Source organism: Quercus robur, chromosome 8 (assembly GCF_932294415.1).
Source record: "Quercus robur chromosome 8, dhQueRobu3.1, whole genome shotgun sequence".
Classification (NCBI taxonomy): domain Eukaryota; kingdom Viridiplantae; phylum Streptophyta; class Magnoliopsida; order Fagales; family Fagaceae; genus Quercus; species Quercus robur.
The window spans coordinates 30,252,209-30,324,297 of record NC_065541.1 but is presented as its reverse complement, the minus strand read 5'-3'; the positions used below and the strand labels follow the sequence as shown (position 1 = coordinate 30,324,297).

The window sequence follows — 72,089 nt, the reverse complement described above, 5'->3', positions numbered from 1 at the left end:
ACTTGTATCATTTTTGGTTCATCATCAGTTTCCAAGTTAATAGGTTGAGTTTCTTCTTTTATAGGTTCTAAATGCCCTTCTTTTGATTCCTTATTATTAAGTCTCCCCCTTTGGCTATTCCGTGACAAAACCCTAAAACAGACTCTAGACTTAACATGTGAGTTGGGAACAGTTGAACAAAACTCACTCACACCTAACTCTAGAAGCTGTGAAGCACTTGAATCATATGAACATAATACTCCTGAAACACAACAATACACCATGATCATTGTAAGCAGAAAATTATAAATGCATATGAAACAGGCAAAATGTGATCAAGCAAAGATGGAGTTAATAAACAAACCATGACTTGATCAAACAAGTGAACACCACAAGGTAGTGATCACAGTGCTCATTCACACTTGGAATGAACACAAGGACATACAAGTTAACAAGCACAAGGCAAGACACTTGTATGCTCAACACTAAACCAATGCATAGCACACAAGGCATATGCATCTAGGAACAATCCTACAAGGGCACAAGAGTGACAGTACATAAACCAAAATGCAGAACATTTAGATTAAAGTACTGATTTCAACATAGCATAAAGGCTGCACTAAGCAAGGTACATACCATAAAGCCTACAAACTATGCATAAAACATTAACCCTAAAAGCTTACAAAAACACATGGGTACAAACCAAAAACATCCTGAATAACAGTTTACAGAACACAATATATCAACTTAAAGAAAACAAATGAAACTGAAAAAGAAAGTAAAGACACTCCCCCTTAAGTAATATTCTCCCCCTTTGATAATGCCCATCACTCCCCCTTTTTGTCATGGAATAGGCTAGTCATCCTCTTCCAGCTTTCTCTGAATTTGATCCAATTGAGCTTGAAGAGAAGTAAGCTTCATATCCCATCGAGTGCTGTGATGGTGTAGAGAAGCTGTGAGTCCAGACACTTTTGTGTTCAACTCGTGGACAGAGGAAACAATGCGACCAAGTTTCTCATCTAGGGAGAGAGTGCTAAACTGAGAGTCACTGTGAGATGCAGACGATTCTGGTTTGGCTCTCTTCCGACTATGTCCAACGCTTGCATTGAATGTACGTATGTTGATTGGACTTGGTTTGGGGAGAGGAGTTTCATCAGTCGTTGGATAAATTCCCTTGAGCTTCAAGATCCGTGAAATAAGACTGCAGAAAGGAACACATATCCGAGACTCATTTCGAAGAACCGTTTTGCGCAGAACATGAAAGATATGAGCACAGATGTCTATTTCCTCATCAGAGATTAGATCATGAAGAAACAAAGCACGTCCGAGGTTCATATACCCAGTGCTTGATAAAGGGTACAAATTGTAAAACATCACAATTGTAAGCACTCTCAGCTTTGGAGAAAGGGAGGAAACACTGATGGATTTGCCATTGGGTGAGAACTCCAAGTCTTGACCAAGACTTTCTTTGAGAAGCTCCTCATCAGGACAGAGATCATCATAGACCGCTGAATGTCGGAAAATGGGTCTATTGATGTGAAGAATTTCTGCCAGATATGTGGGAGAGACAGAAAAACTCTTGTTCCGAACCCAGCACTTAAGTTCATCTCCTTCCACAATTGCGTTAGCATAAAATTCTTTTACTAACTCTTCATACACTTCATCCGGATCAGATAACAGGTAATTCCAATCCTTGTGAGCAAACCATTTCGGAATGTCAGTGTCATGAAGTGAGGACTGATCCAAGGCTCTTTCTAGTAATGGTGTGGCATGTAGAAAGAAATTCTCATAAGATTGATAGGCTGCATAAGATCTGAACTTGTTGGGATCGAATCTCCTTGAGGAAGAGCGAGTCCCCTTTGGCTGAGGTGGATAATCATCAACATCAATTACAGGTTCCTTCCCTTTGGAACTACCTCCTTTCACAGCAGCTTTCTTGAAAGGCGACATGACTAGGCTGCATTATGAACAAAGGAAATGACAGAACACAATCCAACAAACTAAATTAGTAGTGGGTTAGTGGAATTTTAGGGACAATGAAGAAACCCTAAAAGCTGGATGAGAATGGTCATACAATAGCAATGAGGGACACCAAAGGCCTAAATTTGAACTACACAATATAGGGAGACCAAATACAACCACATAATCAGCTGAAAAAAGGACCAAATTCAACAACACATCAACAAGATACCACACAGGATCATAGAGAAACATGATATCAACAGCAGAACAGACAAAAATAGCTAATCCTAGCTAAGCACATGATGAAGAGCACAACTACCAACAAAAACTAGCTCAAACACAGAAACACAAGCATCCAAGTGAAGCTAGAACAAAGAATAATAGTTGAGCTAAAACCCATCACAAAATCACAATCAAACGTGAATGAACCAGAGGGAAAACCATAACAACAAGTAAAATATAGTGCAGGACAGAAAACCATACCTGTTAGTCGATGATTTTGAGCTGAAATGAGACAAGTATGGGAGATCGAAAATGGAGGCACGGTGACACAGTGTAAGAGCAGATGAGAAAGACAATGAACAGTCACAAAAAGATCGAGGGAAAAATAAAAAGTTTAAAAACTGCCCCTGTTTATCCAAAACACGCGATTTTCGCGACTGGAACGAGTCGCCAAAAAATCGCCAGATCAAGCCGCCAAAACACTGAAGGACAAAAAGTTGAAAAATTTTTCTAAGTGTTTTTCGCGACTGGAAGGTCTACCCGCGAGTGAGTCGCGAGCTGAGCCGCGAAAATCTCTGAGTGAACCTCGCGACTGGACCTTCCACTCGCGAACAAGTCGCCAAAAATGACCAGCGAAGATGCGACTGAGGCTCGCGACTTGACATACCCACGACTGAGCCGCCAAAACAGGGCAAAACAGTATTTTTGAAATTTTCAGATTTTTCAAACAAAATACTTTCCAAAAACACCTAAAACACTCAAAAATCTTTTTGTGCTTGAATTAACAAAGATTGAGCATGTGAAAACACATTTTATCAAGTACAATCACACAAATGAATATGGCATTTATTGAACATAAACTTGTGTGTTGTGTGTGGATATCAACAATGAGATAGTCCTTAGTCTAATGTGAAACTTCAATGATCAATTCAACCAAGGCATACACAATTAGCACTAGATCATGTGACCCATCTCAATTATAGAAATATGTATATATAACCTCCCACACAATTTGATAATCATAACTTGGAGCTTTTCATTTGACTCCACTTTCAATCATAACATTTGATCATTTTGATCTTTTGAGGCAAACATCTCTCATTGTGAGAGGGATATATAACATTTCTCTTTGAAGAACAGGCCTTTGGCCTTTTTGAATGAACATTCACTTTTAATATAAGGTCGCTTACCCTTTTTCCTAGTCAAATACTAGAATGTGCGACAGGCTTTTGCAGCTCAATATCTCTTTTCATTTGGAGATTTACATTTGGTGAGCTCTTTTTAGCAAAACAAAAATAAAAAGTGGGAAGATATATAGACACAAGTCTATGCATGTCTCAAGATCAACATAACCATTCACTAATCATTCATGACAAGTTTGAAGATCTATTTACAACAATCACATAGATTTCAAGATTTTTTTTTCCACAGTGATATGAGTGCATGAAAACAAGCAATGCTCGAAAATGCACAAAGCCATTAGCACAAAGGTACAAGGCAAAACAAGTTTTGAGACAAAACTCAACAAAGTCAATCAAGCTTTTTGATTTTCTAATTTTTATGTGATTTTTGGATTTTTGACACAAGAAACAAAAAGATTGATAAAACAAAATTAAGAAATATTCACAAGAAGACAAGCAAACAACCAACATCAAAAACTGCAAAACAAATCAAACAAGCATTGTCGCAAAGCATAGGAAGTATTAATGCATGAACATGTTATAATGCTTATGCATGAGTACCCTTATTCACCCCCACGTCACTTGCGTTTGGGGTGATTTCCTTATAGGATTGGGTACGGGAGTTAGGGCTTTCAAACCTTCGTGAGAAGCTTTCCAAGCAGTTGGTGAATGCACCAATCATCTTCATCACGTTCATCATTCCGGGATCTCCATTTTGACCTCTAGATTGATCACCTGCCCAAATTCTTCTATCATTTCTGGGTCCTCCTGACCTTTGAGGAGTTGCACTGTTCTTTGCTCTCAGCTTTTGGCAATTTGGTCGAGTGTGCCCTTGAAGTCCGCAATAATGGCACACATACGTTCCTCTAGGACCTCTTTGTGGTCGTGGACGTGACTTGGCACGAGATTCAGACCTGCCCACAGACTGATTACGATGATTCAGCATCCGTTGGTCCACCACATTCTTCTTCTCCTCCACCTCGAGCTTCACACCAGTAAGGTCAGCTACAACTGGATCTTTGGCCTTTACAAACTTCACTTCTTTAGTGACATTTCCAGATGAACTACTTCCTCCGGTATATCCCAGTCCGGATTTGTCTGAAAAGCTCTTTTGAGATGATATAACATCATCTAGCTTCTTGGTGGTGACCCTCTCTATTTTAGCATTTGCTTGCACAACCTCATTCTCAAGAAATCTCACTTTAGTGTAAGTTTCGGACAACTCACCATTCAGTGTTTCTATCTCACATTTGGCCTCCCTATATCGAATTAGGAGACTTTTGTAGTCCTCCTCAGCCTTCTTCATTTTTCTCACAGCAGCCTTGGCCACCCTTGTGTATTCACCCGACTTCTCCAAGAGTGAGTTATAATTCTCTTGAAGATTTGCTGTGCTTTCTTCTTCTTCAGCTTCTGATTCTTCAACAATTCCTAGTGATTCATCATCACTATGTTCTCCAAGGTCTCGTACAAGCAGATTCAACTCATCCGAAGACTCAACATGAGCAATAGTCATAAAAGCTGAATAGTTCCCCTCTCCATCACAGCTCTCTTCAGATTCTGAGTCAGACGAGTCTGAGTCACTCAAGGTCGTGGCATACACTTTGCCTTTCGATTTCAAATAATTCGGACATTCCTTCTTAAAGTGTCCATGCCCATTACATTCAAAACAAGTGACACCTTGTGTGGGTTGGGATTCTTTTCCATCTTTCTTTTTGAAATCCCTCTTCTCCCTTCCAGAACTTTGGAATTTTCTTTTATCATCAAATTTGCCATTATTTTTGAATTTCAAAAACTTTCTGAAATTTTTAACAAGATAGGCTACATCTTTGTCAACCACATCTTCTCCCGATGAGTCTTGATCTTCCACCTTCTCATTAATGGTCTTTAGAGCAAGGGATTTACTCTTCCGTTGATTGGGCAGCGACATCTCATAAGTCTGCAGAGAACCAACCAGCTCCTGTACTTTGATGTCGTCAAGATCCTTGCTCTCTTCAATGGCTGTCACTTTAGCACGAAAACTTTTCGGCAATGATCGAAGGATCTTCCTTACAATCTTTGAGTCCTCCGTTTTCTCCCCCAAGTTAAACTTACTGACAACCACCTCATTTAGCTTCCCATAGAAAGAGTCAAAAGACTCATCCTCACTCATTTTAAGCTCCTCAAACCGAGTGGTCAGCATTTGTAACTTGGTGTCTTTCACTTTCTTCGTGCCTTCATAAGTGGTTTCCAGAATCTCCCATGCTTCTTTGGCAATGGTAATATGAGAAATCTTGTGAAATTCATCTGGAGACACACCACAGAAAATAGCATTGAGTGCTTTACTGTTAGCATTAGATGCAGCAAGTGCTGCCTTATCCCATATGGATTTGGCTGCCTCAGGTTTGGTCCAACCAATCTCAACAGCATCCCAAACGAATTCATCAATAGAACACAGAAAAGCTCTCATACGAACCTTCCAAAAAGCATAATTACTCCCATCAAAATATGGAGGTGCATTTAGGGATTGAGACCTATCCATCTCAAAAGGGAGTCAAGGATCACACAATGGTAATGAAACCAACAACAGTGTACCCGCTCTGATACCAATTGAAAGTTCAAAAACGTGTACAAAACACCTTTGAACGTTTAGACCCCCAAAAACAACTTAACCAACTCAAGCAATATGTCAAACAACTAGTGTGCGGAAACTTAACACATGCTATAATATGAAATTGGTTAAACAACTATCTAAGCCATAACAAAATAAAACCACAGCAGATATAATAAAGGCAAAGATAGAGAGGAAGGAAGATGTAAACACAGAGACAACACACGATGTGTTATCGAAGAGGAAACCGAAGTCCTCGGCGAAAAACCTCTCCGCCGCCCTCCAAGCGGTAATCAATCCACTAGAAAATACAGTTGGGATACAAGGACAGCAATAGACCCTCCAAGCCTAATCTACCCAGTGCACCTAAGCCCTCCAAGCTTCTTGCTCCAACGAGGTTGCGCCGAACCTTTTTCTTTTCTAGCTTCCCGGATTCCGCTACTAGACCGTAGCATCAACCAATGAAGATTGGCTCCTTCCTAACTGCTTCCCAAAACTCCAAACGACTGTCTCACAGAGATGATGATGGTGAGAACCAGGTTTGGTATAATGCCTCTCAAAGATTTGACAATGGAGAGGAAGAGAGTAAGGGAATTTGAAGAGACTCTAAGGTATAGATTGTGGGTGAAGCAATCTGGTTTTTCTTTAGGGTTTCTCTCTCAAAATTCTCTCTGGAAGCTCTCTTTCAATCGTGGGTTAAAGGGGTATTTATACTGGAGTGGGAGAGGAATGTGAAACGTCAGGTTTTGGCAAAACAGGGGTGGCTCGCGGCTTGACCTCGCGGCTTGACCAAGTCGCGAGATCCAGTCGCGAGTTAACCGTATGGCCAGTTGTCCTGTTTTGTCCTGTAGTGCTCCAGCTAGCATGACTGTTCATCTTCCAGCATGCTTGGCACGTGTGCAGCTTCTGGCGGCTTGCAGCCGCGAGTCCACCCGCGAGTCCCAGCCGCGAGTCTCGGTTTTCTTGCACACTCTTGAGCAAACTTCACTCTATCTCACTCACTACCCTTACAACAAACCCACCTAAATACAGGGTTACTAAATGCTGAATTACAAGCAAATTTGGCACGGAATAAAGCCAATTAGATGGTTGAATAAATTCAACCTTACATTAAGAGTTTCTTTACCAATTTCAGAAATAAAAAAATTCAAAGCTAGCAAATAAGAAGAATCAGAAATCATATTATAATGAAAAGAGTTCTCAATAGACTTAATAGACTTAACAGACTCAACAAAAACATATTCTATAGAAATACTATCACAAACGGACTTAATAGGAATAGTAATACTCGCAGAAACAGACTCAATAGGAGTAGAAACTATGTTTTTGGCAAGAGTGACTGGCTTAAGGATCTTGATCTTCTTGATAAGAGTGATTGGCTTGACGGTATTGATCTTCCTCATAGAGTCTTCCATAGGGTGGGCGACTCCCTCCCATACCCAATTCTTCAACTCAGTTGTGGCTTCAAAGATGGCGAGTGGCTTCCAACGAGTTCCTTCTTCCCTCAGCATCAGTACCAGGGGGTCTTCATCCATATAATCCACGCCTTCATCATTATTCCCCATGTCTGTGGGCTTGTCAGTCACATAAGCATCCATGCGCTCTATGTTGTCCATCCACTCAACAAATAAGTCTTGCTTTCCTTTGTTGCTTAAATGGATATATTGGGGGAGATATTTTGACTTGTTCCTTTCCATTCTCTTATCTTCATCTTCAAGACTCTCCAATGTTAATTTTCTAAAACTGTGGATCATCAACTTTCTATTTAAGGTGGCCAATCTAGCGTCTATGTCATCTTCTTCCTCAGTGTAATGGGGTTAGTAAGCCAAGCTCTGAATTAGGGAATGATCCTAACTCAGGAATTTCTCTACCATTCTTGTCATATTAAGGACCGCACCTTTAACTAACATTAGCAATACATTTCCAATCTGAGGGATGCCTATAAGGGTAATCATCATAATCTATATTATTGGCATCTTCAACCTCCTCTCTTGTAGCCTTTAGCACATTTTCTAGTCCATACTCTTCACTCTCGGCGTCACTTTCTATGTCTATAAGTTTAGTTTCAGCATCATCCTCTATATCTCCATCATAGTAGATTACATCATCATCAAAGTGGTCTTCATAAAAAGGCCTTTCATCTTCATCTTCTCTATCACCAGGAGTTTCAGCCCAATCATTGCCACTATATTGGCTATCATAGTCTTCCTTATTGTTGCTTTCACTATCACTATTGCTATCATTCTCACTATCTCCATTGTCACTGCTATTACTGCCACTACTACTATCATTTTTGATATTGCTACCTTCATCATCATCACTAGGGGCTTCTCTCCCTTCTTCATCACTTGTCCTTGCTTCGTACAGACTTTTCAATGCATGTTGGCAAGCCTCCCAATACTTTTCTTCTTCTATATTGCAAATGGCATCTCCTAGAAGCGTAGTCACTGCATCAGGGTCCATGTAATCAGCCCAATCAGTTGGGATCCAATTTGTGTCTTCCTTCTTTAGTTTTGGAAGCTGGTTGTTGCAATCAAATAGTAGCTCAAATCCGAGCACCATTGTTCTTGTCTCAGGGTCAAATCTCGGTTCAAGGAATCCCCAATAGCGTTGACTATCTGCAGCTTTGACAAACTTTCCGTTCAATGTTAGAGTATAGGGATTTGGGGGTTTCAGGGGACAAGGAAGTCCCTTTGCTTTGGCTTTGGCTCGGGCCATTCTTTTCACCTCCATCTCTAACAAGTCATCATCAGTGGGCTTATACCCTAGCCCAAAAGGTGGTGTGGCAGTAGAAATTATTGGGTCTTGAACAATTGGCCTTTTTACCATCTTCCCTAATTTCATTCCTAGAAGGTAATTCATTCTCCTCATCATTGCCACCATGTTGTTGTTGTTATAGGGAGCAAAGTCCATGGGGACTTCTCTACTTCTTCTACTCTTTTTTCTAAACTAGGCTTCTCAATCTCAAAGCTATCCAAGGTCAATGGCTCCTTCTCAGAATCAATACCAAAAATGGGCTTTGGCACATTCAAGGTATCGCCATATATGGAAACTATGGCACCTTCATGTGAAAACCGAACCTTTTGGTATAGGGATGAAGGTACGACCTCTGTGTCATGGATCCATGGTCGCCCAAGGAGCATATTGAAGCATGAACCTATGTTCAAGAATTGAAACTCCACGTTCATGATCATTGGTCCTATAGTGAGCTCTAGTGTCACGGTTCCCAAGACCTTCCTTCTACTATTGTCATATGCCCTCACATGCTGATCAGTAAGCACAAAATCTTCAATGCTTATACCCAAGCAACTTGCAGTCTTTAAAAGACACACATTTAAGGCACTTCCGTCATCAATTAGAACCATGTGAATCCTCTTACCTTTGGCATCTACAATAATATGCAGTGGGTCATTGTGGTGCTTCCCCTTCTTTGTCAAATCTTTGTCAAAATAGGAAATAGTGAGTTCCTTACTTATGGACCCAAACATAGCATTTAGATCTTAGGAAGTTGTGGTTGTAGGGACTTGGATTTGGTTGAGAAGGTCCACCAAATTTTGACGGTGCTTGTACGAGGCCATAAGTAAACCCCATAAAGATATATTGGCTTAAGTCTTCTATAGTTGCTTAAGGACCTCATCCTCCTTAGTGGATGTTTGTTGGGCGGCCTTGTTCAAGGCTTTTATTGGGTTGTCTATCTCCAAATGTGGAGGTTTGAAGTGTCTTTCCCCCTTGTGATATGGGCAATTTTAGTTGGGTCATTAGGTCGATGTCTTGGGGTTTGAAGTATCTCCCCCCGTATGTAGGTATTGGGTTGCTTGATTGGGGTTCAAAGTGTCTCCCCCCATATGTTGGTGTTTGGTAATTTGATTGGGGTTTGAAGTATCTCCCCTTATTTGTGGATGTTGAGTGATTTGATTAAGGTTTGAAGTGTCTCCCCCCATTTGTAGGTGTCAAGTAATTAGTGGTTTCAGTTACATCTTCACTCCATATGTCATACCCTGCGACAGATGTCATATCCATCAACTCTTCCCATGTCATCATAAAACATTCAGGTAGGTCATAAATCAACTCAAACGGGTCTTCTTTACTTTCCTCCTCAGTCATTAAGCAATTAATCCTTGGTCCTCTCCCGCAATTGTGGTTGGGCAAGGGATTATTAGTGACGCTAGGCCGTGTGGGTGGTGCAATCACCTTATTGTCTATTAAATCTTGATTTGCATGACGAAGACCAAAACACTTGTCAATATTATGGCCAAGGCTTTGGTGGTATGCACATCTCTTAGTCACATCAAATCTTGCAGGCAATGGGTTTAGGATTCATCTTGGATCTAAGGGATTTAGTAATCCTTTGGCTTTTAGTTTCTTAAACACTTGACTTAGGCATATACAACTTATGAAATTCCCTCCTAGGCCTTGGAGGTGGCCCTTGTGATATTGGGACTGGGCAATAGGAGCAATAAGTTGGTAAGGATCATTTTTGTATATATTAGAAACTTCTGCAGTTTTAGAACTAGATCCTAAATTCTTTTTAAACCTCAGTGGGTCCTCATTCTTTATAGTACCATTATTTATTGAATCCTCAATTTGGGTTCCAGCAGCAATCAAAGCTTTAAAATTAGGAAAATACTGAGCAAAAAAGTACTTATGATATACAGGTAATAAATTCTTTATAACCATAGCTAACTATTCTTCTTTGCTTGGCCTATTCATCATCTGTGTTGCCTTGGACCTCCACTCAGTGATGAAGCTAGAGAAAGATTCTTTCGGTTCTTGCTTCATGGTCTCGAGATCCCTCCTTGTTATATCCACATCAAAGTTGTACTTATATTAATTGTGAAACTCACGGTAGATGTCTTTCCAACTCCTTACTCTAGAGTCATCTAGGTTGAGGAACCATCTAAAAGCGGCTCCAGTTAGAGTGTTTTGGTACATTTGAGCAAGTAGTTCTTCAATTGCACTTAGGGACTACATGGCCCTCGTATACATCTTCAAATGGGACTTTGGGCAGCCAGTCCCGTTGAACTTGGCCAAAGTTGGCATCTTGAACTTAGGAGGCAATCTCACATCGGGAAAAAGTGAGAGTGATTGGTAGTCCATGAGGTCCTCCATCTTATAAGCTCTCTTGATCATCTCTTCCATCTTGTTCATCCTTTCATTGATCTTCTTCTCACTCTCCATGGTTGGAGGATTATGGTCAGTCTATTTAGTTTTGGCTATCAAGTTAAATCCAAATATATAACTGAATTAACAAATAGTGTTATAATTTTTGAGGGTTTTTTTTTTAAGAAGACATGCATTTCAAAGGATAATTAAATTCAATGCACTTATATGTTTAAATTTAGGCTAAAATGCATAACTCACACTCTAATAAATTTTACCACAATTCATTTAAGTTTTCTAACTTTGTTTTTGTTCACTTTAATCTTCTAAGTTTTAAGTTTTTTCAACTAAGGTATTTTCGTCAACTTTCGTAAAATATTTTTTTAAAGAAAAAAAAATAATTACATCCTAATATGTGTAATATAAATATCACATTGATAGTACCTTCTGTATAGTTTCATTATTGAAACAGAGTTTTCTTGCATTTCACTCTAATTTAATTTCTACTAAGCTTGCTTTTCTTTCAAACTTGAGGTAGTCATGTCCATTGATCTACGATACTAAGCTTGCTTTTAGTTTTACACATGCTAGAACATTCTCATTCCAGAATTTCATTACATTTTCATTCAACAATGTATAACTAAGCCAACATAAACAACTAAGCAATAATTGAAACTACAATCAGCTTAAAACCCAGCAAATCAAACTTAGCAAATACTTAAGTTCTCAAAACTAAACATTCATAGAACACTACAAGCATTACAATTTACACATGCTAGAACATTGGCATTCCAAAACAGCATTACATTTTTTCACTCTACAATGTAGAACTAACCCAACATTAACTGCTAAGCAATAACCAAAACTTCAATTAGCATAAAAAAGCAACAAAACCAGACTTAGTAAACACTCAAATTCCCAATAACTAAACCCACTCCAAAGCAACTCCAACACTCCGAAAACAATAATTAAATTTCCAATACTTAATTTTCACACAAACCCCATTTCTAACTCTTCACAAAACCCAACAAAATAACATCCAAATTAATCAATTTCAGTCATTTCAGAAAAACTAAAACCACCATCTAAGCCCACCAAGCAGTCTACTTTTGCCAAATAAATAAATTAATAAATAAAAACCAATTTAGACCCAATTAAGCACATAAACACAAAAAACTAAAATTGGGGTCAACTTTTAACTAAAACCCATAATTCCAGAAAGCCAAAATTCAACCAACTCCAAAGCTTTTTCTTTTTCTTTTTTTAAAAAAAAAAAAAAAAAAGTCAAAAGTGAATTACTCACAAGTTTATGTAAAACCCACAACAACAACTACAATTAACAACAACAACAACAACAACAACAACAACAACTCACACCTAGATTAAAAAACTAAAGAAAATTGAACTCAGATTTTTGAAATTACCATAATGCAGTTCTAATCCTTTGATTAGACAGCAAATACAATAAAACCCACACCAGCTTTAACTCTGATTTCTAAGGTTGATGGTGACGGTTGTAGGTGAGGGTTACGGTTAGGGTTTTCGGATGCGTTTTGGGTTTTCAGTTGCGTTTTTGTTTAGATAAGGTTTTAGTCTACTAATAATAGGAAAGGGCTCTGCCGCCACTAAGGGAGAAAGAAGAGGACTTGGGCTACTGATTGGACTGAGGGAGACAGAGGAGGCGATTTGGAGATGTTACATTCAAATTTTGCTTTTATTATGTTCACAACTCAATTTTCCAATTGCTGAGTTACTACTCTCTAACTGAAATTTTTTAATTGGAAAAAGCCATGGCTGCTTGGCCAGTGTGACAAAACCATAAGACAAACTAGATATTCATAACATCGAGTTACAAGTTGTAACTCAGTTTTATGATAATCGAGTTTTATGTAAAACTCATTCTTTTAAAAATCGAGTTTTAAAACAGGGACATGGTGCAAAATAGTTTCAAAACTAGGACATTAGGCTAAATATTTTTGGAAATATGGGTAAAAGCCCATTTTCTCCTTACATTGACATCCTCTAGATTATTAAAAAAAACTTTGAAATATATTGAATTTCATATTTTACTCTCCACTTTTCCACACCACCTCTAATCCAAAATTTGAGACTTTCATATTTAGGGGAGATCAATGTCAAATGTAGTTTACATTTTAAGGAAAGTGAGTGTCTTATTTAAAACTAGAGGGGGTGGTGTGTAGAAATAGTTTGCATAGATTAGTATCCAGTAAAAATATTAAAAAGTGAAGTTCTATTTTAAAATCATAAGCATTTTGGATAATACAAGTGGCAAAGCTTGGATGATAAAATTTTTGTTTCAATTGTAAATTTCCAAAAATGGCTTAACTATATTGAAAAAGTCAAGATTTAAAATAGTTAATTCAATAATTAGATTTTCAAAATTCATATTTAATAAAAAAAAATATAGGAAGAGTTTAAATGATTTATTTCCAAACTATTTTGAAGAAAAACTTTGTCCCATTAAAAACTAATGGCAAAATATTTTGCTGCTTTTTTAATACGCAATTCATGAGCTACGCAATTTTTGTATCGAAGATAAAATATTTTCTGTACATCCAACCATAAGTTCCAAAGTCCCATTAGGATCTGGGAATACAATATGGGCAAAGAAAAAGGGAGGAATCTCATACATGGACCAAGAATATTTTGCACTTGTGCTGTCTCAGTTATGCAAGTAAAACCCATAAATAAATAAATAAATATATATATATATATAAATATATATATAAAAAGGAAAAAGAGTGGTGGGGAGGGGGCCAGAGGACTAACATAGTTTCCACTTTTGTAAGTCCCAAAGCTATAGCCTATGGGAAGGCGTGCCACAAAAGTGTGTCTGCAGAGTGGTTATGTACTGATGTGATAGGGATTTGGGATAAGTTGTAGTGGACGAGGCGGATTGTGGATGCTGCATAGTTTTGTTAAGGATGTGCTAATCTACAATGGTTATGTATTTATCAAATAAGGTAACTTCACCTCAAAAAAAAAAAAAAAAAAAAAGGTAACTCTTGTGGTGACACATAACATTTGATTTAGGGGATTGAGAAGGGGTAATTCGTTTTTTTCATTTGATGCCATGTATGTAAAGGTCACTTGAGTTGCATGGGATAGTAGGATGTAAAGTTAAACAAATGTTGTAGTTTAAGGTTAGTAGGACGTAAAGCGAAATAAATGTTGTAGTTTAAGGTGGTAATGTGCATTCAAAAAGTTTAGTGTGCTAAATATAAATGAGATATAATTTAAGGTGATAAAGTGTAATTAAAAAAAAAAACTAGTATAATATTTTAATTGATATTTTAATAGAAATTTTTTTTAATTTTTAATTTATTTTCCAATGACATACCAAACACAATTTCATTCGCATAATTGCTTTTTAGTATATATATATATATAAATAAAAAGGTATTAATATAATACTAAATAAAATTTTTTTAGAGAAATCCAATATTCCATTTAGGTTTCATTTAATAACTCTACTGCCAAAATGCACTTAAAAATTAAATAAAAAAACACCAAAATGAATTTGAACAAAATGAATTCTAGCATAAGAGCATTAGTATCAGGTGTGCCAAATGTTAAATATTTGGCATTTGACACACCATAAAACCTCTCACATGAGGTGTTTAAAATGCCAAACAATTTGGCCTAGATGAATAGTAACATTCCAAATTTGGAACGATACGATCACAAATGTTATTAAAAAAATTCATTTTTTTTCTCTCCTCTCTTTGATTCTCTTTCTTCTTTCTTTTTTCTTCTACAGACTATGTCTCTCTCTTCGTTCACTCTCTCTTTCTTCTTTCTTCTTAGACCTCTTCTCTCTTTTTTTCCATCACTCTCTCTCTCTCTCTCTCTCTCTCTCTGTGGGTTTGTGGAGGTTGACTTGTGGTTATGGTTGTGGTTTGTGGCGATTGACTTTCCGTTGGTGGCTATGGGTTTTATAATGGGTTTGTTGAGGGTATTTGGTTGTGTTTGTTTTGAGTTTGGATTTGGTGGATGTGTGGTGGTTGGTTGGTGGCCACTGTTTGTGGCGGTGGTTGTTGGTTCCTAGTTGGTGCCCACTACCACTGGGTTGTGTTTTGTATATTGGCTAAGTTTTTGTTAATATATTATTTTAATGTGTTGTTTATATTATTTTAATGTATGAAATCGAAGAATAGGATATGTGAAGTAGTGTGTGTTGTAAAATGATGTGCTAAAATAATAAAGCAGGCTTTTTGATGTGTTAAAATGACATACTTTTGCAATAGTTGATGCTCATGCTCATGCATTCTAATTTGACCTCTATTTTTTTTTTTTCTACTCTGCTTTAATTTTTTAAAACATCTAAAAAAGAGAAAAAGGTGTCTATTTTACTCTCTCTCTCTCTCATTTTTAATTTTATAATTATCAGTCCTCCCATCTTTCAAATATATTAGGTTAGGTTTTAGACGGGGTTGTACATTACTCCCAAATAGCTATTCTATTAGAGGCGAAAATGTGATGCCATCAAATTTATAACAATAACCAGTTAGTTCTCTTATTGGCAGACTCTTAATGCTTAAGTACAAAAATAGACTATGATGCAACTCAAGATACAGCATATGTTGCTATGGTTCTTAAAAGTTAGAAATTATGGACGCAATGTATGCGCGGGAAAAACCAATTCTTTTTGGGCAACTTGAGGTAGTAGAGGTTATTAGAGCATTCTCATCCCATTATGCAAAATGCATTTTGGATGATATTGTAGCAAACAAACACCAAAAACAACACGGCATCTTATCAAAAACTGTAGAAAATAATACACCATGCTAGAGTAACATCTACAAAATAGATGTTATTGTAGCAAAATACATAATTACATATCACTTTTTGGATTTTTTTTAATCACTAGCACACTCTCTCATTGGCAAACAAACTCATTCCCTCTCTCTCTCTCTCTCTCATCATTGTGTTGTTGTCGCCATCGGCGTTGGGTGAAAATGACCTTGCTTTTGAGAGAAGTGGAAGCGAATTTGATGAGAGAATTGCGACCAGGGAGCTTGATGGGATGGCTATGACGGATCTAATAGGGGTTGTCAGTTTTGTGTTTTTATAGTATTTTTTTTTTTGTACCCGTCAAGTGGATCATTGTCGGATCTGGGTATTGGTGGCAGTGGTGGGTTTGGGCAAGGCTTGGTTGGGTGGGCAAAACATTGGTTGTGATATCTGTTATTGTGGTGGCTAGAGAGATAGCAGTGGTTGGATGGCTTGCCACCGATCTTGACAGCACTAGGTAGTGGGTTGTGGTGGTTCTAACATTTGAGTTTAATTGTGGGCAGTTATGCAAGTTTTGATTGGTTGGTTGTTTAAAAAATTATAAGTAAATTATTATTTTTAGATTATTTTAATATGTTGGGAATGCAAAATAAAGAATGAGATTTAGGATGTGTTGTAAAAGTGGTTGTGTAAAATAAATAAAGTAGGTTTTGAAGATGCAAAATACTCTCTCTTTTTTCTTTTTCTTTTTCTTCTTCTTCTTCTTCTTCTTCTTTTTTTTTTTTTTTTTTTTTTTTTTTTTTTTTTTTTTTTTGTGCAAAAGCAATGGGAATGCTCTTATAGGCATTTTGTGGGCCATGAAGATTAAAAAGAATACGAGGCTATCATAAGTAATTATAAAGAGTGTAGTCATTGCTTTTATTAAGTAGGCCTTTAAGTTTTAATTCAATTATCTTTTTTGTTGATAAATATTATAGAATGTCAATATATGAAGTCCACTCTATGATTTTATATGTTATATATTATCTAAGAGTCGGTTTACTGTGGAAGAGATTTTGTTTTTGTTTTGTTTCCTTAATGATGCTTACTACTATAACATTTAGCCAAATAATAATAATAATATAAAGAAAGAAAGAAGTATTAGGAAAAAGAAAAAAGATGACAGATAAAACTTAATTAGGTTTCAGCATAAGGTAAAGTGTACCTAGGTCCATGATAGCATATTAGTATATTTAAAGCAAAGAAAAAAAGGGTAGCAGGTGCAGGTCCAGAAAGTTGATTTCCTTTTATCTCGTGCAAATCTAAATAATGGTGTGGCCCATGCTTTAATTATGTAAGCCTTTATGTCAAAAATATCTCTTTGTTGTATGTTATTTTGCTCATTCTTAGAGTATTCAAATTGAATGTGCTATTTTAGCAAAAATGCTATTTTAGCACCCAAAAAATCAAAAACCATGCTTTTATCTAGGTTGCTAACCTTTTTTTTTTTTAACTCTCTCTCTCTCTCAAGCCTCTGCCTTTCTCCAACTCTCTCACTGTCTCTCTCCTCTCTCTTGGGTTGATTTTTGGTTTCAGTCGAGATGTGGTTGTGATTTTGGTCGAGTTTTGGTGATCGTTGGTGGTGGGATTGCATAATGATGATTTTGGGTGAATACTTATCGATGGGCTAGTGATTAACATGGGTTTTTGATAGGAAATCTTTGGTGGATAGCTTGGTTTTGCTAGTTTCATGTGGTGGTCTGTGGTGGATTTGGTAAGAGTTTTTTTTTTTTTTTTTTTTTTTTTTTTTTTTTTTTTCTGTATTTTTTGCTAGATTTTGTTTCTAACCAATAATTATGACTATTGTGAATCTTTATTATTTTCGGAAAAAATATACTTGTGGTGGCGATGGTGGTGGGTTGTAGGGTGGTACTAGGTTTTATGGTGGTTGCTAGTTGTCGACACTCGACCCAAAACAGAGAACTGTCGGGCCTTCATTCGACCACCCGGTGCGGCAACGCTCCCACACGTGCGAGGCCCGTTAGAGGGCCCTCTCGATGATTGTGTGTGGTGCGGTACGCGCAGTGCTTCGGGTGCTCTCTCTCTCAGTGGAGGAAGGTATTTGTCTACCTTTGGGGGTGTGGCAGGAATCTTGGACAAATTTTCGGTGATTACCAAAGGTAAGTGAAGTTGCCACCAATCATTGTGTTTTTCTAAGGTGTGATTGGTCACCTGTTTCTAGTTGATTTTATTACCGATTCTAGGCTAAGAAAAATAGCATTTTTCCTAATCTAATGTGGATGGTAAAAAATCTTGATTCTTGAATTCAGACGTTTGGTTACGTGTGGGGAAGGTGTTAGGCACCTCACAACGCCTGTCCAAGGACAGTCCTTTGTTTTGATAAAACCTTAATTTTCAGAGATTGGTAGTAAAAGCATGATTTTCGCATTGGCTTTTGGGGCTTTGAGGTTTGGCTTTTGAATGGGTGCGGTCCCAATTTATACTTTTTTAAGGCATTCGGGCAAAGTACTAGATTTCCATGGTGAAAATCCGGTAACATGTCACCTTACTTTCGCGGTCGAAATTAGGCATTGCTTCGCCTTAGGTGACATGGACTGTGATAATCACACCGGAAGGGGCAAGCAGGTATATATATATATACACACACATACATCATGCATAATGCAAGCACACAGAGCAGGAAAGTAAATGTCTACATCCCTAAAGCATGGCCCAAAGTATAGGTGTAGGAAAGTAAACAGGAGTTGCCATACTCTAGAGATGAGGACAAATGGTACACGGCATGATATACCTAATACAAACCATCTAAGAGAGAAAGGAGGGAGGAGGGAAGGGGGGTTTAAAAGAGTACATAACCAAATGGGAGAGGCTAGACCCCTAAATCTACAGAATATAGTCGCTTGGCTCATATCTTCATGCTTGCATCCGTGCCCTTTTTGCTTGAGCCCGGGAGACCATGCCCTAGCTCCATGTGTCCTTGCTCCATGTGTGTACACGCAAAGGCAAAGACAAGAAACCAGTAGACAAGTAATGGAAAGAAAGAGATGCGTAGATAATGCGCAATGGGTGTAAAGCAAACAAGCATACAAGTGAAGCAAGCATAGCATGTGGAAGGAGACATGACAAGCAACAAGATAAACAAGCAAACTAGAAGGCAAACAAACAAGGAAGCAAGCAAACCAGCAAACTAGCAAGAAGGTAAACAAGCAAGAAAGCAAACAAGAAGGAAGACAAACAAGCAAAAAGACCAACAAAAGATGGTGTCGACAAGGGACAAATGTAGGTTTGGATCAGATATCCATAGCTTCATTATGTTGAAGTATGGACAACACACTAGCAAGCAAGACTCATGCATGAACATGTAAGCAAGCGCGTAAAGATGCATAGAAAGCCAACGGGTGGCACAAATAAGTATGGTAAGCATAGCATTGTGTGGAGCAGAAAAGGGAAAGGTATGCACAAAGCAACCTAGCATCTGGAGATGCATCCCAAGTGGTTACACCCAAACAAGGCCTCATGGGCGTCGAATGTAACCACACAACCACAAGCTTGCTAAGGGCATCAAGCATGGCAAAGCCTAGAACTAGAGAGGCTAACACATGCATAAAGCATAGAAGCAAGTAAGCATAGACATTCAAATAAAGCTGATCCAAACCCTTTTATGTGGGCCTTGGTGTTTGGATGATGACAAAGACCATAAGGTCTAAATCGGGTCCTGACCATTAGGCCAAAACATAAGAAAATGCGATAAAAGGAACAAAAGGACTATAATAACACATGGCATGACAAACAAGGTCTAGGCCTAAACACATAAACATGGCGTGAAGCACGCAAGCACATAGATGATGGCATAAAGCATGTAGAGAGCATCGATCTAAGCATGTAAACACACCGACCTACACATATAAGCATGGAAATATGCATGTAGGCATGTAAGTGTACATCTAAGCATGTGGATGTGAGCATAAAAGCATGGAAGAACACAAATTTAAGCATTCAAGCATGTGAAGACAAGGATCTAACCATATAGCATGGAAATAAACACATAGACACATAGATCCAAGCAAGGCATAGCCAACAACATCATACAAGCATGTGAGCATATAACTCTAACATCAACCTAGAACAAAAAGAGGAACAAAGCATAGGAAAACATGGCTTTATAGCATAAAACATGTAGATCTAAACATATAAGCATGTAAGGACGTAGGTCTAAGCATGAAACATGGCATAAGGCATAAAAATCAAGGAGATTTAAGCTAGAAACGCAAATAAAGCAAGAAACATGCTAAAGAAAACAATAAATCATGTTATTAAGGCAAAAAGAGCAAGATAAAGGCTAGGAAAAAATTTGGAAAGTTAAGGGGTGTGGATAGTAGCTAAAAAGCCACATCCACACCCCTAAACCCCAAATCCAAAGTGTAGAACCAAGGAGAAGAACATTGGGTATAAAAACAATACCTTGTGTTTTTGGTGAAGAGAGAAAAATTAAGAAACTTTGATGAGTTTTTTGTGTATTTTTTGTGTTTGTGAGAGAGGAAAAATGTGTAGAAAACGTCCAAGCAGAGAGCAGGACCTAGAGAGAGTTCCTCTTTTTAGGTTTGGAGGGTGCCTGGGGCCTTTTATAGTCCCGAAACGCTTTTCAAGGAGGCAGCCCTTGTAGGGCCACCACCTTCAAATGGCCACAGATTGGGTTGATCTTGGCTCCCATAGAAAGATCCTGACTACCTATTTCTAAAAAGGTATGGCACTTGAAAATCCAACAGTCGGATCAAAAGTTATGGCTCTCGGAAGTTAGTAGTGCATCGATTAGTGCATTATCCCGGTTTTCATGATATCTCAGCCGTTTTAACTCCAATTTCAACCCATGAATAGTCTTTGAACTGAGAATTTGATAATCTTCACAATAACATTACTTTCAACCCATTCTGACGGCCGGATTAAAATTAGGGTTTCTGGGGCCCGCTAAGAGTCAACTTCTGGTCAACTAGGTCAAACTTGGTCAAAGTTGCCAAAAATATCCGAAAAGTTCGAGTTTGGTATAAAACTATGAAAAGTGTTGTTTTGTGAGGATTTTGACCTCGCTTGACCTTCGGTCACCTTAAGTTGATCAGGGGCATTTTGGTCATTTTAGCTGAAAAAGGCACTTTGGGTGCTCCGATATCTCGAATGGGTTGCGCCACGTCATTCTAGATGTTCTTGAGGCCCCATGGAGAGAAAATAACATTTTTGGATTTTTCGGGTCCAGCATGCAAATTGAGGGCAGACAAAATACAGTATCAACACTAGTTGCTTAAGAGAGACAGTGAGGAAGAGAGAGAAATAGATGAAGAGGAAGAGAGATAAATGAATAAATTTATTAATAATTTTGGTTGTGATATGAAAAATAAAAGATGGGATGAAGGATGAGTTGTGAAATAGTGTTTTAAAATTCATAAATGCTGAAATCTAAAATTTTTTAGGAGCTTGGATATTAATGCTTTTAGTGTCTATTTGAGAATAACTTGTCTAGGTTTTTGTTGAAAACTTTTAGCTGAAAGCACTGTAGAAAAAAGGTAAAAGTTAAATAAAATATGTAGGTGACTCAAGTAAAACCTACAAATAATAAGAAAAATAAGCAATAAGCTAATTTATAAGTAAATCCCAAACGGGCACTTAGAGTAAGTTTTTAAGTATACTCCTTTAAGGTTTTAGCAAAAGGGCAAGGTTTGGGTCCAGTGCCCTGCTGCATTGGATCCATTAAGATAATGACACATGTCCACTTTTGGACACGTTTCACCATCTCAACGGGTCCAGTGCACTAGATGCATTGGACCTAAGCCTCACCCTTAGCAAATATGTAAAGTGTACTTAGGTCTATGATAGCATCCTTAGAGCATTCACATCAAGAATGCTAAAGAAATATAGCATTTAGCAACTTAAAACACTACTTTATCTATTTTAACACCCCACTTTATAATATACTCAATATCAAAAGTTTTATAATTTTTACCACTTCATTAAATATATTATTCCTTTATTTTTTTTATTCACAATCTCATCTCTCTCTCTCTCTCTCTCTCTCTCTCTTGGTGTATCCGTCTTCTTTCAAACCCACTGCAAAACCCAACCCACTGTCACTACCCATACCCACTACCACCAACCACAACTACCCACCACCACCCAAACCCACTACCACAGCCACCACCATCCATAACCACAACCCCCAATACCAAAATCACAAACAAAAACAAACCCAAAACCAAATCACAAACCCCAAAAAAAAAAAAAAAAAAAAAAAACCATACAACTCATACCATGACCATCAACCACCACCAGTCCACCACAAAATCCCATCAAACGGATACCCACCACCACCGGTCCACCACAAACCATACCCACCCAAAACTAAATCACAAACCCACCACCCACAACTTGCAAATCAAAACCCAAGGCGAGAAAGAAGGTTGGGCAACATGGGAAGAAGGCTTGGCAGCGTGTGAGAAGGTTTGGTGATGTGGGTCAGGCGTAGGAAGAAGGCTTGGCTGGGTCTAGCATGGGAAGAGAGGGCTTGGTTGTGTGGGTGATTACAAGGGGGAAGAGATGAAAAGAAAGAGAAAAGAGCCTCACGTGGAGAAGAAAGAGAGAAAAAGGATAGGCACACATATGAAAGAAAGAGAGAAAGAAGAGAGCAAGCGTGGGAGAGGGATTAAAAAACAATATTTTCTTATAACATTCAGCTACAGTGTGTTGTTAGAGATGGCAGCTCACTGTAGCTGAATGTCAAAATTTTTGACATTTAAGTGCTTTAATGTAGTAAATGTTTTTGTGTGTTGATTGTTAGATATAGCATTTTAGCATTTTAGCATCCTTAATGTAAATGCTCTTAGCACATATAAATCAAGCACTCTTAGATACTTCTTCTTCTTCTTCTTTTTTTTTTTTTTTCTTTTTTTTTTCTTTTTTTTTTAAATAAATAAATAAGAGTAGGGTCCAAAAAGTAATTTCATTTTTTCCCCCTGTTTCTTAGTAGGTATGTGTCGAAAATTCTCTTACTTTTTTTGAACTAGATGGTTCATGGTTTTCTTTTAAAAAAATAGGTTCATAGTTCAAATGAAAAGTAGTGGTACAAAAAACTAATTAATATCTTTGTCATAATAACTAATTAATTTTTTATTTTTTATTTTTTTGGGCTTACATGTTTTGCTCATGTAAGTTCTATTTTATTTTTTAGTTTTTTGGGTTTACATGTTTTGCTCATTTAAGTTTTATTTTATTTTTTATTTTAAAAATTTGTGAAAGTTCAAATAGTGTAAAAACACCCTTGAACGTTTAGACCCCCAATTTACAAATTAACCAATTCAAGCTTTATGTCAAACAATTAGTGTGCGGAAAATGAACAAAAGCTATAAAATAGAATTGGAAAACAATCTAAGCCAAATTAAAATCACAACCCACAGCAGATAATAAAAGGCAAAGATTAAAGGGAAGGAAGATGCAAACACAAGGATAACACGCGATGTGTTATCGAAGAGGAAACCGAAACCCTTAGCGTAAAACCTCTCCGGCGCCCTCCAAGTGGTAAATAATCCACTAGAAAATGTAGTTGAGATACATGGACAGCAATAGACCCTTCAAGCCCAATCTACCTAGTACACCTAAGCCCTCCTTCTTGCTCCAACGAGATTGCGCCGAACCTATTTCTTTTCTAGCTTCCCGGATTCCGCTACTTGACCATAGCATCAACCAATGTAAATTGGTTCCTTTCTAACTGCTTCCTAGAACACCAAACAGCCCTCTCACAGTAATGGATATGGTGAGAAAAAGGTTTTGGTAAAATGCCTTTCAAGGATTTGACAATGGAGAGGAAGAGAGTTGAGGAATTTGAAGAGACTTTTATGTAAAGATTGTAGATGAATCAATCTTGTTTTACTCTAGGGTTTCTCTCTCAAAATTCTCTCTAGAAGCTCTCTTTCTTTTGTGGGTATAAGGGGTATTTATACTGGGGTGAGAAAAAAATGTGAAACGTCAGATTTTTCAAAACAGGGGTGGCTCGCGGCTTGACTGAGTCGCGAGATCCAACCGCGCGATAACAGAACAGCCAGTTGTCCTATTTTGTCCTGTAGTGCTCCAGCTAGCATGACGCTTCAACTTCTGGCATGCTTGGCACGTGTGCTGCTTCTGGCAGCTTGCAGCCGCAAGTCACCTGCGAGATCAAGCCACGAGATTCTATTTTCTTGCACACTCTTGAGCATTCAATCACTCTATCTCACTCACTACCCTTACAACAAACCCACCTAAATACAGGGTTACTAATTGCTGAAATACAAGCAAATTTGGCACGGAATAAAGCTAACAAGATGGTTAATTAAATTCAACCTTACAAGTTGTATTAGTACTTGACTACTAATGTGAGAGAGAAATGTGGAGGTGAGAAAAAAACAGTTTAGTGATTAAAAAAAATGGTACATTTGTGGAAAAAAAAGTTTTATTTTTATTTTTTTCAAAAATAAGAAGTTGTATTAGTACTTGACAACTAATGTAAGAGAAAAATGTAGAGGTGGGAGAAATTTTTTTTTTTTTTTAATTTAGCTAAAAATTAGGAGTTTTTAAATTACTAATTTTACATGTTTAACCTTATAATTTAAGCCTTAGAAACTGATGAATTTGAGGGGTATTTTAGGCATCTAAATTGAATATTCGAAATAGCCCCTTAAATAGTACTAGTATAGATAAACAACAATTATTATAAACTAGCCTCATCAAACATGCTTCTCACGTGCGATGAGGCTTTTTTTTTTAGCAAAAAAAAACTTTGTGCTTTGATTTTATATATATAATTTTTATTTTAAGAATCTAATTTATAAGTGGATAAAGTAATTTGAAAATTAACAGGAGAGTGGTCCTATTTTTTAGGTAGGAGTTAGAGTTGTATTTTTACTGAATAGTTTTTTAGTTTTGTCTCTACTTAAACATAGAGGTTGTAAGGATGCATTTTGGACCCTAGATCCAAAGTATGATTGGATCCAAGCCCAATAAGCCCAATACAATGATTTTGTAGAGAGTGAGTTGGAAAACTAGGTTTTAATGAATGGGATAACAGTTAGAATGAATTTTAACAGATAATCAAATAGAAATGGACCGGAGTTATCTAAGTAAATCCATCCTCGGCACAATCCGAGGAGGTCTATTCTAGTATATATTGATTGAAAATGGTTACAGATATGGTTCAAGTTGCTATAATGTTTTCTCTTACAAATTTCCGATCTCCCTCTCTCATTGCTTCCTTCTTCTTTTATAATCTTTTCTCTTTTCATCTCCACCCTCCACGTGCAGGCCAGATGGTTAGTCTTGATACTTGTCCCATCAATACCTTCCTAAAGTTTTTAGGTAGTAGCTGTAAGGTTGAAAGCCACTGTTCAGGTATCACCTTCACATTAATGCGGCCAAAGAGTTAGCTGTAGAGCAATTAATGCGGTGGTAGCAGCTTTCACCTTAGATATTTTAGGACTCCCCTCTGTACTTTGTTTTTACAATGCTTATCCGTGCCAGCAAAACTTCCTAGAACATCCCCCTAGACGGCAGATCACCTATTCGAACCTCGACTTTGGTTAGCCGAGGTGACATTTGTCCTCGGTCTACCCTTTTATGCCATTATGACCAAAACTGACCTCGTCATCTACTAACACGGACTCCCTTGATAATGTTTACTTCTTCTTGGATGATCTCTAGTCTTCGGCTTGGGCTTTAGGCCCAATACATACATGGAAAATGAGCTCCTAGGCCCAATACCCCTACAGAGGTGTAGGGGCATTTTTTAATTAAAAAAATGAGGAAACCAAACAGAGAAAACCCCTTAAATAATAGTAAAGATTATTATACGTCAGATATCATAAATCCAATTTCTTTAAGATCTATCGATTTAAAAAATCATGCATGCCTCACTGCTTTTTTTTTTTTAATGAACTGGAAAATATTTATTAAAAGGCAGGGAAATTACAGAGGAGAGAACAGAATAGCCTCCTCCCTGAGAATATCGCACGGACAGGGAGGCCAATTGCCATAAACAAAAGAACCTACAAATTATTTTCCATATTGATCACTTGGCCAAAGTATGAGCAGCTACATTTGCTACCCTAGCTATCCAATGGAAGGAAAGGTTAGGAGAAAGAGCTGCCAACTCTATATTATGATATTATCTGCTATGATGTTTCTGATTCTCCAGTGAAACTCGCAAGGTTCTTCTCTCAAGGCCTTAATGCGCTGAGGCCTGAGGGAGTCACCTTCGATTATGATATCTTCATAATTGGCCTGTGATGCATGTCTCACTCAACATCACGATGTATCTACTATAGTTCTATAGAATAAAATTGTCGTGAACTTGCTTTTGATTTACTTTTTTTTTTTTTTTTTTTTCACCTGTCGAGAGTAAGTGCTTTTCATTTACTCACTAATTCATATATGGATATTTCTAATCAATTTATCCCTTAGAAATATTTCGTCAAATTCTTACTATACTGAGTAGATAAGTGATGAATATATTAATTCTCATTGATTATTTAACTCTAATGGACGTACTTCTTAGAATTCATTTCTCACTCTCTTATATGTGTGTTTGTTTCTCTAAAAAAAAAAAAAAAAAAAAACCTTTCATAGGATGTCTCGTCGTATAACTTCTTTTTTTTTTTTTTTTTTTTTTTTTTTTTTTTTTTTTTTTTATGCATGTAAAATATGGTCAAACTTGTAAAATATTTCTGTTGACCTTAAAATCCTTCATAAAAAGTTGTAAAACATTTTATTTTTAAAAATTTGGTAAAACATTTTACAAAAACACATGATGACTTCCCCTCCCCTCATTTTAGAGAAGTGCTATGTCTACAATATTTTCATAACAAATTCTAGGTGGTCAATTGTTATTTTATCTAAGTTGAACTCATTACTGAAATTACTTTTTTACCCACTAATAACAACTAGTAACAACCTACAACCTAAGATTTGTTATAAAAAATATTATAAACATAACATTTCTCATCAAAGTTATCTTCTAAATTTCTCTAATTGAGAGCTTGACAATTAAGTGAGCTTTCATGTATATTACGTTCAGTTTATTTTGAAGTAAAATATGTTTTAATTTTTAGATGTTTATTTGCATGTAAAATATGGTCAAACTTGTAAAATATTTCCATTGATCTTAAAATCCTTTATAAAAAGTTACAAAACATTTTACCTTTAAAAATTTGGTAAAACATTTTACAAAAACACATGGTGACTTCCCTTTCCCTCATTTGGTGGCTAGGTCACCGGTGTCAGTAGTCTAGTGTTTGGTGTACCCGTTTTGGCAACTAGTGCTGGCAATTAGGTGGCTGGAGACGCCGTTACAATGATTGATACTAGCAATTTAGTCACCAAAGATGTTGTTTTGGTAGTTTCCAACGGTCTAGTGGCTAGAGCTACCATTCAAGTCACCAGGGACCGGTCCGATTGTCAAAGCCATCATTTCAGTTGCTAGTTCGAGAGGTTTGGTCATAGACCTTCAACACTAGCAACTCTAATGTTTGAGCCATTAGTTTTGGTGGTTTGCTTGAACAATTTTACATGACATCCAAACATCTGAAAGTATTTTACGTTTGAAAATATTTTATTTCAAAACAAACGGATCATTAATCGTATAACTTAATAAATTGTTTAAACAAGTGGTATAGACACCAAATAAATGCCAATTGATTCAATTGGTCCAGATGATTGGATTTAAGATTATGGGATTTGAATTTTATTTAAGGGTTAAGGTATTTTATTGCTATCTTAATTATGATCTATATTCCTTGTTTCATCTAATATGGTAACCTATTTAATAGGCCCTAGTTTAAGCATAATTCTTATGTTGAATTTGATATATAATATGGATTATAGATATTCTCTCTCTAATTTGGTGGTGATTCTAAGCACCCTTATGTGGTCAAACCTAAAATTTCAAGCATATTCTTGGTGGTGAAGCCTGTGATTACCCCTGATCTACTTTCTTCCCAGTTATTTCGATTTGCTACCCTCCCAATCTTGCATCAAATTTGGTATCAGAGAAAACTTTGATCCCTTTTGCCCTTAAATCAGACTACCAAAATATTTCTCTACACCAACCACCCCAATATTACCAAAACCCCAACGATTGGTATCAAATGCTAAAATGGTCACTTTCCCACCATCAACGCCCAAACATAATAAAGAAAAAAAAAAAAGAAAAAAAAGAAAAAGAAAAGAAAAGCGAAATACCCCAATGCTAACCTGACCATGGTCATTGAGCCAAACATATTTAATTGCCATCAATTTCTCACCAAGCAATTGTAATTAAAAATTTAATAATATTAAAAAATCTAAACCAATAGAATTTTTGACATAGACTAATCAAAACCCTTGATTGAATAAATTTGAAAGTTAGAGAACTCAATTAAATGAAAGTATAATTAATGCCTGAAATGAATTTTAGTCAAACTTAGAGGGTGAAATTTGCATTTTTGCCTAAATTTTAATAAAAAGATAAAAACAAGTATTAAAAAAAAAAAAAAAAAAAAAAATATCTTGACCCTTTCCTTCCAAAATTTCAAACACAGAGTTTATGTTTTAGATACAAAAGTATGTCACTACCAAAAAATTCCATATGAAGTTAAAAAAATATTTGATAGCTAATCGATTAAAGGCGAGATGCAATCGAATATAACAATAAACAGTTAACTCTCATGTTGGCAGGCTCCTGGTGCTAGAAGACACAAACTAAGTTGTGATGCAACATCTGTCAATAGAAGAGAAAATCGAGGTCCACAATTTATATGTCACAACTCTGATATTACAACTCTTTAAGTATGTAGAAAAAATAATGAGTTGATACTAAAATGATAAATAACTACTAATATTCTAAAATATAAGAATAGTGGCAAACAAATTTATGATCCTAGAATAACTTGCGACATAGCTTTGCTATGGTTCTTAATTCTTAGAATTATGAAGGGAAACCTATGCATTGATTCAGGCGAAATCAATTCTTTGCGAGCAACTTGAGGCAGTGGAGGTCAGAGGCATTTTTTGGGTCCTGCAATGCAGATAGAAAAGAACATGAGGATGTGTATGGTAATTACAATAGAAGATGATAATGAAATTTGCTTTGGCAGTAGCATCTAGTGATTATCAGTTGGCAACTATCCTGTAGACATATTGACTACTTTGCTCTTTTGATATGTAAATCTAAAAATGGTGTGGCCCATGATTTAATTAATTAGGCCCTTTTAAGTCAAATTTTCTTAGCTGTGCGTGTATGTTATCCTGCTCCTTCGATTTTCTATTTTAATGATGTGGTGCCTATTAGCAACAAACCAGACAAAAAAGAGAAAGGAAGTGTACAGATTAGATCTCGGCATTTTCTCAAAAAAAAAAGGATTTGACCTCGGCAAAAAGTAAAGTGTACCTATAGCACCATGCCTCCATGGTTGGCAGCATACATATTTAAAGCAATATTAAATTAATTAGTAGTTTTTTTTTTTTTAAGAAATATTAATTAGGTATGGGTCCAAAATTCTCTATCTTGCTTTTTTTTCTTTTCTTTTTTCTTTTTTGATGAACTCTCTAACCTTTTCCAATTCGGAATCGCACACTTATGACTCGGAGATTCTGGCATTTTACCCTTAATTTTTTTAAAAATTGGCAATATACCCCTGTTTGCAAACTATATAAGAGTGTGCCCCTATTTCGATACTAGATTACCCTAAAATCGAGTTTAATTAAATACTCGATTCGTAGAAAATCGAGTTATGCCCGATCAAACTTAAAAAAAAAAAAAAAAAAAAAAAAAAAAATTGCATGGAACTCGACTTTCAGGAAATCGAGTTCCATGCAAGAAAATTTTCATAAGTGTGATCGCCACATATTCAGGGAGCCCTATAGTGGTGTTTTCAAGCCCTATAGTGACGTTTTAAATCCCTATAGCGGCGTTTTCATGCAAATTATTTATTAGTGTGATTGCCCCATGTTCAAGGAGCTCTATAGTGGCGTTTTTAAGCCCTATAGTGACGATTTTAATCCCTATAGCGGCGTTTTTCTACAAAAAATTTTTATAAGTGTGATCGCCCTATACCCAGGTTCAGGGAACCCTATAATGGCGTTTTTAAGCCCTATAGTGACGTTTTAAAGCCCTATAGCAGCGTTTTGGAACTCGACTTCCCTAAATCGAGTTCCATGCATTTTTTTTTTTTTTTTTATAGTTTTATTGGGCATAACTCGATTTTCTACGAATCGAGTATTTCATTGAAACTCGATTTTAAGGTAATCGAGTATCGAAACAAGGGCATATCCCTCTATAGTTTCGAAATAGGGGCATATTGCTAAATTTTTTAAAAATTAAGGGCAAAAGGCTAGAATTCCTCGTATGACTTGTGGTTTGATTTGACTGATAATTTCTTGCTTTTTTTTTTTTTTTTTTTTTTGGGGTGTTTGGTAGTTTCAGAATAAAATGGTGAAAGAAAATCTATCTCATGGCTAAGTAAAGAAAGTTAAAAGATAGTTTTTTAATTCATTTTAAGGTTACCAATTATAGAAAAATTAGTCGCCAACCCGTGCTATGCACGGGAACTTACCTACTTGTGAGGTAGACTAAAATAATTTTATAAAATCTTAAATTAATTAAGAAACAATATCATTGCATGATTTTCTCTTGTATAATTTCAATTTGTGTTACAAATTGATGAAGAAGCCATTGCTTGAACGTGCAATGGCTTACAAAAAATTTGTTTGACAATTTAAAAAAAAAAAAAAAAAAACTCAAAAATTTAGATATTAAAATTTCTAAAAGACCAAAAATAATTTTGTAAATAATTTGATAATTTTACTTCTTTTTAAGTTTGGACTAAATAAAAATAATTTTATGTAAATAAAATGATAATTTTATTTAAATATTGTACTGACGTGAAAAATTGTAAGAGTTTCAGAAGTTTCAATTTAAAGAGATAGAGTTTCACTCCTTGTTAAGTTTGGATTAAAAAAAAATTGTTTTAAAAAAATGATGAGTTTGAGTTTAAGTTAAACTTGTCAGAGAGATAGAGTTTCACTTCTTGTTAAGTTTGGACTAAATAAAAATAATTTTGTTTAAAAAAATAACAATAATGAGTTTGAGTTTAAGTTGGACTTATTAGAAAAATAGAGTTTCACTCCTTATTACGTTGGAGAAAATGGGCAAATACCCTTTTTTGGGAAATTAAACATTCGTTTGCCCTCTTTCTGAAACTAAATAGGGAATTGCCCCTCTTTTGTAACTCGACAATAGAGAAATCGAGTTTTAATGAATAACTCGATATTTGTATAGCCGAGTTAGTCTGACCCTTCGAATTTTCCCCAATAAAAAAATGTTTGTGTAGACGGTCATAACTCGGGAAACTGGAAATCGAGTTATTTTCAGCGGTTTGAATCAATAGGACCCTAACGTCTCACAACGCTATTCAGTCACTCGCTCTCCCTGTACACTCTCTTTCCCTCGCTCTCTGCCATCACTCTCTCTCCACACTCTGTCTCTCTCGCTCTGCGATCAGGCTTCCCCACTCTTCCTCGAGTCTCCATCAGTCGTTGTTGGTTCCCACCGCCGCTGATTACAGGTACGGTCCTCTCCCTCTGAAATATTTTCTGATGTTGGTTAATGTTAGGTTGCGTTTTGTGTGGGATTTTGATTATTTTGTTGAAACTTAAGGAAGTAGTAAATTTACTAATGAAGATGAGAATTTTGTTGTCTTTTATATGCTGCAATGATGATTTTCTCATTAATGAGTTTAAATGTGCTTGGGGTTTTGATGAGGGGTTTTGGCAAATCGAGTGGTGTTATAACTTATATTTTCATAAATAGTTAATTAATAATTATCCGAAGCTTTAAGAAGTGATTTAAATAGTTCCGAAATAATTTTTTTTATGGCAAGTTCTTATTTATTTAAGAAGTGATGTTGAAAATCTTGTGCTCAAAATATAATGTCTTACTGAATCTATGCTTTTATTTTATATTAAATGTGGTTTACTTGTTAGAAAATTGCTAACAATGTATTTGCTGCCATGTCAGATATGCAGGCACCAGATAGAGTGCGGCCTGGACCCGATGTGGATACCCAGTTGGCCCAGCAGCCGAATCATCGGTCAAGTCCACTTTGGAGGTGCGCCGCTGACGAGGTATGTAGTAGTATTATTAATACATGTTTGTTTTATAATTACCTCGTGTTTAATCTCCTAACAGAATACTCGTCCGTGTGCAGGAGGCGCCTGACATGATAAAGGTTCGACGCCGTAAATGTGTATTGCCACAGGGTGGGTTAGATCCACGTATCATGCAACACATAGATGCAGCAGGGTTGACTGGTTTATTCAAGGTTCCTGATATGGAGGTCGACCACGCCTTGATCACGGCGTTGGTTGAGCGGTGGCGTCCGGAGACGCACACGTTCCACTTACCCCATGGAGAAATGGGTATCACCTTGCAAGATATGGAGGTGATGCTGGGGCTTCCGGTGGATGGGTTGCCTGTCACTGGGAAGACAGACTACAAATGGAGTGAGCTGTGCGAACAGTTGTTGGGCCATAAACCTCCACCCCCGATACCAAACTCAAACAAGTCTACCCTTGCTGGGGCGAGGATAAGATACACCTGGCTTGATGCACAGTTTGCCGCTCCCTTAGTTGTGGACGCTGCTGACGAAGTCGTGCAGCAACATGCCCGCTACCACCTACTTGTACGGATGGGGGCCTCTTGTTCATGGACAGGTCTGCGGACCGGGTCTCACTGCTGCCTCTGCAGTTGCTCAACCCAGTCAGCAATGCGAGACGGTATAGCTGGGGTAGTGCAGCATTGGCCTGGCTGTATAGGCAACTTTGTGGTGCATCGAAGAAGGATGCGATGCAGATTGGAGGAGCACTCTTGTTGGTGCAGCTATGGGCCTATTCAAGGTTCCCACAATTATGCCCTGTTGTGAGGCCGCCTCTACCGCTAGTGCACTCAGGGCCCCTTGCCATTAGGTACGTTCATTGAGTTCTCGTTATTTGTCTCTTTCATATAATTAAAAATATGCCAAACTAACAAACGAAAGAAACTTATCAATGCTTAGTATATGGATGTGAAATATAAAAGCAAAGTTTGTTAAATGTAAGGTTCAATAATGAGCATTTGTCGACACCTCATGTTTGGTAGGTGGAGCGGGCCAAAATGCACCGCAGAGCATGCCACACATGTCCTTGCTGCGTACCGGGCGTCACTGGCTACAGTACGGGCCGAGCAGGTATTCGGTTAATTTAGTTTGAATTCTTATGACCACGTTTCCCTCAATTCTTATGACTACGGGCCGAGCACGTTTTCCTCAAATGCACCGCACATGCTTTTATTTTCGTTTCGCTCAATTTTTATTTTATTTTGAATTCTTGGATTGTTGTAGGAATGAGTTGATTTCATAATACCATCCAATCATTTTGTTTGATACTTGGATTTCCATCCCATCATTTAACTCAATTGGAATGTCCATCGTGAAGTACTTCACATTAGAACTTCCATTTGTAGCACCTGCATGAATACTTGCTCGTCCTTACATAAAGTAAAACAAAAGTAAAAAATTATTGAATGTTAAATCAAAGGGTTTTTTCCAAATTGGGTTGGATTGAAGGGTTTTTTCCAATGCAACCCAACTAACATGACTCAGGTTAAGTTGGGTTAAATCAATGGGTTATATATAAATTTAGTCATATATATATAAAGTAGAATTTGGCTATATTCTTCATTATGTACGGAAACGTTTGTGATTTACACCGAAAAAAAAAAAAAAACACAGAATAAATTGTCCCTTTTCCAAGATGTTTGAAGCATGTGCAACATGTGCAAAAGATTGAGCATGAAGTCTTGGTTTAGTGCAAGGCAGTGAGTTCAAACTTGTGTTGCAACCAAAAAACAAAAACTCCACCAATTGTTACAAATGTCATTAAGCTGATGCAATGAAGAGAAGACGCACATATTGGATTATGTAATTGGTTATAATTCAATGAGAAATGAATTTACCTAATAGTATACCAAAGATAATCAGATTTGTCTTTGGTTGTATTTGTGTGCTCAAGTAATTCATTTGATTTTAATGATGCATCTTCGAAACTGACGATGACATCTTTAAATTCTTTCCAACTACTAACTGAATCAAAAGTTTGTGTTCATTTTCTGATTATGTCATTATACACCGTTTCAACCTACTTAACGTGAGAAAATAGAACTTTTAGCCTGCTATGAAAATGAACTAAAAAATTTCAAAACAATATTTCTTAAGACTTTATATAAGGCGAATGATTGTAAACGCAGAAGATATCAATTAAATTCTAAACAACAAATTTCTAACTATAAACTTGACAAATATGGGTCTTTTCAGAACAAGGGAATCAAGGCATATTAGAATACAAATGATATTTTCAAAACGCATGGCCCCTGCGCAAGGATGACACGCATAAATCGAGAAATGGTCCAAATTTTTTTCTTTCCCTAATCCTTGCGTGAATTCTGCTTCACTGTCTTCTTCGTTGTTTTTGCACTTTCTGCTTCTTTACATGCGTTTTGGAGTCTTGCTCAACAGGTTAGCCCAGACTTGTGCTCATAATTCTTTTAGAGAGAGTTTGAATCTTTGATAGTTGTTATACTTCAATATTAAAGCTTTAAAATAGATATTTTTTTTAGAACTGTTGAAGCTTATTAATATTTCACACCTTCTCGATTCGCTATAGTTTTGGTGGTTGACTTAGATATTACCACAATTATATTCCAGATTTTCGTTGAATTAAATTTGCTGAGTTAGAGCTTCTCTTCACTGTTGTAATATAGTTGGCTGTTAAATCTCATAAAATGATAAAATTCTTTAAATTTAGAACGTTGGGAAAGCTGCAAATATTAAACTACGAAAATTTTATCTAATTATTATGTAATCATGACATGAGAGCAAAAATATAACCCCAATTTGTATTTTTGGCCTAAGTACAGAAACAGAGGGAATGATGACATTATTGATCATTGGCCCGTAAAACACATGATCACTTCTCTGGCTTTCATTGAAATTTGAAATTAAGCAAACTAAAGGATGGAGTTACTCTGCCTTGAATGTCATAGAGTGACCATAGGCTAAGCCATTGCCATAGCTTGTCCTTGTCCAATGCTGGATGGTTGTCATTGCTTGGGTCCACACTGTGAAATTTCCAAAATACAAAGCCATTAGTGCCCCCCGACTAGGAACTCGAGAGTCCAGGGTATAGGTTAAACCCTTTGTGAGATTTGGGGTTGTTTAGGATGCCAGAGTGAGCACCGAAGATAGTCTCAATTGTTGCTTTGCCTTCAAAAACTTACTAATGTTTGGAGTTTATGCATTTCACTACCCCTGTGACAGAATATAGCAATATTTAGTATTAAGTGACCATCTAAGGTTAATATAAACTTTTATGTTATCTAAACATCCGTTTGGGATGTTCTAGTTGATGGTGTTTTCATAGGTAGTCAATGTGAATCTAAGCTCTTTACAATTCATTGGTGCCACTGGTGCTGCAGGTGGTTTTAGTGTGTGAGCTCCATTTGGGCATAGATATAAGTTTCATAGGTACGATCGAACTCTCTTGGCTAGAAGTTTCATATGTACAATTGCACCAGATTACTATCACGCTCTACTTTAGTCGGTTGTTTTTGCATATAGTCTCAATATATGCTACAAATTTGATTAAACAAATAAAATTTAAGCTTGTACGGTTTGTAATTAAGCTTGTGAAATCACTTGTAATTAATTAATAAAATGTTATGAGCTTAAAACCATAGTTATTGCTCTGCCTAATAAGTAGACAATTTAGTATTTCTTCTTCTAACATAGGGGTATCCAGGATTACAAACATTGTTATTGTGATGCAAAAAACATTGTTACATTGTACGTTATAAATTACCTTTGCTGAATTGAAGGTTATATTTATACAGTCTAGTAGAATACTGTTTGGCTTCGATTTACGTATTCAAGTGGTATATTTTGAATATGCACAGCCTCGATTGTCTTCTTGGAAAACAATGGCCTAAGTTTAAAGAAACAAATAATTGTTAATCAGTGATATATGAGAAAACATAAAGACGCTTGACACATTACCTCTTGTTGTTGACCTAAATGAAAAGTTAGTTCGTGCTCCTTGCACCAAAGTTGGAGAGCACAATTTAATTGCAGCATGCAACTCCTTAAGTTGTCCCCACTTTAGCTGCCTTAATAGTCCTAAAATTATTAAAAGCTATGGATTATTAACGAGTACTTTATTCATATAATTTTAGAAGCGTGCAAAATATGCTGCTCACCATATTCTTCAAGAGGAATGTAATTTTAGACATTGACATGATTAGTTTGAGATAACTAAAAGGCTTACGTAATTTCCAACACTAAAATTTATAAGAAATATATATTTACATAGAAATATAATAACAATATTTGATGAGGATTATACCATGTAATAATTTACATAGCTTCCATTTCTTGCAATATAAAGTGGTACTTGAAATGCAATGTCTTCAGTAGACCTTATAATAGTCATTTTGTTCTCATTCATTGAAACATTGTTAATGACTAATGCAATTAATGTAGCACAATATTTCTATTACGATAAAAAGATTTTGCGAAATCATCAACTTGGATTCATCTTACAGCCATAAGGATGCTGTAGTACCCTCCTCTAAGTTTGGTTCAGATTGAAAACCCTAGTATTTGATGGTGTCAGTTAGCTTTGAACCCTGTCCAGCATATGAACATGGGGCTGAAAATGGTGGACATGAACAACCTAGATCTTTTAATATTTTTTGCAGGTCAATTTTGTTGTTCTTTTAGTTTCTGCCCAATAATCCCTGAAGATTTTGTGTACGACTAGAGGCTAGAAATTCCATGCTTTGCATATTACATATCACAAACATAATGTTAAATCAGTATGATGTCTCACTATCACAAACATAATCTACTTATGCAGATTGTATGGGAGCCGTACACGCATACGCTAGGCTCCCTACCTGCGTATTGCACTGCTGGGCAGCATATTTGGAGGGCCGAGGTGCCGTTGATATTCTTTTGGATAGTGGAGTGGCATCATCCTGAGCGAGTCCTCCGTCAGTTTGGGATGAAGCAACCAGTTCCAAGTGTCGTGGATACGTCGACTACCCTTCACAAGATATCCCTTTAGGGTAAATGGGAGAAGAACTGGGAGGTAGAACATGATCCCTTTATTCGGCAATGGGCCAATCGAGTGAATGTAGTTCGCGGGTCCGATCTCCTAGACGATGATGATACGTATCTCGTTGAGTACATGATGTGGTACGATCGCCACACAAGGCGGTACATAACACTAGAGTCTGCGTATTGGGAACTCATGGTGAGGCAACAATTCCTATTTTATGGATGAAACCATTGTTGGATTAAATATCCTCAGCAGCTTTATCATGCATGCAAAAGTCCACAATAATTATTGTTGTTACATCTCTATAAGTTTCTCTGTCATTTTGTTTTAAAGTGAAAAAATACTGCATGACATGTCATTATGTTTTAAAGTCAAAATACTGCATGATTTAAGTTGTTCATAACAAACTGAATTTGTCTTGATCCAATTTGTTTGCATGAGGAATGGTTAATGGGCAATGACTAATGATGACCACACCTTTGTTCATATAATTACATTCAACTTTTAAAAAGGGTAGGTTGGGTTGGGTTTTATTGTATTTTATTTTATTTTTTGTTTTTTTTTTTTTTTTGTTTTTGGTATTCAGACTACTACTTTAAAATGGACGGTGCAACTCTGTGTAGTAGTGATAAATTCACATTTCATGATAGTTTAGATAGCCTTTCCTCCAGGACTGATTAATGTATTACATATTCCTTGATAGATATTACCTCTAGGATTGGGAAGTCCCTTACTAAACTGTTGGTAGAATGCAATTCCCAACAGCTTAAAGGTCATTTAAAATCTTGCAAGTATGCAACAAGGAGATGTGCATTTATACTAGATTCAAGTATGATATATGTTCTAAGTTTTTGGTACTTCCCTTAATTGAAACTTGAAGCTTGCGTTTGATATTTTCAATTCATTTGATTTGGGCGTGTACGTTAGGAAATAATAACTTCAAAATATGTGTCCTGATTGCAATGTGATATTAATGGAGTTGTAAATCTCGTGAAGCCTAGATACAGAAGTGAAATTCTGATATTTTCACTTATGCTAAGATTGAACTTATGTACAACCAACTATACGTGTTTTTTAGAAGTATTATCTCAATGTTTAGATTGCGTAGCGATAAACATAACAGGAAACATACAACCTCCTGAGTGTTGGGTTGGAACTATAAATTTTTGCACAGGGGGGGCCAACCCCTATTTTTATACACTGTCTTTTTAAAGATGCTTCATAATTATAAGTAATATAAGGATTTCATTAGCTATGTTTGCTACTTTTTCTTTTGATTTTGGAACAGATTTATCCAAGTTTTGCATCATACTTGCGTTCTTGCTTTTATGACGCCCTTGTTTTGTAGGTTCGGACGATGATTAGGTCTATACCGAGGTGCGATGAAGGTTCTGACATGCACATTGACCTTACATTTACACTAGAGCTTGTGGAGGAGCTAGGCCGACTTAAATTGGCGAATGCGCTTGCAGAAGCAGTTGACATTGATACACAGGCCCCAGTTCGTGGCGGGCAATGTGGTGGGTCTCGTGGGGGTGGACATCGTGGAGGTGGTCAAGCTGGTCGCAGCCGTACGAACGAGTCGGCTCCCATCTACGAGGAAGGTAATGAGGAGGTTGTAGAAGAGGCATGGCTTGGCACTGATTGGGTACTGTCTGATGACGACGGCAGGACACCGCGATGCACGCCTGGCGATGGTGCTGGGCCATCCCATAGCGTTGATCATTAGGGCACTGTTCCAGCCCACACTACATCCTATGGTGCTAGCACGGACTTTGAGGGCCCTCCTCGTATGTCGCCCCCAGTTTTCAGTGGATCTGCCCATGATGGTGGATGCATATTTGTCCCCACACCAGGCATGCCCACCCCACCTCTAGTGCATGTGGACCCCACCATGTCAGCTCCATCTCAAACCGCCCACGGAGAGGCTGTACAGATTGAGCAGATACCAGCTGAGGACATTGAGCCGGTGGAGGCTTTGCGGAGATCGCGACGCCCGCGTGCGCATGCTCCCGATTGCGGGACCGGTGATGGTATGTACTTCGTCTACACTTCCCATCTTCTTGAGCTACTTGTACTGTGCATTTGATTGATTATGTTAATTTAATTATGCTGTTGTGTCTGATGAAACAGGTAAGATTAGACCTGTCAGGGCATATGGGCGGAAACGAAAAGATCATTAAATGCCTTAGTGTATGCTTATACTTCCTGCCTATAGGTGACTGCATAGTTACGTTTCACTTTTCTTCTAAAGTCGTATTTTTTTTTTAGACCTAACTGCAATGGTGGACACGAAAAGGCCATTGAGCTGGATTGTCCTTGTGTGCTTATTCTTCATGTGTATAGGTGACTGGAATAAGCATGCAAAATGTTCTACTAATTGGGGAGAATCTTGGTGGCTGTGCATCTATTTCTGGATCATTGCTTGGGGAGAATACTGGCTGTCAATGTGTTTGTTGTCAAGAAATTGATATTTTGGAGAAAACCCATAAGGCGTATTGTATTTATTGATGTATTAGGAAGTTTTTCTGCACTTGGAGTTTTGATTGCAATTTGACAAATGTCTGGATTGGTATTCATTTGAAGCCAAACTTTCTTGTGTTTTTGTATGTTGTTAGCTACAGTAAAGTGGGTTGTAAGAGAGTAATTTGTTTTTTTATTTTTGTTATTTTTGTGAGAAACAAATGTGTGGTATTGTTGATAAGCAAGAAGAAGTAATTTGATACTTTCTGTAAAAGAGTTTGATGACGAAGTTTATGCGGATCAATGGCAGAACCAACTCCTTTGTAGCAAATCATTTATCCGAGTCTCTACAATGCTTGGCTAGGTATGTGTCTCTCTCCTAATTTTCTGATTCGCCTTCCCTACAATTCCTAGATTGGTACATCCTCCTTCCCATTTTATTATTTTTAATCTCCTTTCAATCCCCTCCTCTCTAGAATGATTAGATCTGTGTACATTTGATTACAAGTTCGTTAGTAGGAACTTTGGAGAATAGAATTTATATTTTTTTCTAGCATTGTTCTAGAGCAGCTCACAATATAACTTACCCAAAGCTGAAAACGGCAAAAATCTTAGTTATGTGTGCATGTTTTGTTCCTTTCGCTTCTTGGGGTTTGTAATTGTTATTTATCATTGTATATATTACCTTTTCATTTTGGTAGCAAATTGGGAACCCAATGAGAAACATTTAATTGATTATTGATTTTTTCATCAATTAGCCTTCTTATTTTATGATTTTCAGTATATATATATATATATATATATATATATATATATATGTTGTGTCTGTCATTGGCCAATGAATCAAATCTTGTCCATCATTTGCTTTAATGAATTGATGGAGGCATTAATGAAAAATTTGCATACTGTTTGAATGTTACTTTTATTGTTTGTGTATTGCCGTTTTTTGGGTCTGAATTATTATCTATGCTTACAAAGGTATATGCATTTTTCTCAATAATTTTCGGTTAGTATCTAATGTCTCCTTCACCACAGCACATTAAGACGTTGGAGAAGTGGCCAACCTTCAGAATCCTGGGAGGCTCATAAGGCAGCAATCCAAGCACTCATAAAGCTGCCTTCAGGCGAGCTTGTTACAGGTATAATATGATTCAGTAGATGACTGTTCTGCTAGATATTGTTTTAGATTTTGTTGGTAGTTGGAACTGGTTACATCAGATTGGAATGCATTATCAACTACTTTGTCTTTCACTATGAACTTATGGGGTTCATTTTTATGCTACCACGATTTTAGGTTCAAGTGATACAACTTTAAAACTTTGGAGAGGAAGCAAATGTACACATACTTTTGTTGGGCATACAGGTATTTTTTCCATTTATTTGCCTTCATTGTGCTTTATATATATATATATATATATATATATATATATATCCTTATCTGCAATGTGTTGAAATCATGTGGGAATGAAAATAATTGTAGATTTTGCAAACTAACGATGCTGTAAAATTTTCTTCTTACATGTCTGTTTGGTGATCATCAAACATATTTTCTTTGAGCTTCCTATAAGTTAGAAGTGGAAGAAGCATTTAATAAGACTTTTGATCTATAAGTTGGCATTAATTGACCAAACTGTTGACATGGGTAATCGTCATATGTTTAGTGCTTTACATGGTTTGATTGCTAAAAAATTTAGACATGATGATACCTCTTTGTCTCCTGTGGAGTATTTAGTGGGAAAGGAATGCTTGCACTTTTGACGGAAGTGCAAGCATTCTTGATTTGAAGTTGCTCTTCCGGACTTTATCTAAGCGGACTAATGCTTTGGCATTCATTACCAATCTGACTGGTTTTCTATTTATCTTCACATGATTGAGAGTTGTGTTATTTGCTTCAAACTTGGCTTTATAATATGGCTTTATATATCATTGATAAAACAGATCAAATATAGGCTGATGCACTTGTTCTGAGGGGGATCAGTTGCACATTTGAGGAAGGGCACAAAATACGTATTGTTGGCAGAATTGGCAGTGGCAAGACCACTCTCATAGAGATGAACCTGTTTTGTCCAGTGGAGCTAGCTAGAGGGAAGATATAGTAATGTATCTATTGAAACCTGTAGTATTCCATGTAATGTTCACGAGATTACGTAACTTTTAAATTTTAAGTGTTCATTTTTTTTCTAATTCAGAATAATATTACAAGGTACATCATAATTTTAGGGTTTTATTTACTGTGTTTGGGATTCAAGAACCTTTATATAGCTGTGTTATTTGTTTTTTTAGTTGGTTGGTGTCAATTTTTATTCATGGTCATTTTGTTCTGGACTTTCTATATTGTGGCTATTAAAATTTTCAGAAGTGACTTGAAGAATGTAGATAATTTTCTAATGTTGGACGATTTATCATGTATGAATAATTCCAATCCTATCTTTTTTAAACTTTGAATTTTCTTTGATTGGTATGGATTGCAGTGAATCCTCCAACGAGGAGGATTTCCAAATCGTTCATGTAGAGGTTATGCAATTCATTGTTGTTTTTTACGTCATGTACATTCGTTAATCGTGGCTCATTGTGTATAGGCTGATGTAGTATTTTGTAACTACACAATAATGGACTGCAATGAATCAAATAGACGGGGTACGACCAAAGCTGACTGAATAGGATCAAATAGAGTAAATAGAATGTAGTACACCGATTTTCCTAGAAACCACAGTTGACCGAATAAGACCAAAGTAGATATAATGGACCGAATAAGACCAAAGTAGTCCAAAAACAAAAATAATAAGGTTATTTTTCCATATATACATATCTGCCAGTGAAACAATTGGAAAACGATGACACTTCTACTTAAAGCACACATGACAACAGATGGTACTTGGAAGTATACATATCTTACTAAATACCACAACAAGAAGTCGTACTTTTGCATTCATGCATCCGTACGTTGTCTCGTGGGTGCATCAACTTCATCATCCCCCACAACATGAGCCACCACTTCATTCAACATGTTTGCACTCAACGTTGCGATCCTCCTTGCGTGGTCACGCTCCTCAATGGCAACTTCCAACTGATACCTTAACAAAGTGTGCCTAATGTCTCCACTGCCATAGTTGGTTCCTTCGCTTTGAGAAGTGCTAGGAGGAGTTGAGGTTGATATGTTTGGAGTTTCCCACGATGTAGACACACCACCATGCACGCCCATACCATTACCATGCAAATACTCCATGTATGCAGCTTCGGCTTCCCTTCGATCTTTATATGATTTGTGATTGGCGTTTGGGAATTTATGAACTTGTCTACTCGCATCTAGCCAACTGTCGTATATGCCTGGAACACGACCGTTAAACACAACATAGGTTCGTCCCATCCTGCTCTACAAAAACGCAATGGTGGGAACTCTTTGCGCTAGAATGTGGTTGCACCTTCTAACGTGTGAAGTGGGCTTTTGTAGAGGAAATGGGGCTAAAACTCGAATCTATAGAAATCGAGTTATAGCATGTGGAGTTACATGTAACTCGACTTCTAATTAACCGAGTTTCTGAAATGCCATCATTTCAATACGTCTTGTCAACAGTAACTCGATTTATGTGGTATCGAGTTTTATATAAAATCGATTTCTTTAATATCGAGTCATGTTGTCCCCCTCCCCACATTTCAGAATCCATGCACGTGTCTGGCTCTATCTGTGTTGAAAACCTTCACTGTCTGGTCTCTGAAAAAGAAAGCCTATGAGGTGAACAAAGTTTGCTAACTCTTCTGCCATTTTCCTTGTCATTATTGCATCCTCACCAGGTGTGCTGTTGCTGTGGTCCCCTTCTTCTTTGTTCTGGCACATCTTCCCTGACAGGTATATATTCACTTACATAACTACTTATAAATGGATTGACTTACATAACTACTTATAATTTGGATTGCTTTCTACAACTGTCTTATTCTGACATTATGTGTGTGTATATATATACATAAATGTATGTATGTATAGATATATGTATATATAGACAAACGTACTTACCCATATCATAAGATGTATATGTGGCATTCCCAAATATATGTATATATATATACACACACACACATATATATATATATATATATATATATACATGTATGTATGTATGTCTATGCAAATATATGTAAATATAAACAAAGCTACCTACCCATATATGATCACATGTATATATATATATATATATACACACACACACATGTATAGGTATGTTTACATATAATGTATGTGCTTAGGGCACCAATTTTTTGAAACATTTTTGTTAGGAATTGCAAAAACTGTTAATGCATTGAAAATCCTAGAAAAAATTGTCCAAGAAATGATTAATTATTGTGTGCTCTTATGACTTATGTGAGAATAATCTTATATGTGTGTGTGTGTGTGTGATAGTGACATTGTATACATATTGTTCCTAAATATGTCGAGTTTTATATAGTAATGTGTATACTAATTATTTTTGAGAATTATTTTGGGAAATATGTATATAATCATTCTAAATAAACATATATATAAACAAACATTGTACGGTGAATTCATATGATGACATATGCATTCATTCATACATATTAACAATGATGTGTACTGTATACTGAGGTTTAAATTGTATGGCTCTTTCAGTTCTAAAAGTCTTTACTGTGTGGGTTCTGAAAAAGAAAGCCTGCGAGGTGAAAGTGTTTTGCTGACCATGTTTGCATTTTCCTACTCCATATTGCATCCTTACCAAGCGATATTACAAACACCCTGATTCTTTGTTGTGGCACGTCTCCCCTAAAAGGCCAATGTTTGTGTCCAAACGAATCAAGTGTGTACACCTATAATTAGGATAGCATCATAGTGCATCTGTAAAAGATTAATTACTGTTGCATTAACATAACCCCCTATCTTCTGCATGATAACCACAATTAATTGTCCTTATCCAGGTCTGGCATGGGTCGTCACTGTTTCTACGTTTACTATGATGGGGAACAGTATTTCCATGACTTGCATGGGCTGTCCTATAAAGGCGAGTCAGTGAAGCAGAAGTTCATTGAGTTGAAATGGGGAACACACTTGAGAAAAATGCACCGGAAGATAATGGAAGCTCTACGGTTGGACAAGGAGTCACATAAGATATCCATTGTGTACCATGCCCCCCAGATACTTGTGAGTACTCAGGTTGTCTACAACTCAAATCCGTTGGGTTGCGATGCTGACGTGGACATGATGTGGGCAGTGATTAAGCGGACCCCCCAGTTCATAGCGTCCGACTTGTATGTAACTGTTGAGGCTGTTGGGTTCCATGGTAGTGCAAGTTCACAGCATGCCAGTGGGGTGGAAGAGCCACACTCATTGTCGGTTGACGTGCATCCTCCCTTTGCCTATGCCACGCCTTTCCCCTACAATACTCAACCATGTAGTGCGGTTGATCATTTGGACAACACTGAAGTGGTGGGCGCCACCAATACACATGATGTGGGAGGGTCTACTCACACATATGAGCATGTCCAAGCTGATATGGACGGGGGAATTGATATTGATGCCAGCCGAGATGTGTATGAAGAGTTCATTGATACTGATGGACCAGTGGACGACGCGGAGGTCTTAGATGTACCACTGATCGAAAATAACGAGGAGGATTGCCTTACAACAGTTCCTATCCCAGAATGGTTCACATCAAACACATGGGACAATATTAATGACCCATCACTTGCATTGGGTACAGGACATCTTACAAGTTGGCATAAAGATGACCACCCAGCAAGGGGGATGCTATTCAAGAATAAAGCCTCTGTTCAATATGTGTTGACCCTCTACTCTGTGGAGCATAATAAGCAATACAAGGTCATCAAGTTTGACACCAATAGGCTGGTAGTGCGGTGTAAGAATGAGGCATGTTTGTGGTCAATTCGGGCCAATTGCAGCAAGAAGCACGGGATGTGGGTTATCAGTACATGTAAGGGTCCCCATAGTTGCTCATCCCTCCAGCTACCAACTGATGGGCGGATGATGGATTCAAAGTTCATCTCCATTGCACTTGAGAAGTATGTACGGGAAGACCTAACCCGAAAGGTAAGGGACTTGCGTAGTATGTTGCATGCAAGACATGGGCATGATGTAACTATGTACAAGGTTTGGGAAGCCAAACAGAAGGCAGTTGCACGTATTTACGGGGATTTTGACGAGTCGTACGCAGAATTGCCACGATTTCTAGCTGCATTGTCTGATGCAGATCCGGATACTGTGACCACATTAAAGTGTGACCCCAATGTCCCGGGGACTTGTATATTCAACTCCGCGTTTTGGGCTTTCGGTCCGTGTATTAGAGGGTTTAGGCATTGCAGGCCGGTGATAAGCATAGATGCAACGCACCTTTATGGCAAGTACAAAGGAAAGCTGTTGATAGCAATGGCAACAGATGGTAACAACGAGGTTTATCCACTCGCATTTGCCGTTGTCGAAAGCGAGAGCACGGAGACATGGGGATGGTTCTTGGCATGCCTGTTGACCTATGTTACAGACCGCACCAATTTGTGTATAATATCCGACAGGCATCGTGGGATACAATCATGCTTCGATGACACCACTAGGGGCTACTTGCAACCGCCCTTAACCCATCACCGGTATTGCCTCCGCCATTTAGTAAGCAATGTTAACACTAACTTCAATAGTGTGCCGTTGAAGAACTTGGTATGGAACGCAGCAACTGCGAATCAAGTTAGGAAGTTTGAGAACACCATGGATTGCATCAAGAATGTCAACCCGGCTGCGTACGACTATCTTAAGGAGGTAAATCAAGAAAAGTGGACACTTGTACATGACCATGGGCACCGATATGGGGCAATGACAACCAACCTGTCAGAGTGCTTCAATGGGGTACTTAAGGGCGCACGTAGCTTGCCCATAACTGCAATGGTGAAGTTTACATTTTACAAGGTGAACTCATACTTTGACGAACGTCGAAACAAAACCCTAGAGAAGTTGGAAGAGGGGCAAGTGTGGTGCAAATATGCCTATGACAAGTTCGAGGAAAATCAAGAGAAGGCGAAGCTCCATATTGTTAGAAGGATGAGTGCGCAACAACGGTTATATACAGTGGAGACACAGTCTTCACTGTTGAACACTGGCGGGGGAGATCACACCCATAGGGTTTCCCTCATAGACATGACATGCACGTGCGGCAAATGGGAAGCAAACAAGATCCCTTGTTCCCACTTGATAGCAGTTTGTGCCAAACACAACCATGATGCCACTGAGTATATGGATCATTTCTACCGCCTTGAAGAACGGTATCACAGCTATGAGCCTATATTCCAACCACTAAAAGATAGGTTAGAATGGCCGGAGCCAGCAGAAAGGAGAACCGTGATGCCAAACCAGCGGTTGATCCGTGAAAAAGGTCGGCCCAAGTCCACGAGAATCCGCAATGAGATGGATGACGAGGATAGGGAGTTGCCAACCTCATTGTGGATTGAGAATGGACCAAAGTTGAAGTGTGGGTTGTGTCGCCAAGAGGGTCATAACCGTCGTACATGTCCAACTCGAAAGGTGGCTTCAACAAGCCATGGTGCTATGTAGCAGGTAACAATTACAAATCATAGTAACAAGGGGGTATCATAAGTTATTCTTCTTTACATGTTTAGATATTACATTATATGAGTTATAATTAAGATGTGGGCAGTAATTTGTAGTATTCTTTCAATCTTATTGTTTGTGGTGTACATATTCTAGTATTCATGAGGTCTCTATTTCCCTAACTGTATATGTTTTGCTGCAGATTTGTAATTGTTGCCAAGGTGTAACTGTAGATGCTCCTCATTTAAGCAGGCAAGCTTGAAGCTTATATATATATATATATATATATTTGTCAATTCAATTTATTAATTACCATGGGTTGTATACTAATTTCTGTGTTGGCTACTCCTCAGAAAGGAGGCAACTTCTGAAAAGAACAAATAGAAGGTGTCACTCAAATGCTATGACTCCATGTTTGCCGAAAACCATTGTTGGCGGATGCTGTCCAAGTTTCAACATACAATTGTGAAGAATGTTTAAAATGCAGAAATGGAACTTTTTATTTTTGTACATCAACTGATTTAAATGCATAGAGGCTCTTTACTTACAAATAAGCTTGTATATATGGATGATTTTTTTATTCGCGTAATGCAAATGGGGGAATGTACTCATATTTGAGGTTGGTTATGATTTGTATGGATGACTTGTTGTTCACAGCATGGTTGTCAGCAGGTCCACTTTTACTATGAATAAGCACGATACTGAATGGGTGTGAACAGTGCAAATCGCAAGCAAAACTACAAGTAGCAAGGTTATACTAAATGAAACTCGATTTTCAAGATAACGAGTTACGTTGCAGTCCATTTTCAATCCACTTCGACTGTATCCATTCTCAATTGTCAAGTATCTAAGTTACTCGATTTCTCTATATCCGAGTTACGTTCAAAATAACTCGATTTATAGGGTACCGAGTTACGTTGGAGAGCACTCTACACAGCTAGATTCGTCTTGGACTGTATCTGGACCAGTCCAAATAGCTGGACTGGGTGTTTGAGCCCAGTCAAGGTAACTCGATTTACTTATTACCGAGTTATGTTGAACAAAACTCGATATATTTAGAATCGAGATACGTTGAAGACCATTGTGCACACTTGGATTCCTCTTGGACTGCCTCTGGACCAGTCCAAATATCTGGGCTGGGTCGGGAAGCCAGTCAACTTAACTCGATTTAGTTGTTACCGAGTTATGTTGAACAAAACTCGATATATTTAGAATCGAGATACGTTGAAGACCATTTTCTACACTTGGATTCCTCTTGGACTGCCTCTGGACCAGTCCAATTATCTGGGCTGGGTCAGGAAGCCCAGTCAACTTAACTCGATTTAGTTGTTACCGAGTTATGTTGAACAAAACTCGATATCTATAGAATCGAGATACGTTGATCACCATTGTCTACACTTAGATTCCTCTTGGACTGCCTCTGGACCAGTCCAATTATCTGGGCTGGGTCAGGAAGCCCAGTCAACTTAACTCGATTTAGGTGTTACCGAGTTATGTTGAACAAAACTCGATATCTGTAGAATCGAGATACGTTGATCACCATTGTCTACCCTTAGATTCCTCTTGGACTGCCTCGGGACCAATCCAAATATCTGGGCTGGGTCAGGAAGCCCAGTCAACTTAACTCGATTTAGGTGTTACCGAGTTATGTTGAACAAAACTTGATATCTATAGAATCGAGATACGTTGATCACCATTGTCTACCCTTAGATTCCTCTTGGACTGCCTCTGGACCAGTCCAATTATCTGGGCTGGGTCAGGAAGCCCAGTCAACTTAACTCGATTTAGGTGTTACCGAGTTATGTTGAACAAAACTCGATATCTCTAGAATCGAGATACGTTGATCACCATTGTCTACCCTTAGATTCCTCTTGGACTGCCTCGGGACCAGTCCAAATATCTGGGCTGGGTCAGGAAGCCCAGTCAACTTAACTCTGAAAGTTTAAAAACGTGTACCAATACACTTTTGAACGTTTAGACCCCCAAAAATTAACCTAACCAACACAAGCAATATGTCAAACAACAAGTGTGCGGAAACTTAACATATGCTATAATGTGAAATAGGTTAAATACTATCTAAGCCATAACAGAATAAAATCCACAGCAGATAAAATAAAGGCAAAGATAGAGAGGAAGGAAGATGCAAACACAAAGACAACACGCGATGTGTTATCGAAGAGGAAACCGAAGACCTCGGCGAAAAACCTCTCCGCCGCCCTCCAAGCGGTAATCAATCCACTAGAAAATACAGTTGGGATACAGGGACAGCAATAGACCCTCCAAGCCTAATCTACCCAATGCACCTAAGCCCTTCAAGCTTCTTGCTCCAACGAGGTTGCGCCGAACCTTTTTCTTTTCTAGCTTTCCGGATTCCGCTACTTCACCGTAGCATCAACCAATAAAGATTGGCTCCTTCCTAACTGCTTCCCAGAACTCCAAACGACTGTCTCACAGAGATGATAATGGTGAGAACCAGGTTTGGTATAAAGGCCTCTCAAGGATTTGACAATGGAGAGGAAGAGAGTGAGGGATTTTGATGAGACTCTAAGGTAGAGATTGTGGGTTAAAACAATCTGGTTTTTCTTTAGGGTTTCTCTCTCAAAATTCTCTCTGGAAGCCCTCTTTCAATCGTGGGTTAAAAGGGTATTTATACTGAAGAGGAGTGGAATGCGAAACGTCAGGTTTTTCCAAAACAGGGGTGGCTCGCGGCTTGACCTCGCGGCTTGACTAAGTCGCGAGTTCCAGTCGCGAGTTAACCGTATGGCCAGTTGTCCTGTTTTGTCCTGTAGTGCTCCAGCTAGCATGACTGTTCATCTTCCAGCATGCTTGGCACGTGTGCAGATTCTGGCGGGTTGAAGCCGCGAGTCCAGTCGCGAGTCCCAGCCGCGACTCTCTGTTTTCTTGCACACTCTTGAGCAATCTTCACACTATCTCACTCACTACCCTTACAACAATCCCACCTAAATACAGGGTTACTAAATGCTGAATTACAAGCAAATTTGGCACGGAATAAAGCCAATTAGATGGTTGAATAAATTCAACCTTACAATCTCCCCCTTTGGCTATTCCGTGACAAAACCCTAAAACAGACTCTAGACTTAACATGTGAGTTGGGAACAGTTGATCAAAACTCACTCACACCTAATTCTAGAAGCTGTGAAGCACTTGAATCATATGAACATAAACTCCTGAAACACAACAATACACCATGATCATTGTAAGCAGAAAATTATTAATGCATATGAAACAGGCAAAAAGAGATCAAGCATAAGATGGAGTTAATGAACAAACCATGGCTTGATCAACCAAGTGAACACCACAAGGTAGTGATCACAGTGTTCATTCACACTTGGAATGAATCACAAGGACATACAAGTTAACAAGCACAAGGCAAGACACTTGTATGTACAACACTCAACCAATGCATAGCACACAAGGCATATGCATCTAGGAACAATCCTACAAGGGCACAAGAGTGACAGTACATAAACCAAAATGCAGAACATTTAGATTAAAGTACTGATTTCCACATAGCATAAAGGCTGCACTTAAGCATGGTACATACCACAAGGCCTACAAACTATGCATAAAGCAATAACCCTAAAAGCTTACAAAAGCATATGGGTACAAACACATTATATTGAATAAAAACTTAAACAATATAAACTAAAAGTTAATAAAGTTTCTCCCTTTCAAAGTGATGAGAAGCTGTGATGCACTTGGAACATATATACTTGTAACCTGAAACACTTGCACAAAACACATTAGACCCTCAAGGTAAAGCAAGTAATAAAAGGACAAGTATAATGTAACAAGCAAATTATGATCAAGTAAACAAGATGTGAAACATGTGAGCAACTAGATCATACACCAAAACAGTCATATAGAAATGACTACAATGATCACATAGCAAAGCAAATGATCATTCGAACATGCATTCAATGAAGCACAATAGCATAGGGAAATATGCATGTCCAAAGCACAAACATGATGCAATGAGAACACCAAAGCATAACACAAAGCACCATAAAGCCAACAAGAAAACAAACAGGACAGGGTTTTCTAGTTAACACAATGTCTTCTCCCCCTTGGTATATGCATCTCCCCTATGGAATATCTCTCCCCCTACAAATGTGCATGAGAAATAGAATTTCTCCCCCTAAGGATGTGCACAAGAGTCATATAGAAATGACAAAATACTCCGAAACATACTCTAGAGTGTGCGGAAACTTAACATATGCTATAACATGGTATTGATTAAACAACTATCTAAGCCACAACAAAATAAACCACAGCAGATAATGTAAAGGCAGAGATAGAGAGGAAGGAAGATGCAAACACAGCGATAACACCAGATATGTTATCGAAGAGGAAACCGAAGACCTCGGCGAAAAACCTCTCCGCCGCCCTCCAAGCGGTAATCAATCCACTAGAAAATACAGTTGGGATACAAGGACAGCAATAGACCCTCCAAGCCTAATCTACCCAATGCACCTAAGCCCTCCAAGCTTCTTGCTCCAACGAGGTTGCGCCGAACCTTTTTCTTTTCTAGCTTTCCGGATTCCGCTACTTCACCGTAGCATCAACCAATAAAGATTGGCTCCTTCCTAACTGCTTCCCAGAACTCCAAACGACTGTCTCACAGAGATGATAATGGTGAGAACCAGGTTTGGTATAAAGGCCTCTCAAGGATTTGACAATGGAGAGGAAGAGAGTGAGGGATTTTGATGAGACTCTAAGGTAGAGATTGTGGGTAAAACAATCTGGTTTTTCTTTAGGGTTTCTCTCTCAAAATTCTCTCTGGAAGCCCTCTTTCAATCGTGGGTTAAAAGGGTATTTATACTGAAGAGGAGTGGAATGCGAAACGTCAGGTTTTTCCAAAACAGGGGTGGCTCGCGGCTTGACCTCGCGGCTTGACTAAGTCGCGAGTTCCAGTCGCGAGTTAACCGTATGGCCAGTTGTCCTGTTTTGTCCTGTAGTGCTCCAGCTAGCATGACTGTTCATCTTCCAGCATGCTTGGCACGTGTGCAGATTCTGGCGGGTTGAAGCCGCGAGTCCAGTCGCGAGTCCCAGCCGCGACTCTCTGTTTTCTTGCACACTCTTGAGCAATCTTCACACTATCTCACTCACTACCCTTACAACAATCCCACCTAAATACAGGGTTACTAAATGCTGAATTACAAGCAAATTTGGCACGGAATAAAGCCAATTAGATGGTTGAATAAATTAAACCTTACAAACTCGATTTAGGTGTTACCGAGTTATGTTGAACAAAACTCGATATCTATAGAATCGAGATACGTTGATCACCATTGTCTACCCTTAGATTCCTCTTGGACTGCCTCTGGACCAGTCCAATTATCTGGGCTGGGTCAGGAAGCCCAGTCAACTTAACTCGATTTAGGTGTTACCGAGTTATGTTGAACAAAACTCGATATCTCTAGAATCGAGATACATTGATCACCATTTTCTACCCTTAGATTCCTCTTGGACTGCCTCGGGACCAGTCCAATTATCTTAACTCGATTTCTCTATAAGCGAGTTATTCGCATATAACTCGATTTCTTGGGTATCGAGTAATTGTACATTAACCTGATGTTCAGGATATCGAGTTACTTCAAATGGACTTCCAAACCACCACACACAACATGGATTCCTCTGAGATACACTGCGCACAGCATGGACTCCTTTTAGTCCCAGTACACATAACTCGATTTCTTAATAATCGGGTTATGTGTATGACCAACCCACTATTTAGTGCTCAAACGTACGAAGCAGCAACTGTTCAACTTCCTCTCAGCGAAAGTTTGGAGAACCAGAACAATGGCTTCTCAATGGCGGCGAGACAACGACGATGGTCCTGCTGATCGGTCCCCACACTTTTTCAAGATTATTCTGCCGAATGCTGTTCAGGAAGGAAAGCTTGTAAGTATTTTTTCCATTTATAAACTAGATTCCTCTGAAAATCATATGCTAATATACACTTCGAACACTTCATCTTCTTTATTTGTGATTCTTGAAAAAATGTACATTTGTTACATGTAGTCAGAAAAACTTTCATTTTGCAATACGTAGGTTACACTTTAAGAAGAACACAGTCACATAACATAGTACTTTTGCATCGTACACTTTTATATGAACAAAAAATGAAACAGGGATAAGCGCATGGTAGAGATTGAGGAAAAATAAATACAGAGCAAGAGCAGAGGGCTAAGTTTGATTATACTTTTCGCAATGTATAAAAGTACATCTTATATTATATATTACATGATAATATGATATCATGTATGAAATTTCATGAAATCTTAGTAAGCACTATGAAACAAAAGATTAGTATGATTGTGACACAATAGTTGCATTGCTTCGAATACAGGGCGTCTTTGGAAGACCTCCACTAATGCCTAAGGACTTGCATCAATTAAAAGGCCCATTCGGATTGAAAAAATAATTTTAGTTGAGAGTCCATCTTAGTCATTTGGCACTCACTGGTTCAAGTTTTATTACAATAATTACAAACTTACATGCAGGGTTAGAATTTACTTAATAAAAGGATTAGGATTAGTTTGAATTCGAGCTCTCATATTTATAAAAAGGCTACTAACTCTTTTCCTGCAATGTAATTAGACTACTACTCAAACTGATTCCCTTGAAATTTGCCATACCAGGAGTATTATGTAAGCTGGATTTAGAGGAGGCCCATGATTACATCAATTGGAATTTCCTTATATATATGCTGAGACAATGTGGCTTTACTAAAAAATGGAGCTGATGGACTTATACTTGTATATCTAGAGTTAGATTCTTTGTTTTGGTAAATGTAGCATAGTATTATATGGAACTCTGCAACTTTGACAGCCAATGATGTCAAATTAAGGGAAGCTATAAGATTAGGTTGTATAATTTGGTTTCAAAATTCATAAGATTTGTTACTGTTATAGCTATTAAATATAACGTCAATGTTGCAGGATTACATTTTATTTTGTTTGATTTTCTTTTCTTTTTTGTGTGGGAGTGGGGGGCTGTAACTAAGAAGTATTATGGAGATTCTTTTTACAGCGGATTCCAGATAAGTTCGTGCAGAAATTTGGAGTGGACCTGTCAGATATGGCCTTTCTCACTATTCCAAATGGTAGAAAATGGAAAGTCAAGTTGACACAACATGCTGGGGGGGTTTGGTTTCAAAATGGTTGGTCCGAATTTGCAAGCTCTCATGGTGTAGCAGTGGGGCACTTGCTGGTTTTCAAATATGAAGGAAATTCACAGTTTCATGTACTCATTTTTTATGCCACTGCAATAGAAATAGACTATACTTTAGACGACGAACTCCAAGTTCATAGGATCGAAGATGATGAGAGTGATGACAGCTCTGTTGAAATCATCAAACACTTTTATAGGGGAGAGGGTTCAGGTTTGAATGTTACACTTTTGTAAGCAACTGGTTGATTTGTTTAGCTTCTGCTCTATTAATTTTATGTGCATGACTTCGTATTTTCAACTTCTTTCAGGATCAGCCCATCCTAAGAAAGACGGTGGTGTAGCTAAAAATCTTGTTATAGCCAATGCTTTTAAATCAGAAAATCCCCTTTTCACTGTTATCATGCGTCCATCCTACGTTAATGGCAAGGATCGTGCGGTAAGCTTTTAGCTTCACTAAAATGGAATATTTTTGTAATTTAGAAATGCAACTCCCATTAACTATCATTTTTCATAGATCAATTAGAAAGATTGTCACACTAGATACTTGTGGCTGGACATTTTGTTCGTAATGATTTTTTCTTATTTGTGTTTTTAGGTGAAAAGATGTAGATCAATTAGATACTTGTTGCTGGAATATATTTGTTAAATATCTATTATTGTTCCTTGTACAGAGTTTACCCCAACACATTATCAACTACTTACCAAGAGACGGGTTTACCAAGGACTACACCAAAGCAAGTATACTCCCTGTCAAGCTCCAGATTGTGGACCGATTATGGCCTGTGAAGCTATACCTTTATGAACGAAGTGGGGGTTCATCATGTGTCGTATCAGCTGGTTGGTCTGCGTTTGTGAGGGAAAATAGTTTGCAAGTAGGAGATGTTTGCGTATTTGAGCTGATTATGAGGGACGGTGTTGTGTTAAACGTCCACATTTTCAAGTGCCAAGACTAAGTGGTTAGGGTGGATGCAAAGTGATGATAATATTATGTGATGTTTAGAGTGTGTTTACTTTGTAACTTTACTATTCATCCCTATTTTGTTCATCCCAGTTTGCAACTTTATTGATTGGGTACTTTTGTGATGTTTAGAGTTTCACTCTTGGGAAATTTTTAATTACTATGATGAACTTTCATATGTATTTTAAATTGAATGTGATGCTGTATTTTTTTATGCGCTTTTGTTTGGATTTTGGCCTTTTTTGCATGTCATTCAATTATATTACATTGAATGGCGACTCTTGGATTTTATTTTAGGGGGGTCAACATTGTTATTGCTATAGGATTTTGTTCTTTTCAGATGACATTGTTGTATGTTTTGTATATATTGTAACACTTTAATACAATAACACCATGTGCAATAATTTTTAGTCATTATTTTTGATGTTTGCAAATTTAGATGTTTAAAAAATAAGTGAGAAGTTAATCCATCAATTGTGTCAATCAATATAATGTGGCAAATTGAAAAGCTTGATAGCTAAATTTTCAAAATTTCACTTGGTAGCAATTTTTCAAATGTTATAGATGAAGTTGGAACTTCTTGTAAACTGCGAGGACTAAAATATGTACTGTTTTATTCAATGAACTTGATGAATCGTTGCTCAAAGAAAAATATCGTTGTTTCCTGAAAAATCTTTGTATCTTACAAATGAATACAAAATCTTTGTATTCCAATGCCAAGCTCCCTGCATGTACAAAAACATTAAAATTCGAGAGACCATACTCATGCTTCTGGATAAGATAATTAAATTATATTGAAATCAAATCTACACAAAATGGATGATATTTTTTTTTTTGTTGCAGTAGTCCTTCAAAAGAACAGTAGTGTTGCAAACGCAAGGATGAATATAAGGGGAAAATAAAAAAGGAGAGAGATTTAGGATACACGGAAGCATTCAAAACACCAAAATTTATAGAAAAACATCATCTTTGAACTAAACAAACCTGCAAACAACATCTGTCAGACTCCTATCATAACTGCTGCCATTAACTGCTTATGAAAGTGGGTCATCCACACGGTAGAAATGCAAGTAATTCTATCATTGTCATAAGGAATCATGAGTCTGGATTATTTCTAAATCCATTTTCTCAAGAAATTTTCATGAAAAAGAAATTTTCACTCAACTGTGAAACTTACATTTTATTGAGAATCGTACCACTAAAAAAGAAGTAAATAAAAAATATTAAATAAAAAGGCTCCGCATGATTTTTGGAACAACTTAGAAGACTACTTGTTATTGTCAATTAATGTTGAGAAATGATTACACCTAACAGGAAGATTAAGGGAGACCAGTGAAAATAACTCAAGTTCTACAAAATTGAGTAACTCTGCAAATAACTCGCTTTATGATGTATCAATTTATATGCAAGCCATTACACATAGAAATTGTATTCTTGAGATATTCTACTGCAAATAACTCGATTTTACCGGAGTTCGGTTTTGTGCGAGGTAGCCATATACAGTTGGATTCCTCTTGGACCGCATCTGGACCAGTCCAAATATATGGGCTGGGTGGATGCATGTGTACAACGTAACTCGATTTTCTAAATCTCGAGGAATTTGAATTCTTGTGAGTGTCCACTGCGCAGAACTCGATTCACGTAGAATCGAGTATTGTGGCAGGCCTACCATTAAACTTCGATTCGTCTTAGACTGCATCTGGACCAGTCCAAATATCTGGGGGCCCAGAAAAATAACTCGAGTTATGTATAATCGAGTTATTTGAAATTAACTTGTTGTCTGCGACATCGAGTTATGAGAAAGCCGTTCCACCATTAACTGGATTCTTGTTATTTGTGCTACACATAACTCGATTTACGGACAGTCGGTTTATGTGCTGAAAATTTGATTGCATGTAACTCGATTTCCAGAAAATCGAGTTATATGGACATTACAATCTATTACCCATTTTTATTAACTCTTCCCCAGTTCTGCAGAACTTGCAGCTGTCCGAAATTACATCTTCGATTGCTCTCGCTTCATCTGGCTAGAACCCACAATTTCCCGCGCAAATTCGTCGAGGATTTTACATAGTAAGACTCTTTTAACGGTTGCTGTCTTTGAAATTACACATTGTTGGTGCATTATTCTCAAATTTTGCATTTTGATGCTTCACACTTCTATGTCTATGTCTATGAAGATTGTGATGAAATTGGGTGTTTGCCTAGTCAAATGCATTGTTGTTAGTAAGGTTGCCTATGTCATAGGTTGTCTTCCTTCCACAAAATGAACTTGCCAGTGGCTCCATATGTGTGTGGTATAGATATATGCTGGTTGTATGTCTGAACTGTACATTGTGCAATTTATTTTCTGTTTTTTATAGAAGCTGGTGAAACTTAGTACATGTAGCTACGATGGTATGATATATGTCAGTTCCTAAATCCACTTGTATGTTTCCTATATGATAAGACTTCTGTTATATACTCTAGGTCTCTAACTTCAAATTATTGACTCGGACCAAAATGCATTACAATTATTGCACCAACTAAACAACCCGTGAATAAGAATATTTGGTTTTCATTGTGTTGTTGTAAACTGCTCTAGACAGTATATTGTGTGCATGATTTTCTACACATGGTAGCTGGTTACTCTTCAATTTTTGTTCTCTGCTTCAAACTTCATTTTGGTTCTGTTTTTGTGTGAGCTGATCGTGTTTGCACTACTGACCATCGATTAGTTATGGGTCCGAAGAGGACTAAGAGGGGAAAATGCAAAGCTGCATCCGAACCTGAAGTGGTGTTTGATCAATTAAGGTTCCTCATGCCAGAAAATGAGCAAACCTTTGAAACCTTGATTAAGCGTAGGCGTATTTGGGGAGAAAGGCAAATCAATTTACAGGAACTGCATCCTTTTGTTCGTGAGAATCTACAGTCTAGGCATTGGCTGTCCCTATGTACAAACATACAACCCCCTCCAGCTGACTTGATTAGAGAATTCTATTCGAATCTATCGGTGCATGAGGATCTTGGTGGTCACAAGGTGGCATCGTCCATACGTGGTGTACCGTTTACAATAACTAGGGAGCACGTATCTAAAGCCCTTGATGTACCTATAATTTGTACACCTACTTATCCAAACTCTATGTCTCCTCGTATTGATGATGTTATGGATGTTCTTTGTGGACGATCAAACAATCGGGATTCTGGCCGAAGTATTAGCTCAAGTGAGTTGACTGAGCTTAATTATATCTTCTTTAGGATAGCTTGTCACAACATTTTCCCTATCTCTCATATCCATACAATCCCTGTAAACAGGTGTATCTTGCTTTACGCCCTTGTCACCAATAGTTCCATTTGTTTTCCTTCCCTTTTCATCGAAACCATTGTCAAGGTGCGTAGGAGCAAGTATAAGAGGCATGCTTTGTTTTTCCCAGTTCTCATCCATAGGGTCCTCAAATATTTAGGATTAAAGAACTTTCCTTCCCACGAGTTGGTTCACATCCAAGCCCCTATAGGAGCCAAATTTCTGAAACAGCGAACTGCCCAAAAGAAGGTTGTCGACCTCAGTGTTGGTCCATCCAACAGACCACGAGTACGGTCTACTACTAGAGATGTTCAAGATGAGGACATGCATGGGGATCCCACATCTGTTGTTGCCGAGGATGGTGATGATGAGATAGATGTTGACACTGTTGATGCAGCGCATACATGCCCTCTTCCTCCCTCTCTTCATGCTATGATGGAGACCATTATGACGACTCAGGCAGCCCATGGTCAGCTTCTACATGGTCTTCTTGCCGAGGTTCGAGCTATGCGAGCGGACTTAGCTCACTATAGACGTCCTGTTCCACCTTCTACACCATCTGACTCTTGATGATTCCCATTGGGTATTGTACCCAAGGGGGGGACGATTTTCAGTTCATGGTTGCTATAACATATTTGGAGAATTGTATGACAGTTTTATATTTTTTTATTTTAGTGGAAATTTGAAGAACATGGTATCCGTTGAAAGTAATTTGATATATTAATATGATGGTTAGTTTCATGCCCATCGTTACTATCATTAGTATTATTGAAATGGATGTAATGGTCTAAGAATTTTTTATGTTATTATGTGATTCTATATAATATCAAGTAGATCCAAGTCTGTGTGTAAATAACATTTATTTCATAATTCTGTACGACGCTCACGTGTTTTTAGATTATAGTAATTATTAATACAAATGGAAGGTTTTGTGAAAGCACAATTCGTTTACAGGTTTTGATATTAACGATGAACCACCTAGGAGATTTTCCTTGGAACAATGGCTGAAGCTATATCTTGACTTCAGGCAACTATTTTTATTGGAGGTTTTGCTGAGCTTACATGTATTTTCCACTAATTGGATATTTTTGTCGATCTTAAATCAGCAATTATATTATTCTGAATTTGATCCTCGCCTGGACTATTCCTCATGCATCATATTTTCATTATAAAATTTATTGATGAAACCTTGCAGTGCAGACTCGTCGAAAAAGATAAAAGCGACACTTGGCATGACCTCATTCACTCTAGCATTAGGTCTAACGGATTTTTTTTTAATCAAATATGAGGAATCCAAACCTGAAGTGGTGGCCCCTTACATAATATATTAGATAACTGTGAGCTGAAGATAATAAACATCGTGAAGTTTAAGTATGTTGTGAAGGACCAAACACGATTAAACAGATATAACAGTGACCTCAAGCCACTAACATCAAAGTTCTAAGAGCAAAGTGGTGCTTTCAACCTGTAAATTATTATGGCACGCGTTTGTTTGAGAGCTTAGTTTCAGGGTTGAACATGGTTTTACCTATGTGCAATCTCTTCTAACCAACAGTCACGAATTATGGGAAGAGCGTTTTGACTACCATCCTTGAAAATGACCAACGATAATAAACACCCTGATGTTTAAGATTTTGTAAAGGTAAAGTCCACAATTAAACAGATATAACCAGGAGCTTAAGCCACCACCAACATCTACGGTATAACAGATGTGGTATTCAGACCAAATTGGGCCTCGCTTCAAACCGACAAGTCTTTGACCACGATGTTTGATCGAATAGTCGAGTAAGTAGGTATTCCCTCAAATGCAGTCTCACATCAATTGGCTACGATTACAAGAGAAATTTCAGTGTTTCAGCCTATGGCGCTACGTAATTTGTAAGAGTGATGGTTCTGAGACCAAAGTGATGCTTTTAACCTGTAAATGTTTAATGACCAAAGATAATGAACACCGTCATATTTACACACCATGATATTTACAGACATTCAAAATGACCAAATCACAGAAAACACTGTGATCTTCGTAATTTATTTTGTGAAAGACCAAACATAATTAATAAATTAATATTGCGAACTTGCTGGTGAAAGACAAAACACAATTAATATAGCGAAGTTTGAAGGTGTCCAAGTTCCAACTCTAAACACACGTCACCAGCCTGTTTCTGTAGCACCAACTGTAGTCATATCAAACTCCTTCAATCGCAGCACATGTGCCAACAGACGCTGCTGCTTAGTCAAGTCATGTTCGGTGCTCTACACGATGTGGATACCCAAGTCGACACTGTTTCACACCCACACTCACGTGAATACAGAATTGTGAAATTGGATGCACAGATGTCTCATTTACATCTACTGTTGCAACTACTGCCCACCTTTGATGTGACATTAGGAATATTTAAAATCCTGTTCATATAGTGTTTTTCCTGAAGGGTTTGACATGACAGGCCCTAATAAGTGAAATTGTAATGCCTAGACCGTGAAATGAGGTTATAAATGCACCAGTGATATAATGTTAACTTTCTACCCCGCTAACTTCGTAGATTGATTAAGCTATGAGTCGCAATGCGTCAACATCAAATCGTACAATGCGAAACAAGTTTGGACCTACTTCAACAAATGCATCATCACAAGTTCCAACAGATCAACAACTACATACATACACAGACCACTATGGAGGAAAATGGGTTGGAAAGAAGAGAGATTTCGTTAATATGCCAATATACACGTATGAGAATCTTGGAAGCGTCGGACACATCATGGTCGGCAAACCTACAAAACTAAGTACAGATACCACCGCAATAGAGTTCACTATAGCAGAACCACCATGGTCAACCCTATACGAGAAGAGGTGTGAGTTAGAGGTGTATTGTCGATGGCACGGGTTACGAGTTCCTAAGGCACGCTCTGCCGAGTTACCTAGAGATGAACCTGCCAACATACTTGCTCGTCTTGAACAAGAGAACAATCAAATGCAAAGGCGACTAGACCGTTTTCACGCAATCCAAAAGGCTAGGAAGCATCTAAAGGGGAAGGCGCAAGAGCGAGCCATGAAGTCTATTAATGAAATTACTGCGTTAGATGATGAAACAGATATTTCAGACTTCTCAGATTCAAGCAATGATGATTTCCAAAAATTTCTACCTACGAACATTAGACGTTGTTGTTAATGTCTACACATTATGTGCAATACATGATGTTATTGTTAATGTGTGACAAATGATGATTATGTATGTTCAACTTTTGCAACTCTAAAGATTAACTGTTTATTACTTTTGGCTAAGTTTATGTGAAATCACTTTCTCATTTTTTTCATACGTGTTCTTTGTTGCTACATTCAAGTAATGTGGGTCATGGACGAACAATGTCCTTTGCTTTGTAATGTAGGGAAAACCTTAGGAAGTGAAATGCCTCCAAATTATATTTATTGCACATTACTTGTAGGAAAATTTAATAGATTCAATACATACAGACTGATCCAAACCACATAGATCAACCGCGCATATGATTCAATAATTCGAATAATTCTTTTATATGATTTGTTTGAGTCACGATATAATATGCACGTATCTGTGTATCTTAGTTGTAATAGTGTCCTACTTTATATAGATACATTACATAAAGACTCGTCCAAACCAGACTAACCACTCACTCACTGAAAATCCATATGGCTCACCCAACACCCTCTCACAACGATATTTGGTTTGCTTAAAAATAGAGTAAAGGCCTAAAAGCCTGATTAGCCTTTGAAATGTTTCATTCAAGTTATTGGTTTGTTGTAGCATTGCTTGAAAGCTCCCTAATATTGCAATTGTGATGATCGGAAGCCATTGATGTAAAACTTGGAAGCATAGTTTTCTTCATGTAATTTTACATTGATGTTGAGAAAATGTAACTACATTTTCTACCTGCAAATACTCCCTGAAAAGTTTGTAGGGAAACAGGGGGATAAAACTCTCTACTGTTGCTACACTCACTGCTCGTAATACTAGCATTTGGCAAGTGAGGTTGGAAAAGGCTAACACAGCTCGGCACTGTTCGGCGAAGTCATGTTCGCAGTTCTGCATGTGCTGCTCAACAACTCGACACTATTGAACCCTGTCCAGTCATATCATCCATGCTCACGTGAATAAACAGATATGCAACATTTTGCAATGCACTATTTTCAAGGATGCAGAGGACCCTTCAAAAGTGTAAGCAAATTTTTGGGGGTAAGCTGTCCATCATTGCTACACTTGATTGATGTAGTTCTGCATGTGATACTCAACATCTCGAAACTATTGAACCCTGACCACACGTAACCATCCCCACTCACGTGAATACACATATGTGCAACCCTTTGCAATGCACCGTTTTCGAAGAGGCAGAGCATCCCTGAATTGGCTATGCATCAATTTTGGGTGTGAGCTGCCCACCATTGGTACACAGATGTTGTTCGTAGTGCTACATGTGCTGCTTAACAGCTTCGCACTGTTCAACCCTGTCCAGTCAATACACAGATATGCCTTCTTTTGCAATGCACTGTTTTCAAGGATGCAGAGCATGGCTGAAAAGTTTATGATACATTGAACACAGCTCAGTACTGTCTCAACAAGTCATGTCAGATGAAGCACAGGAATTCTGAATAGTTTTGAACAAGACATACCAAACTGGTCAGAGAAATAAACCATAGTACTGATCAAAGTCCCTAATTAAATATAAGCATAAACATCACTAGTTTAAATTTTAAATAGGTTATCCTTGTCCAAACTCTGATGGTCAACCAAGTGAAATATTGAGACACTAATCACAACAGGAGTCCTTTCGATCACCTCATTGGCAGTGACATCTCCTTTTTCTAAATTATTGTCTTTCAAAAATGCAACCCAGCCTTCCCCGAATCTCATTGCTTAATATGTTTTGATGGAGGGTAATAGCACAAGACATTGATGTGTGACAAATTGCTTCCCAATAATATACTTGCTTCTCATATATGTTTCCAAGCCATATTTAAGAGAACATCATAATCACATTATGTATAAAGGCTCACCATATTATGTGGCCACGAGATACCCATGAAAGAAGGATTTTTAGGCTTCAATTTTTTGGCTGCTTGGATTGCTCTCTCTCTCTTCCTCTGGACATAATCTGTAATTTTTTAAGAACAAACTTTTCTCTGACTTCATGTTTTATGGGTTTGTACATTAAGGAAGAAATGTTTGTATCATCTTCATCTAAGTTTTTGATATTTTTACCTGATGATCTTCCAATTTACAATTCTTCCTACGTGGATATTGAATCTCAGTGGCAGTCTTATCAAATATAACAATATGGAAGCTTGAATTTCCTTCATATCTGAAGACTAAAAAATAACCATAACAGATAGAATGGTATTCAGCGAAATCCTGCCAACCATTACAAAACCTAATGTTGTTATCAGCTTTCTTCAATCACACTTGCCAAATTCCACCATAGGGAGCAATGACTGTAGCTACGGTGGATAGCTCAGTATTGTTGAACCCTGACCAGAAGTACCCATCCACACTCACGTCAATACACATAGCAACGCAGAAAATTTTGTGCATCAATTTCGAGTGTTATTGGTCCTATTGCTACATTGATGTTTGTAGTGCTGCTCAATAGCTTTGCACTGTTGAACCCTATCCAGTCATATCACCTAGACGCACGTCAATACACAGCTATGCATCCTTTTGCAATGCAACATTTTTAAAGGATGTACCTATAGCATCCCTGAGAAGTTTATGATACATTTAACACAGCTCAACATTGTCTCGTCAAATCATGTCAGATGAAGCACATCAATGTTGAATAGTCTTCACGTGAATAAATACGCAACCTCTTTTGCAGTACACATCACCAGCCCGCTACTGTAGCACAAGCTATAGCCATATGAAACAGCTACCTCAACGAATCACATGCACCAACAGACGCCACTGAACAATATACTGTCAACTCATATCATCTTTATTCACGTGAATACTTATACTCACATCCACCTGAATACTTGCTCTTGCAAAACCCCTATATAAAGTCCCATTTACATCTACCCTTGCAAAACATCTACACATACCGAAGTCCCATTTACATACATCTACCCTTGCAAAACTTCTACACATACCGATCTAAAGTCACATTTTCCAATGTCAATGCGTAATTGGATGCTACCTCATTTTCCAAATAACTATAGAACGCAAAGAGATTCTGACGAGAGGGAATACTATGCCGGATTGCAACAGGAGTGGGACTTTCGCGTGAACGAGTCCAACGCTCTGCACAATGATCTCCTGCAAATCGGAGCGCCTCTTGTCGAGCGAAGCTCGCTCACACTGCCACGACAAAACATGCACCAATATGAGCGTGCAGTGACGAAAATAAAAAAAGAGAACAATCTTATGATACTTCGTAGGTCCAGGTATCATATGCTACAATTGGCGGAGGAGCAAGCCGTTGCAACAAACAGGCAACTCACTCCGGCAGAACGTAACAATGTCCTCAACTACGAGTACTACCTATCAGAATGAATGCCACTGTGGTGTGTGTGTGTGTGTGTGTTATGTCTATGGTTAAGTTAATAATGTTAGTGTAAGTTATTTTATGTTTTCTGTGTTATGTCGTACGTGCTTATTGAAAAACATCATGTGTGAGAATATTTGACTTTTATGACTTATGTGAGAATAATCTACATTACGAATAACGTGCATGCTTCTCATAATCAATAATAAGGTTTACATATTACAAATGCAACCATACATATAACACATAGTTAAGCAAAATAGTTCTCCAACAAAATCTAATTACACCACGACACGACACGATTACTCTTCATCTGACATCTCCACGTCTGACTGATAAATGGGATCAGCAAGAAGTGATTGCATGAACTGTGCATGCTCGTACCACCCTTCCTGCACTGACTCTCGAATCTCGACTTAGGTCCGATATCGATTAAGACGTATCTTCATTCGATTATTTTCTTCTCTTATGCGGTTCAATGCTTTACGAAGTTCGTCGATGCTGTCTCTGGGCATTTGTGATGCGAGTCGCCGAGGCACTGGCAACTTAAAACCAACCAACTCATCATAAAACATTTGTTGTTCACGAAATAACCAAGCCCACTCCTGTCTCATGGTATTGTGAACGTAAGCACTATTTCGCAAATTCGGATTGATTGGATAGCTGAACTCATCTTCCAATACCCAACAACGACCCATAGCAGTGAACACATCATGAGGCCTATAGAGTTGTGGGTTGCCAAAACCAGACATTGACACTGAATACAATAACACCAAATGATCAAGTTAACAGTGTGTATCAACTGTTGCTAAATAATGTAATCCTGCATAGAATGGTACACAGCAAAGACATTCATAAAATTGTGTACTATTGCATGCTAAAAATGAAATACTAACACTAACACCAACATTTGACCATAAACAATAGACATTGTTGGTAATGTCTACACATTGTCTTCAACACTAAATGTTGTTGTAAATGTCTGACCAATGATGATTATGTGCAATACAAAATGTTGCTATAGTAAAGAAATTATTTCATTCTCTTCTCACCAACGTTTACTACAACAAATAACCAAAATCACACCAATGTACTTACTTCACATTCATTCAACCTAAAAAATCAAAATTTAGTACAATATCAAATGAAAATAACATTGCCCTAAAATTGTGATGTGAATTTTTTACCTAAGGTGATACAAATTTCAATTGAGTTTGAAGAAAGCCGCTGTTGATCCGTGGAGGAGTTCCAACTCAGTTCAGCAGAAAGTCCTCAGTTCAGCAGAGAGCAAGGCACACTGAGTGGGAGAAGGTGTGCAGAAATTATAAGAGAATAACTCGACTTTACGGATATCAAGTATACTTTATAACTCGATATTACAGTAATCGAGTTACATTGAAACACTCCACCTGACACAAAGACAGTACGAAATCAGGGTTTATAACAGTATAACTAACTCGATTTTTAAATAATCGAGTTATGTAGAGATTCAAAAAAAAAAATGCCAGCAGTGCGGGAAAAACCTGTGTATAACTCGATTATTATAGTATCGAGTATTTCATATAACTCGATTTTAGCATTATCGAGTTACAAAAGAGGGGCATTTCCCTATTTAGTTTCAGAATGAGGGCACAAAGATGTTTAATTTCCGAAAAAAGGGCATTTGCCCATTTTGGCCTTATTACGTTTGAACTAAACAAAAATAATTTTATTTAAATATTGTGCTAACGTAAAAATTTATGAGAATTTCAAAGCTTTCGGTTTTACATATATAGATAAAATAATTTTCTAAAAAATGTTTTTTTTAGATAATCATTCATTTTTTTATAAATTTTAATGTCAGAATAAAGGGAGGTATGGGAAATAGTTTTAATCACTTTTATCCGTGTAAAAGAATTAATTGATGTTTTGATTTAATAATAAAAAAAACAATTATTATAAAGTAGATATCATAAATTCGAATCTTCTTTCATGAAAAACTTAAGACAGTAAACTTCTTTCATGAAAAACTTAAGACAGTAAACAAATTATCGAATATCTTTTTTTGTTTGTATTATGGCGGATCCAACACTAACAACAAAAGCTATTCGATAAAAGGTGATTTTTTACGTCACCAAATTATGCTTTATGCATGTTTCACTCGACATTATTATGATGTATCTAAGCAATCATACAATAGATTGATGTGAACTTGCTTTTGATTTTTTTTTTTTTTCTTTTTCACCTTTTTTGAGTAATTTCTTTTTATTTACTCGTTCTTTCGTCGGTCTTTGAGATCATTCGTCGATTTTAGAGCTGGCTGTTTCAACATTTCGTTTGTTGCTCTTCAATTGTCACTTCTATCGGGTAAGTTTCTATTCCTCAAATCTTTTTCATTTATTTATTTGTAGTTGGGATGGTCGTTGGTCCAGTGTTTGGTTGTCATGTGAGTAATTTTTTCATTCGTCGCTTGTAGGTGAAAAGATGTCAAGTAATAATGACGTGATAAGTGAATATTTGTCGTATGTCCGTTTGGAGTAGGGTAACGACAAGGTCTCTCCATTGGGGTATGAGTCCATGGTTGATGACTTAGTTGGTTCCTTTGAAAGGGAGCCGTCTGTCACGTCCCGAACCCAAATGGGTCCAAAGTATGAGAAAAGAACCATCAAGAAAGAAACTGTAAGAGATTTTTCTTTTCTTTTCTTTTCCACATGATTAGAATATATATACTGAAATCTCCACATTACAAGTCAGAGTTCTGTAACACATTTACAAATAATGACTAAAAATCATATGCCTCCATATGATACATGAATATATTACAAAACTCCAAATAGATTACACAAGGTCACAATTTTATCAAGAATAGACAATCTCAACATCAAATCTGGGCCTACCACGCCTAAGGCTAACATACCTCAAGTGCCCAACCTCCCATGGAATTTATTAAGGCCTTGTTGAACATAGAATAATTGAGTCACCAACGATTTACAGAAAAAGTCTCCCAATTTAATATAGCACTCCAATTACCACCAAATAAAGCAAATTGCATACCCCATGTATAACTAATTGATCTAAAAAGCTGTTAGAGTGTGGGATGAGCTAAAACCCAATAAGTAACATAATTAATGGGGGCGGGGGAAATGCAAGTTTCATAATAATGAGCATTTTACAAAACATGCTATAATTTGGGAATTTCCATTTTATTTATGCAAAAACAATTCATTAACAACATGACAAGAATAATAGAAATAATTGAGTACCAAGTTTCCCAAAATATCCAATATTATTTCAAAACCAAAAACCTCACCCAAGGTGCCACAAAGACGGAAATGTTACTAAGACATCATACCGCCACAGACTATTCAGAACCCAAACACACTAGCATGATACGTATCTCTTTTGGCATGTGGTCTAACGGCCTTGTCTAGCCTCACCCACACCTTCAAGGATTTACCTATCCTCTCATTGGCAGCAGGGGATAACATGTCATGTAGTACCTCTTTTGCAGATGGCCTCTTGGCCTTGCCTAGCCTCACCCACACACACAAGGATTTACCACTTCCCCTTATATGCAGTAGGGAATGATGCATCACACAATACCCCTTTTGCATGTGGTCTTTTTGGCCTTATGGGCAGCAACCTCACTCATACACTTAAGGATTTACCCATGTCATGCAAAGTGGGAGCTTCCAACCTGACTTGTCATCACAAAGACGAAGTAATCACACGTCACCAAGATGTCATCACAAAGACGGGGTAATCACCAACATCATAGCACAAGGGCAAACCCACATCAAAAGCTCACAAGTTAAATGTATTCAAACTATATAGTTTACTTCCAAGTAGTTTCATAAGATATTTCAATAACCAAATATCCACAATATTCTCAAAGTCCTCAAAATCATTTTTTGTCAAAAATATTTTGCATCAATTTCCCAAATAATACAATTTAAGACAAAACATCTTTAGTATTTCCAAAGTAATACCATAAATCCATGAAATCCACTATCAAATGAATTCAAATATACTTTTTTTTTCCAAGTCAAATATTCATGCATTTCCCCATATGTAATATTAAACATGATGAACTTTTCATATGTAATCATATATAACAGGGTCATAACACAACATTTTTTAAGAAAACATAATCCCACAAATAATTTTCCAAAATATGTTTGACCCAAAAACAACGTTTATGCAACAAGGTTATTTTCCAAAAATCTCATTAAAAAGCTACTTACCTCGCACCCCGCAAAGCCTAATTCCTCAAGCTCCAAAGGAGATTAGTTAGAACTTAAACAATATCAAGCAAAACTATCACGATAAGCACAAGGCTTGATATTGCATCTAGCTACAAATTAGAAATCACTAAATAAGAAATTAATTAGGCAAGCCTAAGTATTTAACCTCACAAATAATGTATTCCACTTCCAAAGTTTCTCAACAATTTAATTTACAAGGCATAGACTCTAATTTATAGACTTAAATCATTTAAGGTATTCTCCCTAACATTAAAACTTCAACACTTAATAAGTAGTTCCCACAAGGTTTACACAACATCATCAAGAGACCCATGAAACCAAAATCACAATATCCTCCAGGACAAACAATATAAATCTTTAACTAGCTCCAAATAAACCCAATAGCAATGGAAAATTTTGATTTACCAACTATCATATGATATAGTTCAAAACCCATAAATTTCCACCATAAATAAACCTTAGATAGATACCATTTGTTAAAACCATAAACCCACTCATCAAATAAGTCCACCAAATCAAAAACCCATATACACAATCACAAGAATATCACCCAAGAAGCTCAAAAATCACATGAATATCATTTCCAAAACTTAGATTAAAAGAACCTCATGCAAAAGTATAAAACCCACCAAAAAGATTAGAAATTTTTACCTCAAATAAAAGGTATGAGTGAGCCTTAACTTTTTCCTATGGAGTTTTCTGGTAAACCTTGTCGAAAAAATGGTGGAGGTGGCTATGAGATGTGCACCAGTGAAAGAATGAAAGAGAGATGTAGAGAGTAGTGTATGTGGGTGTGTTTATGCTTGAGTGTGACAATAAAAGAAAATGAAGGCAGCCCCTTCACTAGCCAGCCAAGGGAGAGGGTGAGATATTTTGTGAGAATGAGTGGTTGGGAAATAAGGGGGGTAGGTGAAGGCTCACATAGGTCTCAAAATTTGACCACATTCTTTCTTTATTGGCGTAAATGTACTTTTAGTCCTTAAATTTTGACTTTTTTTTTTTTTTTCCATTTTAGTTTCTACATTTTATTTTTACCAATTTTAGTCCCTAAACCAATTAACGCGAGACATTTAAGTCCTTGAAGCACCATTTTGTCACCAAACTAACGGGAAAACTGACGAATTAATAAAATAATAATAAAATTTCTAACCTTCTTATTTTTTTAAAAAGAAAAGAAAAGATTTTCAATTAATTTTGTTTCTTTTTTTTTTTTTTTTGAAGAACATAAAGAATCTAGAACATGTGTTCATTTCGTTAAAAACGTAATTCTGAATGAGCTCCTTTAGCATCGTTGTACCCTCCGGGTAGTTCAACAAAACCTCACAGATCCGCCGAGTCGGTCTACCTTCTGACCGTAGTCTTCCAGTTCCACAAACATCGACGACGTCAACGACTCCATTTCCAGATCAGATCAAATCAAATCAAATTTGTCATTCGTGGAGGAGAGCTGCCTGTTTGGGTTTCTTTTTTTTTTTTTGGAATTGAATTGGTCGCCTGAGGGCGATTAAGACTATTTGCTTTCCTTTGTCTATGTCGTTTTGTAAGGTTTTGTAGTTTGTAGTTGTACGAGCCAAGGCCAATGAACGAAAAGGGTTTTTTTTTTTTTTTTTTGGGTTCCGTTCAACCGCTAGTCGGTGGGACTTGCTTTTAGTGGGTTGGAGGTGGATTTGGTGATCAAGATTGTACAATTTTTGGTTGATGGATTTTGGATCTTAGTTGTTTGATTTGGTGACTTGATGGATAGCGTGGGTGGGTTGTTTTTCATGGGTCTTAACCTTTCTTTTTAGTGGCAGATTTCAATTGTTTCTATTTTTTTGCTTGGGTTTGATCTTCATGTTCTTTGATTCGGTCATGGTGATTTGGGTTTTTTTTTTTTTTTTTTTTTTTTTTAGTGGGTTTTTTTTTTTTTTGTTTGTTTGCCAAGAAAATTTATGGATTTGAAGGCTAAGGTTTGCTTTACTGGGGATATGGGTTTGGGGTTTGGTTAGGATCTAGGTTTAGGGTTTGTTTTTTGCTAGAGATTGATTATAGGGAAGAACACAAAGAACATGAACATGTTCTTCATGTTCTTCCCATAAAAAGAGAAACAAAATTAATTGAAAATCTTTTCTTTTCTTTTTTAAAAAATAAGAAGGTTAGAAATTTTATTATTATTTTATTAATCTGTCAGTTTCCCCATTAGTTTGGTGATGGAATGGTGCTTCAAGGACTTAAATGTCCCGCGTTAATTGGTTTAGGGACTAAAAGTGGTAAAAATAAAATGTAGGGACTAAAATGGAAAAAAGTCAAAATATAGGGACTAAAAGTGCATTTACACCTTCTTTTCTTTCTTTTTAACCTAGGGCGTTACACCGTCGGCTAATTTTTTTGCGGAGGACGAGGAGGTAGCCAGTCCATCGGGGCAAAATTGTAGGGAGTTTGTCCTTTCGAAGATCTGGGTGGTGAATAATTTCCCTCCTAGAATGATAAAGTATGTCTTTGGAAGGCTTCGCCCTGGGCTTTCAAATTCCTGAAGACATCCCTATAAGAAGGGCATGTATAGGGGAGAAGTGTTACTCAAGCAAGAATGAGGACATTGGGTTCTATGAGGTCACCTTTATCGCAGTGTTGAGGTTACCTCTCACCGAGATCCACCATCGGCTAGCGGACTATCTTGGGATATTCATCTGCCAAATATCTCCTAATGCATAGAGGATATTTCTTGGAGTGAAGGTGCTTTGGGGCTAGGTGAGTGGAGGCCGTTGGGGCATTACTCTCAACAATTTCTTCTACTGCTATAAACCCCAGTAGATTTTGGCATCACAGGGTTTCTATAACTTTGTGTGTCATAAGGTTGCATTAAAGCTTGTGTCTAACATGCCTGATTCCAATCATGATTGGAAAAGCAGGTATTTCTTT

The 72,089-nt window shown here is 37.3% G+C and overlaps 3 protein-coding genes, 2 long non-coding RNA genes and 1 pseudogene across 5 annotated transcripts; 5 read left to right on the top strand and 1 right to left on the bottom strand.

The window, feature by feature from the left end:
• Positions 1-32,962: 32,962 nt before the first annotated feature.
• Positions 32,963-36,896, top strand: LOC126693957 (uncharacterized). The gene is made up of 2 exons (XR_007645580.1): positions 32,963-33,053; positions 36,775-36,896. It is a non-coding gene; the product is annotated as an uncharacterized LOC126693957 (long non-coding RNA).
• Positions 34,170-34,280, top strand: LOC126697999 (U6 spliceosomal RNA; annotated as a pseudogene).
• A 1,478-nt stretch (positions 36,897-38,374) lies between the features above and the next one.
• On the top strand, positions 38,375-39,563 carry LOC126696131 (protein argonaute 1-like). Its single transcript, XM_050392917.1, has 3 exons — positions 38,375-38,626; positions 38,708-39,011; positions 39,112-39,563. Exons 1-3 carry the CDS (start codon positions 38,375-38,377, stop codon positions 39,159-39,161), a joined length of 606 nt encoding a protein of 201 aa, XP_050248874.1. The 3' UTR covers positions 39,162-39,563.
• A 4,811-nt stretch (positions 39,564-44,374) lies between these two features.
• Positions 44,375-47,002, top strand: LOC126696129 (uncharacterized). Its single transcript, XM_050392914.1, has one exon. The coding sequence runs from the start codon at positions 44,375-44,377 to the stop codon at positions 47,000-47,002; it is 2,628 nt and encodes an 875-aa protein (XP_050248871.1).
• A 5,820-nt stretch (positions 47,003-52,822) lies between these two features.
• On the top strand, positions 52,823-54,430 carry LOC126696128 (B3 domain-containing protein At4g01580-like). The gene is made up of 2 exons (XM_050392913.1): positions 52,823-52,924; positions 54,056-54,430. The coding sequence occupies exons 1-2, from the start codon at positions 52,823-52,825 to the stop codon at positions 54,428-54,430; spliced, it is 477 nt and encodes a 158-aa protein (XP_050248870.1).
• Positions 54,431-68,043: 13,613 nt separating this feature from the next.
• On the bottom strand, positions 68,044-70,061 carry LOC126695176 (uncharacterized). Its single transcript, XR_007645991.1, has 2 exons — positions 69,843-70,061; positions 68,044-68,623 (listed from the first exon to the last, which is right to left on the bottom strand). It is a non-coding gene; the product is annotated as an uncharacterized LOC126695176 (long non-coding RNA).
• Positions 70,062-72,089: the final 2,028 nt, after the last annotated feature.

Excerpts from the sequence above, each read along its gene's own strand:
- LOC126696128 (XM_050392913.1), top strand. The coding sequence starts at position 52,823 with ATGGCTTCTCAATGGCGGCGAGACAACGACGATGGTCCTGCTGATCGG. Across the intron at positions 52,925-54,055 it reads CTGTTCAGGAAGGAAAGCTT|CGGATTCCAGATAAGTTCGT; the intron begins GTAAGTATTTTT and ends TTCTTTTTACAG.
- LOC126696129 (XM_050392914.1), top strand. The coding sequence starts at position 44,375 with ATGGGTCGTCACTGTTTCTACGTTTACTATGATGGGGAACAGTATTTC.
- LOC126696131 (XM_050392917.1), top strand. The coding sequence starts at position 38,375 with ATGCACATTGACCTTACATTTACACTAGAGCTTGTGGAGGAGCTAGGC. Across the intron at positions 38,627-38,707 it reads CATGGCTTGGCACTGATTGG|GGCACTGTTCCAGCCCACAC; the intron begins GTACTGTCTGAT and ends GTTGATCATTAG. Across the intron at positions 39,012-39,111 it reads CGATTGCGGGACCGGTGATG|GTAAGATTAGACCTGTCAGG; the intron begins GTATGTACTTCG and ends CTGATGAAACAG.